At 40.1% G+C, this 72,089-nt stretch overlaps 2 long non-coding RNA genes across 2 annotated transcripts; both read right to left on the bottom strand.

Annotated features, from left to right (window-relative positions):
- Window positions 1-22,970: 22,970 nt before the first annotated feature.
- On the bottom strand, window positions 22,971-39,307 carry LOC116149332 (uncharacterized). Its single transcript, XR_004132910.2, has 3 exons — window positions 39,001-39,307; window positions 29,162-29,268; window positions 22,971-23,636 (listed from the first exon to the last, which is right to left on the bottom strand). It is a non-coding gene; the product is annotated as an uncharacterized LOC116149332 (long non-coding RNA).
- Window positions 39,308-64,856: 25,549 nt separating this feature from the next.
- Window positions 64,857-70,168, bottom strand: LOC135319589 (uncharacterized). Its single transcript, XR_010378383.1, has 3 exons — window positions 69,928-70,168; window positions 67,388-67,543; window positions 64,857-65,818 (listed from the first exon to the last, which is right to left on the bottom strand). It is a non-coding gene; the product is annotated as an uncharacterized LOC135319589 (long non-coding RNA).
- Window positions 70,169-72,089: the final 1,921 nt, after the last annotated feature.

The following is a 72,089-nucleotide window of genomic DNA, read 5'->3' as shown; positions in this document are numbered from 1 at the left end:
TTAATATGTTAAGTGAATACTCGTGTAATATTTCTCTAACCTGACCACTGTCTGTGCCATGCTGTCATATTTTTCTCATCCTTCACTGCGACCAGTGCACTATCTCCATCCCAGGTGGCTTTGAATCTACCAGCATTGCCACAGCACATCGGCTGACCCCAAAGAGCGGCCATCCCAATTTGCCACAGGTCAGTGGAGGTGCAGGAAGTAGACCGACTAAATGTTATAGAACTTAGTGTCTCTTCAGAAAACCTCCTTCGTGGCTTTGCAAATAGGCAAAAATGTCAAGTCAGCTCTACTCTGAAGCCATTTGGAGACATTTGCAACAATGAATGCATGATTAAGTTTATTGTTTAGTAAACAGTTTGCAGACATTAGCCAAGAAAGAGTTATGGCGGCAGTTTACAAATAATTGCAATTGAATTAGGCAGACTGCAGTGCAAAAGCAGTGCAAATAACTTGCCAATTCCATAAAATGTTTTGCAAACAGATTCCGGGAGAAAATAGAATGAGAAAAGCAGAAAATCCAGAAAGGGATGTTTTCTGAGTTTGCTCTGCAGATAGTGAAAGAGGATGCCCTCATACTTTATCACGACACTGAAGAGCTAGTGAAAGGTGTTTATTTCTGCTTTGCCTCAGAGACAGAACTTGGCACAGACTTCAGAGGAGGAGGAAGGGGGCATGACTCAGTGATTTGGCAGGGAACAAACTCAACCGAACAGAAGTGGCAGAATAATTTTAAAACACAGTATATGTGTTTGGACTGAAGGGGATCATGGTTGGGGAATCCTGGCTTGTGGAAAGACACCACTCATAATTCAGGGCAATTCATGTCCAAGAGAAATTTTTGCCCAGTGTCAAGCAGCCATTGTTTTTCTGGAATATGCTTCACCAAAGATACTTGTTTATTCAAATATGTATTATATAACATATATATTTATATTTTATTCAATATGTATTACATATTTTATTAAACATAAATATGTATTTAATTAAGTGATATATATAGCACCTGTACATATACAGTTACATCTATATAGTATATACAGTATGGTATATGCATATTTGATATATGCATATGCATATACATATTATATGAAATATGCATATAACAAATACATATTTAATATATAATAATAAATACAATATTTAATAATGTATCATGTCAATGTCAGGGCTTCCTCTCCTATACCAATGGGGGGAAAAACATTATATTTGTTAGCTATGTTATGTTTGCCTCCACCAAGCTTTTTTATTCATTTCTTACCACTGACTCTATGAATTAAAGATACAAATGCAACTATAAACACATTGGAATAAGCCTAGAAATCGCATGAATAAAAACCTATATCGTGCGTAAATTGTACAGTTACTCGCTGGAACTGCTTAGATAAGGATTCTTCAGCCACTTTGACTTTGCTTTTATGTTTAGAAAAAAAAGCACAGAGCATTCGTAAATAGTGTGAACATGATTTAGTGGGAGATTTTCTGGGTAAGAAGTACCCGGGGGCTCTCGTGGTTAAAGGTCAGCCTTTTGTTTCAAAATGCAAACTGGACATGTGGTTTTCCTCTTCTAACCACACCCTTTATCATATGCTATTGATTTAGTAACTATCCAACAAGATTTTCAGATTCATGCATTTTGGGGAAAAGAGAGGATCTAATATAAACTCTGGAGTTCGATCCCACATATGAAGGGAAGGGACAATCGATTCACATAGAGCCTCCTGTTCCTTCTGAAGGAACCAGGATCAGTCAATCAGTAAGAAGTATGGATTAAGAACTTGTATTTCCATCCCTTCGCCCACAACGTTTTGAAGTCTACAACAGATACATGATTTGTGGGTTTATCACAAGTGTGTTTTAAGCATACACAGCTGCACTGTAGCCAAGGCTGGGGTGAAGGGGTCGAGTATATCAAAATGGGGCCCTTCTCTGCACTGAAACTAGATGCAAAAGTCTACTCATCATTTCCAAAGACAAACTATGTTCACGCAGTGCCTGGCCTCATTTTGCACGTTTGGAAGTTTTACCGTCTACCAAAACAGTTTAGGGTGAGACAGATCATGCCCACAAATGGAACCTTGGAGCTGAAGCATTGACAGCATCTTAGTTGCAAAGCCATTCTGTATCTTAGAGGTCGGCATAATAGGAAGCTTCTGAGTTGGAAACTAAATAAAAGAGAACATTAGATGACAAGGGGTCCAGGCTCTGTCTTTCCCTTTGACTGTTGGCTCTTGTGTCCCTGAAAAGAGCCAGCATTTTCTCTTGGCAACACACGGAAGAGAAAGATGGTGAGTTTCAGCACTTGCTGATCGCATTCACAGGGAAGACTGACAAGAAGCAGACAATTATACCTGACATGAATATGGGCATGGAGGGGACTGTTGAAATGGAGACCCTTGCTAATGGAAGAAAGATGACCCCAACCTTTTGACAGATGTCAAGTCGATTGGAGTCCAGCAAAGTTATAACCATTTAATCTGCATCACCAGAGAAGACAAATTGTATGACTGATAACCTCTTTATTTTTTATTCTATAATTTTTTTACTCAACAGTGTAGAGATAGGGTTCTCAACTTGCTAATGTGGGCTAGTATTATGCATCCCAAGTTTCAATGGCACTGGGGCTTTTATTAGTTGTTGGCCTCTTCTCTGGGTCAAGGAAGAAAAGAAATAAATGAAAAAGAAGTGAATAAAGAAATGATATAAATCAATCCACAAATCACAACTCTTCAATGAGATTGTGACCTCCGTTACAGGAATGCAATTTCTGACTCTGTCTGAGAGGCATTAGTGACTTATTTAATGCATTATATGAAAGGAAAGTAAGCATGAAAAATGTACTTGAACTCCATTTGGTTCTAAAATATAACAGAGACAGAAAAGGGGTTTTTTTTGGTCTTATTTCAAAATAATCTTTCATGCTTTTGAGATAGGTGTGTGTGTACGTGTGAATATCAGAGTAAAAACTGTTTAAAAAGCTAGTTGCTGTCTTTCTCTAGTGTAGCAGGACAGATGAAGAGGCAAGGCAAGAAGAAGAGTTCAAGAGGCAAGGAACCCTTGAACCCTTTCACTTGTCTTTCACTCTTTTCTTTGCCTAGAGACGAAGGCTCCCCCAAAACTGCCCTCCACCCCCAATGTTTAGACGTGTTGAGTCTTACTCAAAGCCAATTAAAATTTGGTAAACCTTGGAACATTCCTCCAGTAGAAGAAACTCTCTGACATTAAAATGTGATGACCCACCCCCCAACCCCGCCGACCCCCCCAAAGCGAAATCACATAGGAAATCTCACTGAAGAAAACTAGTTTTCTCTTGAAATTTCAAAGGAATTGACAGTGGGGTTCAGAGAGCCACCTTCACTACAAAGTAAATGGTCATGGCCTGGGAAAGGGACAGAATTACTGGAAAGCACACAGTAGACCAGGTTATGGGGTCCTGTAGTCCACCATGACTTTGTGATAACCCGATTACTTGTGATATTCTTTAGATCAACACACATTTCTTGAGACCGTACGTTATGGCAGGCAGTGCTGGACCTACAAAGACAGGGGATTTGACCTCAAGTGACTAACAGTCAAATGGGACATTCACAGGCATTTTCTTTCAATGCAATGTAGCAGCACAAGGAGGTCAGTGAAGGAGAAGGGGGTTGGGTGCAGTGACTCCTGATAAAGTCTGAATGTTCTCCACTCAACAAAGATCTCTCTAGAAAGCCCAGCAGTAAGCCAGATAAAGGGACACTGTGGGCTTCCAGGCCACAGGAAGTAGTGTGTGGACCGTCCTGCAGGAGTGACCTGGTGCAGTGAGTGATGAGTACTCCTCAGGAAAGTGTACTGGCTCAGTCCAGGCCTTGAATAGCCTCAGACTTCACCTCTCAGTCATATTCTGATCCATCCCTCCAGCCAGAGCTCCAACACCACTGTGTCCAGGAGGTCTCCTGTAAGCACCCACCTGTGGAAAGCTTCCCCCTTCTCTGTGATCTTTCAAAGATCTCAGCTCCCACCTTTCCTCTGTCCCTTTGGTTTGTTTCAAAATTTCTTGAATTCTTTATTATTCTTTATTTATTCTCCTCCCTTTAATAATTTTATTTAACTTGTTTTGAGTGTTTTTGCTAATCCAGGATGTTCTAAGGCTTTCCGTGTATTTTCTCACTTAATCCTTCCAATAAACCCTAGAAATAAGTAATATCATCCACCTCACTTTGCAGATGTGGAAACTGAGGCACAGTTGGGATAAGAAAACTAGCCAAAGATACAACTAATGAGTTGAGTGTCCTTGTTTCTACCCCAGGCAGGCGGATCCTAGGACCATGACACTAAAGCTATTTATATGGGTCTTATCCCCTTGACTAGAGTTTAAACCTCGTGGGGTTAGAAACCATAACTTGTTATTTGCAGTTCACACAATGCCTACTATCTTGACGTTGTAGTTGGTGCTCATAGACTATTTATTGGGTAAGTGGGTGAATGAACACATGAATGAATGCATGAACTCTACTCACAAAGCTGGTGGGGAAAAAAGTGGCCTACAGAAGATTGAGCAAGAGAGTGAGTGACAAAAAGGATAAAATGGTATTTAAGGTTGATGGGAAAAGCAATAGAGTGCAGACTTTTCACTAGGCCTTAACAGTAGACCAAATACTGGCAGAAAGATGTAGACCAGCATAGATGCTATAGGAATGAAACATGAGGGCTGAATTTTTGAGTCATTTTAAAGGGAAAACTTGGTGACTATGTGGAAACATGTGGAAGGATATTACTGCAATAAAAAAACTAATTGTTTTAATGGAAAATAAACAGAATAAAATAAACAGTTTAAAAAAACATTAACAACATTGGTCATTGCATGAAAATCAATTTAAACATTAGACAGAAGGAGAAAAATGGTCATTTCAATTTCCCCTCAAAACTCCAGCCCCAAATATTACACTATATTAATATCCACTTTGAATTGCCAAATGGTTGGTCCATTTGATTGTGTGAAAATTGATCACTGATGCAAATAACTCAGTAAATAACTGAGTTGACTCGAGTTGAGTCCAATTCCCTCTTCATAGGCATCACTGTGTGCCAAACTTGGAGGATGCAAAAGTTGGGTACACCCAACTCTGATCTTCTGAACAATCAGATGTTCCAGTGAAACATCCTCCAGTTTGATGATTGACTGAGCTACAACTCTCTGACTCAACTCATTCATTCTGCACAGACAGAAAATGCTTATGCAACTTTTGATACGTTCCTTCTGCCTAGTTTCTTAAGAAACACCAACATTTTCACGGATTCATTAATGTTGCAAATGCCACCTATATTCTGTAAGTGGTGCCTTTGCCTCCGTAAAAAACACAAATTGATTGAAAAGTTGCACTGCAGGTGCCAATTAAGTAGAGCATTTGTTTCTCAGCATAGTAATTTCAAATGCAGCCCACTACAAATTCATATGTAATCATGTGAAATGATAAAACCAACACTTTGACAGAAGAGTGGGAGTTATTGCTTTATAACACATTTCCTCTGGAATTATTTCAAGAGGTAAGCATCCCCAGTTCCAACAAAAAGAAATGTACTCATGTTGATTAGTAAATCGAATATGTATGACTTCTCTTCTCTGTGCCAGGAGCTATGCTAAGGGATGACTTATATGTAATTTTTTTCCAGGAGTGCATCTGACCATACCCATGACCAACACACATATGTGTAGTGCTATCAGGAGAATTTATGAGGCAGTCACTATTGTTCGAGTCAATCAGCTCGACAAAGACTGTTGTCAGAGAAGTATTTATTCAGTAGATATTTGCCGTAGCTTCAGTTTGTTCTCCCACCTGTCTCCACCAACAGATTTTGTCTTCTAGAATTTCAGGAGACATCTCCAGAACTTAAATGACACTGTTTCCATAGTGGGGACAGATACAACCTGGGTTGTATTTTAGATGTCAAAGTATCCCCAAGTTTTATTAAATATCCATCATACCCTCAAAACAGCCCTTAGACATTAGTGGTCTAAATTAAATTTGGAACTTACACTCACTGGTTGTCCAGTGCCTGTGAACAGAAGACAAAGCCTATCGAAAGTTACTTGAATGTATTGTTTGATGATTCAGAGAATCAAAAAAGAATTGAGAAAAGCTGAAAATTACATATGTTCCTGGCTGATTCAGAATGCCCAGCTTTGGACCACAGTCTTTGGAGACATATGACCCAGTTGGTGTATAACAACTCTGGATTCCTGAGTCTTCCATGCAACATGAGATTTTGTCATGACAAAGATGCTGCTATGACAATGGGATAATGGACACAATGTGCTTTCTAAATTCTAAAGTGACATAATAATGTTATTAATATTATGCTATCTTAATAATATTCTAATATAAAGCGATAAATTGTAACCTTAAATTGCCAACATTCATAATCCACATCATTTATGCATGATAAGGACAATTATAGAAATCCTTATAGATGGGCCATATCCTGGGGCCTCCTATATTTAATATGGAATTATAGCTTTACTCTTAATATGCGAACATCTTGCTGATTCATTAATAGTAAACAATGACTGTGTGCTGAGGACAACCTGACAGGGTTTGGTTTTGCCTTCTTGTTCAAGGTCTGGGGTCGAGAGAATGGTTGATGAGGAAGGAACAGAGTAAAAGTTACTGACCCACCTACCAGTAAACCATGGCCTCTCCAGCTAGCACTGTGTTTTCTACCAAACATTTCTGTTTCTGAGGAACATTCCAGTTGCAGCAACTTCAAACAACTTCCCCAAAGTTAATCACCTGCGGTGCTTACCTGCAGGGTGGTAGATGCAGCTCCCAGGGCCCCTTAGGCTAGGCTGCCCCCAAATAGCCCAGAAGTGTCTGAAATTTTGATGCAGCAGACACTTCCCTGGGAAAGCAAAATTCACCCCGGAGCCCCCACATACAAATTATAGTCACCATTTAAACCATCATCACAGTATTTGAGGTTAGTAAAACATATTGCTTGAGCTATAAAACATTCTAAACTAGCATTCCAAATGTCTCGCCTCCAGCAAGCACTTAAATTAAAGTTTCAGACAGCTGGCACTGGAATCATAATAACAGTTTTACACAAAGGGATTGGCTAAACATGATTATTGTTTTGATAATTTATTATCAACAGGCATTATGGTACCCTGATCCCGACGCTTGGCTTCCTTTTTTCTCTGTTGTCAACAGGTGATGACAAGGTCTGGTTCAGGTTATAGAGAAGGACCATTCGATGCCCTGGTCCTAGGTAGATCACACACACGCATGCGCAAGTGCGTGCGTGCCCACTCACAGGAAGACACGCTGTATACTGTCATTAGTTTCCATGATCCGATCATTTTTACTGTCTTCTTCCTATGAACTGTTTTATTTGTCAAGGGGGAGAATCTAAGGGTCCTATTCTTAGCACCCTTATTACAAGAGAAAAAAGGAAAGAAAAACAGGTTGACCTCCTAAATACAACCTCTATTCCCTTAGAGTATCTATGGAATATCTAATTTCCCATGCCTCCCTTTGTGAAATAGATAAAAGCAGAGAATGCCACAGTCCTTCTTTTGTACTTTGAAGTACGTACACAACATTGGTAGCCTTGTGTCCATTTAGGTAGATGGGTGCTGGTCACCCAGGAGACAGACAGTGCTGACGACACCTATTTGCCCTTTAGCTGATTCTAAAACACAGTATTTTGCAGCCCTATTAACATATTTTCCAGTATCACAGATTCTCTGTTCATGCCAACTTGGACCACTTAGAACAATTTTATTGCCACCACAGGGAAACGTGTGATTGACATCGTCATTTTATTTTATTCAAACTGGGCCCATTCATAGATTCCCTAACAGAATTAGAAACATAATATTATATTTTTTTATCACTAAAGTTGAGCCCAACAAACTGTCCAGGCAAATTTGGCTCTCAGTCTTTGTGAACTGTTGGAAACAGCGTGGTAACCTGATTTACCATATTAATGAGAAAGTAGACACCACTTGTCTTTGGATGGTGAGATGGTTCTACAAGGCGACAGGGTTTTTTGGTTTGTGTCTCTCTGTGCACAAAACTCTTAAAAAAAAAAAATTAAGGAGAGTCAGAAACAGTCAGTAGGCTTGGATCAGTCAAGAGGGAATTAAAAGGACACTCTGGAGTAACTTTACATTTATATTTTCTGAACATGACTTTTCCATTGACTTTAATTAAGGTTTCATTAAACCCTGAGTTTGGAAAGCTTTTAATTGAGAGAGAATTTGCTTACTGGGCATTTTTTTTTCCAGGCTGCAAAGAGAATTGCTGTAATAAATGTCTCTTCCAACTTGCTAGTAAAATTCAACTTTGTTCCACCTTTGCAGAAACTGGTTATAGATCCATTCTTAAGCAGCGAGCCACACCGCAATCATGATTTTTATCTCATAATAAAATGGCACAAATTTGGCTCCAGTACACTTCATAAGTATATTGCCTGCCGACGAATTAATCCAATTAGCAAAGGTGAAGGTTTATAATTGGGGTTAACTAGAATTTAACTGGTCATTGCTAATCACACCCTCCCTCACCTCCGCTAGACCGTGGTCCCCAAAGTTATTCGCGTAGTCGCCCTTAGTTCCCTGATCAAACCAAAAGCCTGACTTCAAAAATCCCTTTGCAAGAAAATAGGATGGAGCCACCTCTCCAAAGCCATGACAACAATGGAACTTGGCTGGCATGGTATTTTCCTGCTGTTTGGGGGAGTGAATCTCTGCCCCACCCCCCTCCCCACTCCCCTACAACTGAGAGTATTTTTATGTAGTTCAAGTCCCTATTGGTCTGCAGTTTGCAGTGCGGTTTAAAAAGTAATACATCTTTTCTTAGATGTACCCCAGTTTCTGCTTTTTAATAGACATGATAATGAGCTTCTGGGTCTTCATTTCCCAGTGTGCAGAGAGCTCGAATAAATCTTCGATTGTTCACAACCCAGGAGAAGGTTCTGGAGCCCTGGGACCCATTGAGCGCTCTCTAAACAACTATTGTTTTAAGCGGTTTTTTTTTGTTTTTTTTTTTTTTTGATGTTGGACTTTGCTGGTGCCATTGAATTTTTTTTTTTTTCCTACTATATATTCAGTAGCCCCTGCTCATCATGAGCTGAGACAGAGAGAAATTCCTTTTGCAGAGAATCAGAATGAATGAAAGTTCCCAACTGTTTCGGAGGGACATCGTATGCAGGATGTAATATTGGCTGTAGAAAAGTTTCCTGGTAGGTAAAAGGAAAAAAAAGCTTCACTCTAGATTTTCACAAAAATACCTCTGCTTGGGCAGCCAAGTTTGTGTTTCCTAGATTTCAAAATTTTGGAAGAGGTTTTACGTTTGGGCAGACTGAAGTACGCCAGTGTGAAAATATGTTTGACCATATCGGGGGTGATATGTTATTTTTGAAAACTGATTTATTTACGTGTCGCATAATATAATTCCTTATTAAAATACTTTACCAAAAAAAAAAAAAAGGCTAATTCAAAGACTATCTAAAAACCTGAGAAATATACAATTATACATCTCTCTCAATTTTTTGTTTAAATGAAAACATCCTCTGGGCAAGTTCTGTTTTCAGTTTTATTGATAATTCCGAAAATTGAAATCATGATAACACAAAGACCTAGTGTTGCCAGGTTTTTAATAAATTTAATGGGAAAAATATACTTCCTCTCTCTCTCTCTCTTTCTTTCTTCCCTTGGGGGAGGGGAAACAACATCAGGTATATATTTTTACATGACCTCAGGTTACGCTTAAAGGAACTTATATTACATTGATTAGAATTTTTGTTTATTGTAGCCGAGGTGACTGATGATGCTTCTACTAATTCTAAAACAATCCAGTGGACATTATGCTACTAAATATATAATCCCATCTATTTCCCTGGCCGGCTCGATCTGGTGGGAGGTGGAGAAAATAGTTTAGTTAAAATTTTTTTTTTAATTTGTGTCCTTATAAAAAAGAAGAAAAAGATGGTGGCTCGAGCCCATCCCCAAAGCTTTAACCAATTGACGATGATTGAATACTTTTTCTTGTTACTGCTCACTGGGATTTTCTTATGAAATGCACATTTCATTTTTATCCGGGACCTGGGGATATGGGGCAACAGAAGAATATTACTTGAAATTCGGCACACCACAGTCTACAGAAAGCTGCACATCATGATTGCAGAAGAGTTATAATTTTAATTCTTTTTTCAACGACAAGATTAGTCCGAAGTTAAGTTATCATTATCTGTTAAAGCAAACAGCACCATGGCAGTTTTAGTAGGACAAGGTGGCTCATTCTAATTGGTAGGATCTGTAGATTCTTACGCTGAGTTTCAGATCTAAGCATCTCCAAATTAATAGGGTGATTGAAGAGAAGGGATATATTTGCAATCTGTTTGGGCTGAAATGGGTACCTAGTGCCACATATCCTCGTGCAGGAAGCCATCATTACAATTATTACTGCCTCCGTGATAGCCAGGTAGGAGCACCTGCCCTTTCTCCAGCTTCTCCAAGTAATCCCTAGCAATCAATTAATTCCTGAAAAACAGTGTGTGAGCTCTTACAATATCAAAGGAGAATGCGTTTGACATTGGTCAGCGGAAAAGCTGTGCTTGCAGAATCCCAAAGGTTTAAGAGCATGGATGCTTAGATGAAATGAAAAGGAAATCAGTTCTGTAGCATCCTGATACCCAGCAGAATCTGCTGCAACTCTGTTTCTTGGTACGAGTTTCAACCGTGATCATCTCTGTTTATAGACTCTCTGTCAACAGTGGGGTTTGATTATATGACTCATAAAAAGATTCTGGGCTTGTGATTTTGTTAGCAATGGTTTTCTGGTTTTGCATACAAAGGAAGAAAGAAAAAAAAATAGAGGAAGTTGTTTTTCCCCAGATGATATAATCCAGGTAGTGAAAAATACATAAATAAGCATCAAGAATACATATATTCAGGACTGGAAAAAATTACAAAAATTTGCAACCTGAGTAGAATCAAAAGGGCCAATTTATTCTGCTTAGTAGCTTAAATTTGCAAAACGTAACATATCTTCCTCCTGAAGGAAATTTGTAATGAAATAGATCAAACAACTTGGCCAATCGTTCAAAGTGGGAAACTGGAAATTTAGTTCACATTTCCCACAATAGCAACAGGGATTTTTCACACTCATTTTCTACTTCCAGACCAAAAATAAATAAATAAATTTAGAGAAAGCAAATTAATCAAACTAGAGCTCTCCCCAAGGAGGATCGGAACATGCCTATCTGTTCTTCTTTTTTATAATGCATCTCTAGGAAAGAGTCTAATGTTCGAATTAGTGGCCAACCTCTAAAACTTGAGAGAGTTCAAAGGAAAATAGAGATTTTCTTAAGTTTTTCTTAAAAATTTAGATCTGGCAACATGGGACCTTCATTTCCATCTATAAGCCAATGGCTCAGTTTCAGTGGCTGCCCAGTTAAACCACACATCCTCTCTCACCCCATTTTCCACAATCCCCACCTGGCCCACTCGGCTCGTGTAAGTGACCAGAGTGATCACCTTGACCTTCTGGTTGACAGACAATCTGTGGCTCCAAATAGGAACAGTCACACCCTCTGATTCCTCTCACCTCTCTGATCTTTGTCAGGAATTTTCTTTTTAGGGCATGTCAACCACTGTACCATCTTCCATCCCTGTTTGCTGATTTCTACCCTTATGGTTTTCCCAGATCATCCCCTACTCAGGAAAAACTCACCTTACTCCAACCCATGCTTTTCCTTTGCCTGAATCAAAAACTCCCTTCCATGTAGCACTTTAAATTATTCTCAGCTCTATCCTGCCCCAGATTTTATCTCACATCCCTTCCACACTTTGATACATGATCCAGTCAACAGAAGCCAGTGGTAGCAAATATTAAATGACTATCGACTGAAATAAACATATTTTCAATGACACAGTGCTCCCCATCAATTTCTTACAATGATATTGCAAGAACCATGCCACAGGCACTCAAAACTTCCCTTTGAGCTAGAATCTGGCCCCTGCCATCAGATATTTATAATAATTGGTTATGTTCCCCTTTAAGTGTTTCTACATTTCAGTCTTATTATTATACCCAGTCTAGCTAAATAAGACAGGACATTTCTGAGGTCAAGGATAAAAACCTTCCAATTCTTGGTGCCCTTTAAGAATAAGGGACACGATACTATAAGCCGAGTGCTAGGACCCATCTCTCTTGCCTCAGAATTCCCATCACTTGCAACGCACATCACATTTTATTTCACATTAAACAGTAATAGAGTATGTTCACCTCAGGGGCAGGGATTGAACCTTATTCAGCTGTGTATTCTCCTTAAGGATAATCACTTTTCTCTGTGTTTGAATTCATGAAAGGTACCCAGCCATCAAAGAATATTGACAAATTCACTGGACATGAAACTATAGCTTTCCAGCGCCTGAGATTAGCATTCCAGTCACCGGTAACTCATCCAAGACTCACACTCAGAGCTTGAAATTGTCTGCAGATCCCCCAGAACAAGGAATCACAGGACAGAAGAGCCCTTGGTGGCAGTGAGCAAGTGAGCAGGCAGCTGATTCACAGGACAATGTTCTTATTTCTTTCAAAATCTCACCCTCCATCGCCACATCCCTTTATTACGGGAACAATTAACTTGTAATGTGAAGGCGGATAAATGTAGACTCAGTGTTGACACCGTTAGTCCTTCCTTTGATTTAGGGCCTTACATTTTCTGGATCAAAAAGACACTCATCCGAAAGAGCTGGTTTTTTGAAGGCATTAGAATGGGGATCAGTCTTCCCTTTGTCTCTAGCCTAGAACAGTCCTGCAAGGAGAGGAGACACAAGATGGGTAAGTTTTGATTTATGAGTTGGGAATGAGAATAAAGTAGACAAGAGTTCTGGAATGGAGAATCTCGGTGGGATAACTGTGTTGGGGACCTTTATATTAGGGCCAGAAAGGTCTGGAGAGGTAATGCCTATTCTTGTAAAGGGCTGTCATGAGATCTTGAGAATGACCTCATGCATTTGCTCCCAGAAGTGGTGCCAGGGGCCCATCGATTCAAGGTGTGTTGGGGTATCTCAAACACTCCCCATGATATTTATTTTTTATTTTTTTTCCTAGAATAAAAGAAAAATAATTGCAAAAATCCTACATCATTTTTCCCCTAGTTTTACGTTTCCTGTATGACTTCTACATAAGAATGTACATTAAAAGAAACTCAAAGCTCAAATATGCAAAATTCTTAGGGGAATAGCAAATCAAATGAGTAAATTATTCCTCCAGGAGGGAAAGGAAAGACAGAGAGGAAGAACAATTGGGAGGGAGGAGGAAGGGAAGACAGAGGACCAAAAGTTGAAGGTACTGCTTTCAGCTTTCTGTTTCTAACTGTTACAACAAATTCCACCCATTCCAACACTTGCACTTTTCTCTCAAGCTCTCCTACTGTACCATTCTCTGTCTTGGTCTCTCTATACCCAATACACATACACCCCCCCCCCCACCAAATTTAGAATTTATTCTGTTCACTTCCAACAGCAGAAATGTGAAGCGGTAACAAGATGGCCAGAGCTTTACATCAGGCTACAAACTTTTGTATGAAAAAGCATTAGAAAAAAAAATTAGGTGGACTCAGCTGTTTTCTGGAAGATCCTGGTGTCTACATCTATGTCCTTAGGATCTGCCTTAGAGATTTTACATTTTGTATTTGGGAACAGGCTCCATTAGAAATTTTGAAGGAAGAGGAAAAAGGACAAGCTCAAAAAAAAAAAAAAATTGCCACTTACCATTTGGGGGACCTTGAACAAGTTTCTTAGACTTTTTTTTTCCCATTTATTGACAAAGAAAAATGGGACTGTCTGGCGGGATTATTGCAAAAGTTAATAAAATGTGAAATCACCAAACAGGGTGACAGACACATAGGGGAGACTCAGTAAAGAGCTGTTTCCTCCTGCTTCTCCAGCATTCCTCTACTTGGCTATAAATGTGTTCAGAGTCCCTTGCAGAAATGATAATAAAATTTAACCGAGTCAATATGAGTTTTTACTTTTGTTGCAATGGGCACATGAAAGACTTGTAAAAACAGAAGGTGGTAACGAGGCTGCATGGATTGACACTGCTACCTTCGTGAAGAGGACTTCTGGGCAACAGAAGGAGCAGGTTCCACGGTTGGTCAGCTGTGTCATTCAGAAGAGAAGGGGGAGAGGATGTCTCTAGAAATCTGTCTTGGGTACAGACTCTCTCTTCCTAGTGTCAATATTTCTTGGATTCTTCCACCTAGATTATTAAAAGATCATAGAAGAAATGAAAAACCAGAGAAGTATTCTTTTCCAAAGATATTTCAGTGTCCCTGTCAGTATTCACCTGGGATACCCCATGGATGCTGAGATGATCAGAGGACATGTGGTCTAGATTAATAGCCTAAATTAATTAATTAGCTTCCTTGTCTCATTGCCTTCACTTCTCTTCCTCTGCCTTCCCTTCCTCCTCCTCCCAATTGCTTTTCCTCTGTGTCTTTCCTTTCCCTTCTGGAGGAATAATTTACCCATCCTTGAAGATTTGTCATTCCCCTAAGAATCTTGCATCTATGAGCCGTGAGGTTCTGCTAATTTACATTCCTATTTTGAAGTCATATATGAAACATACAGCTAGAAAAAAAATTGATATGGGATTTTACAATTATGTTCCTCCTATTCTGGGGAAAAAAATGTAAAAAAAAAAAGTTATGGGGAGCATTTGAGATAACGAGAAACCCCAATGCACCCTGAATCAATTAGCCCTGGCACAATTTGGGGGAGTGATCACGTGAGGCCGGTCACGGAATTGACTGCTTCGAGTGGGAAAAGAGTCACCACACACTGAGAGAGGAGGCATAGTCAGGGGTCAACATTTATGATTTCTCCAGGATCTCCATGTTGAGCTTTCCCCCAAATCCATTCCTACCGCAGTAAGATAGAGACAAGAAGTAATTTACCAGCTGTACACATCAATTAATTACAGAGACTAAGGGTCCTCTTAAGTTCCAGAAAGGCATTAGCTCTGTTTATGTTTCAACTAAGCCTTCCTATATAAGTAAAGACCCCCTTGGCCAGGCGCTAAGTTTTAATCAGAAGCAACTACATCAATTATGCAGTTTCTAAATGGAGACTAAAAGAATGAGGATGGAGATTTAATAAATGGACATTGAAAAATACTGCTAGAAACCTTTCTTTCCTCCTGTTCCTCTGCTACGTTTCCATCAACTACTCATGTCGCCTTCTCCTTCTCCCGATGGGAAGGCTGCTGAGCAGAAGACAATCCCCATGAAAGCAGCTAATCATGGGGGTTTTGCAGTTAATCAGTATCTCGGTGGCTGACCATTGTTTACAGAGGGAAGGGGCCCCGAGATTCTTGATCTCAAATACTGGAGGGCTGCAAGTCAGGGCCTTCAGCTCTCCAGCCAGCCGCTGCAGCCTCGATTTAATTAACTGCCTATCCCTGCCCTGGTGTGACTTGCATGGCCGGGAAGGTGTTTCCCAAGGAAATCAGAATGGGGGGCAGAGAGGGAAAGAAGGGGAAAAAAAGGTGAGTTCAGGAGGGCAATGAGGCGGGGGTTAACAACGCTGCTTAAGATCAAGGGCTGGAGTGCTGAGATGCTGCCAGACTTGAAAACTTTAATTTACTGTCACTGTTAGCCCCCTTTGAGGTTTATGGTGGTATTTATACACACAGCATCAATCACATGAAACAAGGAGGGGATTTATAGTTTGTTTTAAAGACTGCAAATGCAATGTAATGCAAATAGCTTGCCTCATGGGCATTTACGTTTAATGGGAAAATTACAGATGCAAAAGATTGGTAGAACAAATTTTAAATTGACTTTATTACATCTAGTGCTTTTCAGAGAGTACTATTAAAAAAAAAAAAAGAAAGATATGGTAATGGAGTTCTACACTGTAGCCTGACAACTTAAATTCCACTTAACTGACTTTCTTTTTTTTTTCTTTTCTTTTTTTTTTTTTTTTTGTATCTTCCTGCTTGCATTATTCTTACAATAACTTTGGATAAAATTCCCCAGGACCATAAACTGATTAGAAATTTGATTTTTCTTTATTTCATATTGCTTTTTTTCCTAGGTCCCGCCAAATAACAGATCCAAATGATGTAGATTCATATTATATCACGGTGGCATATGCATTTATAGCCTATGTGGAAAACAAATGACTAGTTTGTATGTTAATATGTGACTGCCTTTAATCAAGGATTGAAAATTTTAGGATAGATCAATTCTCTTGTCCACATTTCCTTCAAACGTAGCTGTGTGTGCATGTGTGCTTTCGTGTCGCATGCACACGTCCCAGGGGATGGTTCTTTGACTTTGAACATTTTGGGTAAAGATCTTTCCCTGAGCTGTGAACACCAAAGGTTATCACATGATGGTCCTTGAGTTGTTTGCATGTGATGAACCGGTGGTCTCAGCTTGTCCTCTGGCCAGTGCCCCTTGCACAGAGCTGACATTTAAATTGGTACCACCCGATCAAAGGAAGACAAGGGTTAAATAGAAAGGAGCAGGAACTCTGCTCATACTATTGGCTGCAGAAGCTTCATCTTCACATGTGCAAAAGCATGGTCTTCTTACCAGTTAATGAAAAACATTTCCATGGGATAATCTGGCCAGCACTGCCTCTATACTATATTCTAAAAGGATTTTTGTTATGTTGATTTGTTCTTTAATTCCCTCCTTCTTTGATAAAGGACTTGGGGTAACTCACAGAGGTGCATATGATTGTAAATGCAAGAGTTTTCCAGTTATAGTCTATTTTTTAACTTCATAATTTTATCTCATAAACCCTTATTTTTTAAACATATTTTGCTCACATATAATCTAGTATTTGTATAAACCTCTTTCAGTAAAAATACTACTTCTAAGGCACGTACGACTTGTAGAATTTTTCAGTTTTTGTAACCATGTGACCATATTCTAAGGAACAACTAAATTAAGAAAGAAATACACCTTTTTGAGAAATTCATAGTTTCTTGAGAGTCAAAAGTAAGTTCCTGGAATGCTGTGTTCACACTTGACCTCCAAATCCTTCTGCAGTAAGACTAATATGTTAAGGCTGGGTTTTATGGTGCATAAGAGAAAAGTTCCAAATAACAGTAGAAGAGTAGGACATCGATCTCTCCCATTTTAGACAAATCAAGGCAGAGGTGGTGGCCCTCTTCCACAAGGTTCAGAGGAGCTCACACCCTTCCTACCCCTTGGCTGTTTCATAGGTGACTTCCCTTCTAAAAGTCACTTCCTGTCCAAGATGGTGGCTCCATTTTCATCCACGATGCATTGATTTTAACCGGAGGGTGGAGACAGGGGCCAGGCAGGGCGCAGTGCCCCTCATACCCTGCTTTAAAGACCCGTCTCAGGAGTTGCATACACTTCTGCTTTCACCTCATTGGCCAGAAGTTTGTCACATGGCCACACAGCTTAATGGAAGGCTAAAAATGTACTCTTAATTTTTTCCTGACAGCTGTAGGTTCAGTTAAAATGTAAGAATTCTGTGCTAATGTAAAAAGAGGAGGATGAATATCAAAGGGAAAACAAACAGTATACACAGAGCATAACAGCAGTCTGTACTAGAATTGCCAAGATCATTTTCATCCCTATTTTGACTGATACCAAGCCTGACACTCAGCAGAGCTGGGTGATAATCTGTGTCTACTAGTAAGATGACCAGAAGAGACAAGTTAGCTATGTGAGGGTCTGATCACCAAGTCTGTGTAGACTTCCCTTCATTGACGAGACCAGTATTTCCGTTTTTAGCAGAAGTGATGTGATACAGTCTGATTTTGTGAAAAATTGACAGGTACAGCCATGATTTCAGGATTTACATCATTAAATATTTGATTTATATCTGAGTGCAGTTGCTCAAAGTTGCTTCAAAGCAAAATGACGTGCATGTATTTTTCCTAGTTTCGGAAACAATTGAGGTGGAGGAGGCATCTTTGGCCTGATAATATCAACATCAAAATTGACTAGCTTCCCATTCCAGTCTTCTACTGCTTTATGCAGAGTCAACTGGTATTCTTGAAGACACAAACATTTGCGAGACTTTGGGCTTAATATACTTGTTTCATTTAATCCCTGGGGTAGGAGGGTGGGTAGGTAGTGGGAGGAAGGTATGAGTCTCCCCGTCTCAATTCACAGATGAGATGCTGACATTTTCACAGAGTAGTTAACAATATGCTAGTTACCATCAGGACCACCATCACCGGATTGGAAGACCAGGCAGACTGACAGCAAACAGGGGAATATCTCAAAATATGCATTTGAACAGGAATCAAAGAAAAAAAGCCAGAAACTTATATTAACAGCAGTAACATAACCACCTTCAGATGATTAAGCAGCCTTTAAAATGCAAAGACCAGTGACCAATTAAGGCTGGAACTTTTGATCTGTGAATTTGCTAGTAGCCTTGAATTATTAAATTAAAAGCTAAGAGACACAAATAACTTCATTAAGTTGATCTCTCAATAGACAGCAATAGATCTATTAAAGACAAATTATGAGAGAGTAAAAAGCCTTCCCCCAAAAGGGCTTCCTGTTTTTCTTTTATTTTCCTTTGTAAAGTAAAAAAGAGCTTTTTTTTTTTTCAAAAAAGAGTGTACAGTTTAGACTGTACAATGTTGCAGTCTTTCCTCTTCCAATTTATTTTATCTACGAGAGGTGTAGCATTTTATCCAGATGGGACCGGCATAAAATCTTCTACAGTTCAGGGAATGGGGGTAGAGGGGTGAAGGAAATATACAAAATTTGTAAGATACACAAATATCTTACAGCTTTGTAATGTTTACAGAAGCCTGTGACCATATGAACACGTTGTTCGCGCCTCTCCCGGGTTTTGGAAGGTGCCATGCTGGTGAGGGCCCTGGATCTTCCATAGGATGGTGAATGTGCCTTCCGTCTCAGATTAGGAGGCCATGCTCACTAGAACGTCACTCCAGCATCAGCACCCTGTTTTCCAGTGAAAACAAATGGTCCACCAGGGTCAAGTCCCATTTTTTCATGTTCTACCATTTAGGGAGATACTTCTGAGTGTTACAAGTTTTCAAGAGAAACGAGAACAAAGTAGCCTGGATGGAAGCTCAAGTTTGAATTTACCTCAAGTGAGGAGATGGAAGAAAATTTCACTCTGCTATTCTAAGTACGTCTAGGGCATTCTAGATTTTTCAATAAGCATGTCTTATTGTTCTGGTTTAAAATAGTTATAGCGGAAGTCTTCATCCTAAGGAAAAATGACTAAGATACATTTTTTAATTGATGTATAGTTGACTTACAATGTTAGTTTCAGGTGTACAACAAAGTGATTCATTTATACACACACACACACACATATATATATATATTCCTTTTCATATTATTTTTTCATTATAGGCCATTACAAGGTATTGAATATAGCTCCCTGTGCTGTACAGTAGGTCCTTGTTGTTTATCTATTTTATATATAGTAATGTGTGTATATGTTAATCCCAAACTCCTAATTTAATCCCTCCTCCCCTTTCCCTTTTGGTAACCATAGTTTGTTTTCTATGTCTATGAGTCTATTTCCAGTTTGTAAATAAATATCCATTTGTATCCATTTTTTTAGATTCCACCTATAAATGATATCGTGTATTTGTCTTCCTCTCTCTGACTTACTTTACATAATATGATCATCTCTAGGTCCATCCATGTTGCTGCAAATGGCATAATGATGCATTTTTTTAGACTAAATATCTACGCAGTTGCCCTCCCTTTCCCCAGGTAATTAGCTCTGAAAGTAGTTTGGCTTCCAAAGCAGGAACTCTCAAAATGTCAGCAGGGGAGAGGGTGGAGCATTGTGTAATTGCTACCTTCCCTCTACTTTAACCTCTCTGCCAACTGTCAGAATCACCTAGGCCTTTGGGAAAATGTCTTCAGAAAAGCCAGGTGCCAGCTCTCCAATGCCAGCACGATTTCGTAGGGAGACGTCCTAAAAGTAAAAGTAATGCCCTAGAGAATTATAAGCACCACCTGGGAAGCTGTTAGGGATGGTTTCTGAGGCCCACCCCTATACCCACTGAACCAGAAACTCTAGGAGTGATGTCCAGTCATCTGCGCGGGGCTGACACACTTCACGTTTGAGAACTATGTCCTGAGAGAAAATCTCCTTGGCTGAAAGCTGGCATTTTACACGTCTAGTTCATCCTTATTACTCAACAATGGCTCTAATTCATGGACTGTGCTCTGTGATTAATTCCTCCATCAGGTGTTACAAGGGCAGTCTTTTCGTCCTGAAACCTCTATGTAACATAAGGGAGAACTACAGGTTTATGAAAGACAGGTCTGTGGGTATTTATTTATGTTTCCTTTGCTTTTTTTATTTTTCATTTTTAAGCACAAAAAGGGAAATGAAATTAACTCCCACATGCCAAAACTCATTACCAAAGAAGGCTGGGAAGGAGATTCTGGAAGTAAGTTAACTGATAACAGAAAGTAGGCTTATGACCATGGTACCCAGATGTTGGGGTTTCAGGAGAAGCAACATTTAAAAAAAATATATTTTATCTTCCTTCTTTTCCTTTCTTTTCTTTTTCTTTTTTTTTTTTTTTTTTGCTTCCAAATAAGGACATTCCACTTTTTAAAGTCTTTCTAATAGTATCACCATTTTTTTCCCTAAAATATTTTAGTACCAAAAAGCAAGGTATATATTTCCAGTAATATTGAATAGTCCTTCCCAAGGAAACACTGTTGGCAAGTTTACGTGAACCTTTGACCACAGATTATAAAACTTTACTGAGACAGTGTAGGTTCTTTGCTTGAAAAGAGGCCTTTGACAATTAAAAAGAATATGTCTCAAGACTTTCACAAATACCTATGTTTGCTAACTAACATGCCTTGTTTGTTCGAGTACCTGGCTCTCCACTGAAACCCAAGTCCATCCAAGGCCATTCATTCCACAAATATTTGAGTCCCCACTTGTGAGTCAGACGATGTTCTCCATGTGGAAATGCTGCCGTGGTCCCAGCTGCCAGGGCAGCCCAGCCCTCAGAGCACTTCTGCTCCAGGGGAAGAGATGGACAATTAAGCCAACACACGTGCACTTTCAGGTGGTGGCACCTGCAGGAGGAAGAATCCAGCAGGGATGGAGAGAGGGCGTCACGAGCTGAATTGCGTCCTCCCCAGAATTCATACGTTGAAATCCTAACTCCTGCCCACTGGTAGGTAGCTCAGAGCATGCCTGTATTTGAAAAGAGGGTCTTTAAAGAGGTAACTAGGTTAAAACAAGTTTATTAGAGTGGGCCCTAATCCAGGCTGACTTGTGTCCTTATGGAAGTGGAGACCAGAACACAGACACACAGAGAGAAGACCTGTGAAAACCCAAGGAGAAGACAGCTGTCTACAAGCCAAGGAGAGAGCCTTCAGAAGAAACCAGTCTCACAGACTGCTTGATCTTGGATTTCCAGCTTCTAGAACTACGAGAACAGAAATATCCACTGTTTAAGTCACCCAGTCTGAGTTTTATGTTATCGGTGCCTTAGCAGACTAATACAAAGAGTCTCAAGGATGGTTTAAGAGATGGTCTCTTGCAGGGGCGTTTGTGCACTTGACATTCAGTGCAGGAGCAAAGCATGCATACATTTGGTGTTGCGCCCTGCAGACCAAAGGACCAGCTCAAGCTTCTTTCATACAGAGCCTTAAACCACAGACTGGCAACCTTTTCAGCTATTCCTACAATGTCTTTATCCCTTGATGGCCGTTTTTCACAAAGAAGCCAAGTTGAGAGTTGGGTGTTAGCTCATCAACTAGACAACTCAACCAAAGACATGACTGTTCCCATAGATTTTCATAGTGAAACTTGTGCCCCAGTAAAAATTCTAATGTCTGCAAGCCATCCTCCTTCTGATATGCTCAGAAATTATTGTAGTCTTAAAAGCTCCATCCAACTACATCAGTATCCACTTTTATAGCTGAATGGGTCCATTTTGGGTACTCTATTTTATGTGGTTGCAGAATGCTATTATTTATTTAAATGTTGCACAGAAAAGCTATAGTCATTGCCAGTTATAAAGTAACTATTATTTCTAGTCCCATCTAGACTTGGTTTGATTAAAAATGCTGGTGTCTCACTGTTAGGCTGGTCCTTTGATGCCAGGTTATTCTGGTTTCTATTTCAGGTTTTTAATTTATATTAATAACCACACCCTTTAGTGGTCAGACTGCTGTTATGTGTGTTCCTGGCCGTTTGGCATCAGAAGTTGTCAGTCTGCATTGCAGTGCTATTTTGAAACTCATTCAAAGAGGCATTATTCTGCCCTTCTTCCCCACAGGCTGAAGCCCCGCTCTCATCTGGGAACTGCCCAGCGAGAGCTGCAGGCCAAATCTGGCTTGAATTTATCCAAAAAGTGGCCTTAGTGTTCACATTTCAACACTGAATGGGCTATTGAATTCCATCCACTACCACCCCCAACCAACCTCTTGCCTGCTTGGAGGTTGACTGTCTCCCACAAACAAATTTGTAGTTTTTATTATTATTATTAACATGTTGAAATTGATAAGGTGTTTCTCTTATGCATTTAGTGAGACAGCATTAAGGGCTAACCACGAAAGAAGCCATTTGTGGTAGCATTTTGGGGTGGCCAGTCTATTTTTGAGACATAAATATGGTCCAGTTTATTCATCCATCAGTTGACCCAATTTTGAGTCCAGGATGAGGTAAACCAAGATGCTTTTGACATTGCTCAAGTGTATCAAGACCTGTTTCTTCTGCAAAGTTTCCTTGGGACACATCGACCCTCATGGACTTGTCCCTTTCAATATGGCCATCAAAATTATAGTTGTGATTAAGTATTTAGTATTTCATACTCTCTGATTTCTTCTTAGGTACGCATTCTGCCTTCTCGAGTTGGCGGAGAGATGTTTGAGGTCAGGGAAACAGGGGATAAGCCCCTTCTGAACCATCCTGGCTTCAACTGAAATAAATGCACAGCCTGAAAAATTGAAAGTTTTGTTTTATTTGGTGGACATTTCTGAGGACTCGAACCCCTTCGAACCCAAGATGACAGCCTCTCAGATCGCTCAGGGACTGCTCCGAAGAGCAGCTAGGATACACTGGAGTTTTACAACAAAAGACCAGGTAGTTGGAACATTTAAAAGATTACTTGTTAACTAAAGAAAACCAGGCATCTCAAGTTAAAGAATTTAGCGCTTTTTTTATATATGGGAGGAAGCAAACATTTGGGCTCATTGAATTCATTCCTTTGACAAGCCCCTAGCTCTCTGGGGTCAGTAACCTGTCCTTTCTTATTCTGAGTCCCCTCAGAGTGCACCATGGTGAGTGGCTGCAGAGGCCGGGCTGCAGGCTTGTCTTCACTGTGGGGTGGGGGCAGCCAATGATGACTTGATGGCTTCAGCATTCCTTGTTTACTGACATGGTTTGCAGTATTTTTCATTCACACTGGCCTCTAGGAGTTTGCTGCTAAGCAGTAAGGAAGCAACTAGAGATTGTTGGCTGGAAAATGAATGAATCATTTCCTTTGCTGAGAGCTTTTGCAAACATTCGTCACTGTTGGTTTTTCGCCTTGATTTCAGGTTCCACTTGCGTTACGTCCCATGGAGCTTGGTGTATGCGCTTTATTTTTTTAATAGCATATAAAAACCTTGAGGAAAGATTGTAAAACAAGCATTTAGAGCAATACTCTATTCTCCCAGCAACTTTAGGAAATGAGATGGTATTCTTGCCCCCATGAAGACAAGCATATGCTCACTTTTGAATTCCTAAGGCTGACCATAGTGCCTGGAAGATAGAGGATGCTTAAAAAAAATTATTGAATAAATTCATGTGTAAATGATTTTTAGAAGATTTTAAATAGCAATGAGTATTGTTATTTTTTTATCCCTGCAGAATAACACCACATACTTCTTCCTGGAATGAATCCCCCATTTCTTCATACGTAAAGCAATGTATTTTGTTGCAATGCTAAAAGGTTGACTCTTTCAAAAGGTATACTGGGAAAGAGGCAGAAAACAAGAGAATAGACTAACCTGATATACATGAGAAAAAAATCAAGAATTTTTAGGATTGGATGCCTCATGGGGAGGGCCAAGGTGTGAAGGAGCCCGCAGGGGAAGAAAAATTCAAGCAACAAAGTTGCAGAGAGAGAGCCTGTGGGGAGCGTGGGCTGGGGCCGGGGCAGAGCAGTGTGGGAGAGGAGCCTTTAAGGACAAATACATCTAATATTTTAAGTTGTTTTCTCTGTGATATGGTGAAGTTATTTTTCACACCACCCTGGTCACTCCAAACTCTCAATAAACTCTGTGCATTCCTAAAAGCCTACTGTTAATGCTGCTTGTGAGAAAAGCGAGGAAACGAGACAGAGGTCCAAGGTGTGCAGAAATGAGGCAATGGCCACTGTGGCTGAGATCTGCTGTTGTGTAGACATAGAAAGTAGGATCAAAAGAACCTAATCTCCTGGGAATTCACAGAAATTTCAAAAGGACCTATTTATGCAAATAATATGCATAATTTTAGGAAAGGGTGTTCAAGTCAGTTTTGCTAAACCTTCAAACCAGAGAGTCACATTAGTTGATAATCAGGCTGCAAATGAATTAATGTTTATTTTATACTGATAATTTATTGCCTAAGAAATGAATATATTTAAAGTATAATTTTTCTAGTTACAACAATCAAGTTCAAGGTAAAAATGTTCTAAAACTTATATTAGCAAAAAGAAGAAATATGAAAAATACTCATAATCCCTTGCCTTAAATACAACTACCACTTGTAGTTTGTTAGTTTTTTTGTTTTTTTTTTTTTACCCCCTGGTCTTTTTGCCCAGCTCCTTAAATTGTAGCTGCCCTGCGTGACTTAAATACACTGAGAATGAGGGTTGCAATTCCCAACCTCATCTTCAAGAAGCCTTGGACATGTCCACTTTTTCTCTTAAAACTTTTCTGTGCCAATTAACCAAGCTTGTTCCCATATAGAGGAGATGCTAGTTTCCTATAAAAACCCATCCTAGACCAGACTGTAGTTTGTCAACACATACATGTGAGAGAGCTTGGCCAAAATCAGCAGGCTGCCTCCCCAGACTATAACCCCAGTCTTATCCAGAAGAACCACCTAGCTGACTTTCAGACTCATGAGAAATACTCAGTGCTTATTGTTTCAAGCCAATGTGTTTTGGAGGAATTTTGTTACATAGCAATAGCTAACTGCTACACCTTATTTTATAGAGAAAATTAACTTCATTAAAAATTAAATTACTTCCTCATGTAGCATGTCATATAAAAACAGAATCAAAACTTTAATCTATGTTTTCTACATCCCAGCATGAGTGATTTCTGTTCTAATACAATTCTTTCTACAATAGTTTTCATCCATTCCTGTTTTTTTTTTTTTAACTTAAGATACTGTATCTAATTTAAATTTCTCTTTATACTTATTCTTGTAGCTTCAATATAGGATATATTTTTTTCCTATGTATTAAATGTATAAACTGCTTCTTTCTCAAATGTTTATGGGTTTTTTGCTTTGTTTTGTTTTGTTTTTTTTGGTAAGCTCAGGTATTTTATTAGATGCTATATGTTCTCTGAATGGTTCTGTTAACTTGAACTCAAAATTAATAAAATAACATTTACTATCTGCTTCTACTTATACACACACCCAGCATGGCTCCTTGACTTCTGCCCCAACCCGTGACCAAAGTCTTGAAGCCATCTCTAACTTATCCATCTCTGTCATAAGCCATCTGTTAACACAGCATGGATTTCTCCTTCCAGGTATCTCATGTGGTCTTTTTTTTTCCACTCAAGTCCATGACCACACCGCTAACACAAGTTGTTTCTACCTGTATATTGATGCTTTCACATTTCACCCCATCATCTTTCTAGTGGGAGAAAGAGGAAAGCTCTCATTTCCAGATTCCTTTTCAGTTCTAGATGTGGACTAGTTCTGTCACTCGGATGCTCTTATGCAGGATTTGGAAGGCAGTAAGGGAAGAGATGACCTTTGTCAGACCCCTGACTTCTTTTTAGCTGCAAATTAGACTGTGGGAACTAGGTTCTAGTCTCCATTCTCCACAAGTTCCTAAGTGTTGAGGGCCAGCTGCAGCTGTGGACTCAGAAATATTTGCTTTGCTGTCAGCTCCCTTCTTTAGTGTTCTGGAAGCTTCCCTAGGTGGCCAGCCGAAGTCCCACCCCTTCAATGCTTCCAGTGATTTTGGAAACACCTAATTTCTCATATTAAATCCCCTTTTCTTTCAAATGTGTAGAGTCATTACTAAGAATTTTTTTTTAAATATAATGAAAAAAAAAACATTCTAGAATACAGGACTTTGTCCCCCAAAATGAAGAATAATGTTTTTATTCAAATGTCATTCCATCATTTATAGTTGTACTTCTCTGAATATAACTATACCAGAGCCAATTAATTATTGGTGGAAAATGAAAACCCTCACCCCTAAAGCATCATCATCTTTAGAAGGGGCCTAGATTCGTGCATTTCAACCAGCACCTCAGGGAAACCTATTCTCCCTGAACCATGACAATCGTTGATTTAAAGTAACTCTGCAAGTGTTAGACTTCAAAGAAAATCTCAACAAATAGAAACTGTGTGTGTTCCATTTATTAACCCACACAATTAAACTAGATATTAATAACAAAGTATTACATCATAAGAAGCATATCATTGAGAAATTTATGTATCCTCCCCTCCAAATTATTTCAAAGAGGAAAGGAAAATGAAATTACAAGCTTTTTAAACAATAATATACATTGGATGACTATGTACCATCGGACAACGAACATAGCCAAAGATGTATTCAGAAGGAAATTTGCAGGTGCAAACACTTATGTTATTAAATGGGAAAAAATGAAGTCAAAGAAAGAAGTTAGAAAGAGAGCAACAAAATGGGAACCAAAGCAAGTGGAAGAAAAGGAAGAATAAAACTAAGGCAGTATTAATAAATTAGAGAAAGAAATGAAGTGAAACTGAAATATTAGTACAAGAATTGATATTTGAGGGAAAATATACTAAAAACTGTCAAATCTATTCACGAATAAAAGAAAATAAATACAACAAAATAAATACAAAAGTTTTTTAATGAAAAAACAAAATAATATAGAAAACTTTCTGATACTTGAAACTATAAAAAGATTAGAAACTTTTCTGAGGGTGTATAAATCATCAAAATAAATTCTAAAAAGGTTTGTATACGTGTGCATGCAAACAGACAAAAGATAAAGGGAAAATGACAACAGTTCAGTGATTAACCTCTAAGTAAGATGCCTACATGATTGTATAGATGTATTTCTTTCTCATTTTTCCCATAGTATATAAGCTATTTTAGGGCATGTAAAAACATGGAAGACTTCTCAATTTGTTTTTAAAGGCAATACATCCCTGACACCTAAAAACTAACAAAGATGACAACAAAAGGACAATTCTAGATGCATCTCAACAATTAATATTATTAAAAAGATTATTGTATAAAATCCCATTAAATCAAGTACATTTCCCAGGAGAAGAAAAAATAATCAGGAATGATTTAGTCTATTTAGGCTTAACATAAAACAATATACTGATATCCATAACACCAATAGATCAAGGAAGAAAAAGTACATGATTATTGCAATAGATTTTGAGAAGTCACTTGGAAAATTCAACACCATTTTAATGCAAGTTATTTTTATTGTGTTTGGAAGCTTCTTTCCATGTTCAGTTTTCTATGTGAAATGATAGCAAAACTCACGTTTATTTATACAACAGTTGAGGTGTGCTTTTTAAGTTCAAGTAAGAGATTAAAATATCCCCATGTCACTGCTACTAATTGAAATCATTTAAAAAGTTTTCACCAATATCACATTCTTTTTAAAAGGTGGCAAAAAAATTTTTTTAAAGATAACGTGAACTACCAAGAACCTTCAAAAACTCAAATCAAATGTTCTTATACCTAATAAGAGATTTTCATCAACGAAACAAATATGGAGGACATATTAATATTTATAAATATTCCATTTTCCTCTACTTCTGAGTGCCTGGCTTCCTAACTCCCTTAAGGGTAGTCATGGCCATGTGACAAGCTGCTGGCCAATAAAATGTGAGCAGAAGTGACCCATGTATGTTTTAGGCTAAAGCGTTTATTTGCCTATGCTCAGTTCTCCAACTGGCCTTTCCCTGGCTAAGGCAATTGCAATTGTGAAAGCATTTTTGGATATAAAGGTGCCCCAAGGGCAAATCCAATCTGGTCACTGAGTCAACACACGAAAGGTAACTTTCCTGGAGAATTGCCCAGACCTGCAGAGAGCTCTGCATGATGACGAAATAGATGTTTATTGTGTTGAATTAAGATTTGAGGGTGGTTACTGAAAGATAACCTGTCCCAGGTAATGCAATAAATATTAAAAAATGAACAACTATCTTACATAATAGTTTGACAATACAGAGGAAATACAGTTAAACAATACAGTGGGAAAATCTGTCACATCAAAGTGAATGTTAAAATAAATATTTAAGCATGAACAAAAATATTCATGATTCTTTTAAAGAAACATAAAACTTTACTTAAAATATGAGTTTAATAAATGGAAAGTCATACCATATGACAGGAAGGGAAAACAATTTTATAAACCTGTCTACCTTCTCTCAAGTTCACTGGTAAATTTAACAAGTTAAATTAAAATTTCAAAGCAACTATTTTTTTCCTAAACTTAACAAAATCATTATAGAATATATCTGAGAGAATAAACAGTTGAAAATAACTGAGAAATTTTTAAAAGTAATGATCAAGATTTGTGCTATTAAATACTTGGAGAAAATATTTGCTGGGCTTATGTATAATAAAGAACATGTAACCAAAATTTGTATTAGGAAAAAACCTCTCACGACTTAATAATGAAAAGGCAACCCAATTTAAAAATGCACAATGATTTGAACAAAGACATCACAAAAGCACATGGATAATAAACACATCAAAAGATGCTCAACAGCAGTTGCCATTTGGTAAGTGCAAAATAAAACCACAGTGAGATATCACTACTCACACCCTAGGATGGTTAAAACTTTAAGAGACTGAAAACAGCAAGTGTTTGCAAGGGTGTGGAACAGTCAGAACCAGTGCACAAAATGGTAAAAGCACTTTGGAAAAGAGATGACAGTTTCTTGTAAAGTTACACGTATACTTACCATATGACTCTGCAATTTCATTCCTAGACATTTTTCCAAGAGAAATGGCAACATATGGCACACAAAGATTTGTACAGGAATGTTCATGGTGACTCCAGTCATGACAACTAAAAATAACAAAGATCCATCAACATGTGAATACCCAGATAAACAGACTCTGCTATAACCATACTGCTCAGCAATGAGAGAATAGACTATTGACCAATGTAACAGCATTATGCTGAGTCAAAGACAACAGACACAAAAGAACACATACGGTATAATACCACTTATGGAAACTTCTGGAAAGTACATGAGGGAAATTTAGGGTGAGTGATTGAAATGTTATGTATCTTGATCATTTACATTGATAGCAATGCATTAAATAAGACACTTAAATAAGTGCATTTTTACATATAAATTACACTTATGTAATTTTTTTAAAATGACAGTCTACCGAGATGATCCCAGCTTTCTCGACCCTAACGCTCTATGGTATGTGGTCAATAATTTATGAAAAACTAAGTTTTATAATGTTACCTGCCCCAACTCACAGACATAGATAACAAACTTATGGTTATTGGGGGCCGGGGGGGAGGGGGTGGAAAGGGATAAATTGGGAGCTCAGGATTTGTAGATACGAACTACTACATATAAAAGAGATATACAGCAAGGTCCTACTGTAGAGCACAGGGAACTGTATTCAATACCTTGTAATAGCTTATAGTGAAAAAGAATCTGAAAAGGAATATATATATGTATATGTATAACTGAATCACTATGCTGTGCACCAGAAATCAACACATTGTATATCAACTATTCTTCAATAAAAAGCCCTCCTGCAAAATGCTATCTGTCCCAGAAGGGTTCCCTCTAATGCCTCCGATTTTAGAAGGAACAAAGTCTTGAATCCAACGAACACACCGCCAGCGGTGGAACACTGAGACAAGGAGAGCAGAAACGCTACCATCCCATCACACAGGGAAGCGCTCACTCTACCATTCCGGGGAGAGAACAGCTCCTCTTCTTCAGTTGACTCTGTGATTCCTAATTAGACAGAAGGCCCTACTGCTGAATTAAAGGGGCAGCAAACCATTCCCGCGTTGCAGTGTTAGCAGAGAAGCACCTGCTTTCTGTGTCCAACTTAGCTGTCTTCAGACTTAACTTGATTCTTAAAAACGTCTAACTGAAATGGAATGTATATGACAGAGAAAGAGCAATCAGAGTCAGACACCAAGAGAGAGAAAGGAGAAAGGAGGAGAGGGAGGGCAGGAGGGAAGATGGGGAGATGGAAGGAAGGAAGGAGGAAAGGAAGGAGGGAAGGAAGGAAGGAAGGAGGAAGGTAGGTACGTAGGTAGAGAGGGAGGGAGGAAGGAAGAGGGAAAAAAAAAGAAGGACAGACAGGATGGACTAGAGCATCATTTAATAAGTCGGAAAAATAAAAGAAGGCAGATGAAACAGGACAGCCTTTGTCTAAAGCAACTCTGTTTGACGAGCTTAAGGCTACTCTTTGCTGTCACTGTTCATCTGGGAACTTTTTTGATGATGTCATTCAGAAACCAGGGAGGAAAACCAATTCGTCTTTGGAGAGGCAAAGTTGTCAGCTGTTTTCTTTAAAGTCTAGTATTTAAAAAGACAGCATTAGAGTCCAGAAAGTCCAGAAACTGAATCCAGATTATTTTGAAGTTTTCTTAACCCTTTCCCACCGGCATTTTTTTATAACTTCACAAAATTTTCTAGGGCACCACTTATAGGAAGATCTCTTTTAATCAAAATTTAAATAATCTACACATCATTCATTAGCAACAGGCAAGGCCAGTGGTACCTACAAGTCACGCTAGGTCTCTTTACTTGTTCTTTCTGCAGACTGGAGACCAATGGGAGCTCTTCTTCCAGACTTGGGAAATTTTCTACTAACACCACTAGAAAGTCCAAAGAGGCCATAAGGAACAAGTTAAAGGGAGGGGAGAATCGTGGCGAATGCTTTTGATAGACAGGTCAGAATTAAGTTTCTTATAATAGCTAAGTACCACTTCTGACAGCCATGCTAGATTCCTGCGTCCATCACACCTCGGCTCAGGCTGAGCCAACAGCACCATAAAGGAAACCCGTGGCTGTGTCTTGAGGCAATTAGATCAAACACATGGGAGAGGTGAGGGGCTCTGGCTGGGTCTGCAATTGAAACATAGGCAGTAAAGTCCTGGAAATGAAGGTTTCTCGGCTATCAAACCAATGATTGCCACATGCCAAAACATAAACCAGATTGCATCATGAGCAGGTTTTTCATAATTTCCTCAAATTAGGTTTTTATTAATGCCTGTCAACAGCAAATGATAGGCATGTGTTGCATTAGCAGCGGCCATCGGCCATGCCAGCCCTGACATCACAGCTCATCTAAGCCTTACAGTAGCAAGCCAAGGACCTGTTAGGCTCTCTGTGGATAAAACCTCAAAGAGATTGTCAAAAAGAAAAAGTAGTTGAGTTAACATTTCATCATGAATGGTGCATAATTGTTGTTGAATGTGGTTTTAAATAAATTAAATGGATTTTCATCCCCAAATGAAGGTTCTCACTTTTCTCCATTGTTTGCAGACAACTTGATTTAGTGCAGGGCTTCTGGCATCTTTCTGGGCTATTTCAAGGGTTCTGGTCTATTTAAGTTCTATGCTCCTTTAGCTTCTCACACATAATCATGAAAGACTAGTTGCCTCCAAAGGGGATTCTGGTGATGTGGCTGATTTCAGAGAGGCAATCGCACGGTGGGCTTCCAGACAGAAGAGCTAGAATGCTACCATTTTTAAATAAGGTATTCGTCTGACAATGAATCAGCCAAGTTGATGATTTCAGCTGTCATGGAAAACACAGTGAAATAGAGACAAAGATACTATTTTACCAAAACCAGAAATGCTTTTTTATTAATACCATACATCTAAAGCCCACAGTTAGCATCATTTTCATTAGAGAAAATAGTTACATGCAAAGGATTCGACTCAGTAAAACCTCGACATCTGTGGGGACATGAGTGCTATGAGGTGGCCAAACCTCCAGGAGAAGGAATCCTGCCCACAGGAGTGAGATCAGAAGACCAGATAATGAACGAAGGATTTACCTGGACTTCAGAGTAAAGAAGGTGGATTTAATGCAAGGTACCCAAAGGTAAATCCCTAAACATTCCCTATCGTGGCATGGTGGTAACAGAATTTTTAGCTGATTATTTGAAAGAAGGATGTCTTATCTTGGATTGTTATAATAAAATGTGTTGGATCAAGTAGCTTAAACAACAGACATTTATTTTCATAGTTCTAGAAGCTATGAAGTCCAAGATCAAGGTATCAATCCATTTAGTTCCTGGTGAGAAGTCTCCTCCTGGCTGGCAAGTTGGCTGCCTTCTTGTTGTGTCCTCACATGGCAGGGAGAGGAAACGCTGGTGTCTCTTCCTTTTCTTATAAGGGCACTAACCCTTTCATGGGGCTCCACCCTCATGACTTCATCATAACCTAATTAGTTCCTGCTTCCTCATATCATCACATTGGCGATTAGAGCACCAACATATGAGGGACACATATGTTTTGAGGGACACAAAACACTCAGCCCATACAAGTGACTTAAATGGAAGACAAGATGGAAACAGGAAAAGGCAGCTGGGAAGTAAGTGTAATAATACAGAGTAGCACTGAAAAAAGCATGGATTAGAGTTGTGGTGTAGAATTGGGGTGGGTGGAAGATAAACCTATATGACATTTCAAAAGAATTATGGAATGTAGTGATTATCAACAAGAAATTACGGATCAACATGGGTTACAAATGACTGAAACAAACCTGTGCACTGAGGTAATCATGCAGTTTTCTTGCTGGTTTTATTTTGCTTTTTGTAGCAATGGGAAAGGCAGATAGGTTTGCCTAGTTGAAGATACACCAGTGGGAGAGTCCACTCTTGGTGGAAGATTTTTAGCCAAGAACATAGGTGAGAGGATGAAGTGTGTGACACACACATTAGGATGCATGCTGACTCAGGAATCCCTTCTACTCCAAGGAAGGTCTCCTCCACCACCAATATGTTTGTGATTTAAGTGATATCATTCCATTGGCCACAGTTGATTGAATCATCATCTCAGGGTTCAGATTTAAGATCCAACAATTCAAGTTAATCTCTCTGAGTGCCTTGAACTGAAGATGGGCAATCACAAAAGTTAAAAGACACAAAAACAGAGAAAGCTTGTCACCAGAAAAAAAAAAAATAGGGTACAAGACATAAAAATGGAATACAGTCATATCTAGGTATCCACGGGGAACTGGTTCGAGGACCCCCAAGGATACCAAAATCCATGGATGCTGAAGTCCTTTATATAAAATGGCATAGTAGAGTCAGTCCTAGGTATCAGAGGTATTTCAATCCAAGTTTGGTTGAACCTGTGGATGTAGAACCCGGGGATACTGAGGACCAACTGTAGATCCTCAGATGGTCCTCAGGGGTGAGCAATTACGTGTGCCAGTGAGAGAGAACACTGAGAAAGAGGCCACCTTGGGTCCCGTCCTCTTTCCTAGCCTTGGGTGCATCCCTTTTCCCAAGATCTACCATCCCTCTCCATCCTTTTCCCCTTTCTCTTCCTTTTTCCTTTCTGCTGAGATAGCTTCAGTCCAATCCTATTTAAGACAAGAAGAGACACTTGACTGAGACAAAGTGGTAGATAAGGAGGTGAACATACGAGACTGGATAAACATTTGAGGATAGCAAAGACTGGAGAAAATGAGATAAGCCAAGAAGCAAGAGATCCAGCAAAAGTTGTGTTTTTGGAAAGTGGCCATTATAGTAAAGAGGTGAGGGCAGATTCCAAAGGGAAAATTTTATAACGATAGTAAACTTGAGCGTTATCAAATATTTCTTTTTTCCTTTTGGTGCTGATAGAACACTTGGATAGAACTTGAAGGATGGATTTATTCCCCAAGTAGTGCAGAATTCCAAATGTTGATGTAAATCCTCCTTCTCTATCAGAACGAAATTCTCAAAAGGCTTTGTTGGCTTAGCAGCCAGATTCCATCTCTTTCTCATCCAATGTCTTTCTGTCCCGTTATTGTTCAGGGAATAATTTCTGGTGGGTCTTTACATCCTTCAGTTCCCTATCATCTTCCACATTGTGGTCATGGCCACAACTTTATGAGCAACTCTTCAGGTAGATAAAGGTAGTCACTGGAAATCAATCAGTCAGACTCTTCAAAACGTTTGGCAGGAAAGTATGAAATGATTGACTAAAAAAGTGATTTATTCACTCTCATCCCTGTTTTTCATTAATACAGAAAATCATGAATTGACTGTAACAAGCATGACAACACCATTTAAAATATACAGAAAACTACATTGGCATGCATTAAGAAGTAACTACAATTCAATGGCAAATTTAATTTTTCCACACTGAATAAAGTTGGCATATTTTCAACTGCCTGCTATTCATGTAAGCACATTCTTACCTCACTGGAAAGCAGGAATTAAAAAAAAAGCAAAACTCCCTGAAGGCAAGATTGGACCCTCTTAATAGATCCGGTGTATCGATCATTTGAGTGATACTGACAGCTAAATTGAAAAGGAAATATTTACATTCCTCACCTTCACCAAACTATCACCACTCTGTATCATCCCACAAAGTTTCCAATATTTTAAATTGCTAACATTTCCAAAAGGCAGCTGTCTCTAAGGTAGATTGCAAGCCCTGTAAACAAAAGTAATCAAGTATCAACCAAATTAATTCCTTCCTATTTTTAAAAGCTTTTGCAGGGAACCCTGCAAATTTCACAATGCTAAGTAAGTATGTATAATGATGGTTAGCTTTGTTCGCATGCCCACAACGCTTTTAATTGATGAAAGTAATCCAATTTGCTAACAAGTAAGTAAACTTGGGAAGAAGGAAGGAGAGAGGGGTACTAAGTTTTTAAGTGCCTGGAAGAAAACAGTTTCTTGTTAAATAGAGTTTCTTTTTAAATGAACAAAGCACATAAGGCATTTGGATGGAATAACAAGTTAGAATTGAAATACAGGTAATTTAGAATGTTTGGGGGTTTGGGGGAATAAGTGAGTTTACAGAATGCAGGACTCCTTTTCCCTATACATTAGAAAGTAAAAAGTTGAAGAGTCTTTGAGTGCTGAAATAATCACCTTAGCTTTGTGTGGTGGTAGGAAAGTAAGTTTCCAGGAATCCTCAAAACTTTCGAAATTCCTTTGTGGGTTTTTTGTTTGTTTGTTTGTTTTTTGTTTGTTTGTTCGTTTTTTTCCAAAGGAAAGTTCAAGAGTGAGATCATGATCTCAGCTTCATCACTCTTCTATGGCAGGTCATCTCAGGCTCCAGGCCAGGACAGGAGTGGCCATGAGAAGTTGAATTAAATAACCAAAATGGTGGATTTTTGATCTGTTGTGAAGTATACTCTAGGTAACAAGTAATAGTAAAGAAGCCAAGATTTTGAATGAACTTTCTCTTTCTCTCTCACAGGCACACATTCACAAAAATAGAAGCAAATTTCTTCCTATAGCACCATCATTCTGTCCACTTTTCATAGGGACATGTTTCCTTGTACGGGAGGTTGGGGGAGGGGGTTATATGCATAGCACCAGAGCCAACTGCCAGAAACTACCTTTCTTAAGAACCCCCTGGAGAACATAATTCACCTGCATGCTACTACCAAAAAGAAGTTTCATCAGAGAGAATTCAACCCCCAAATTTTCCTCTGGGGAACCCTGTACTGTAACTTGACTCCACTGAGCCCCATGCAGAGCCCAGAATATCTTTGGATGGAGTGCAGCTGGGGCCTAGGACAACAGTCACAGTGATCTACAAAAAAATTCATTTATTAAGTGAATTTTAAATACAAGGCCTTTGGTCTGGAATAATATATGGGAGTTTCTTGACAAAAGACAGTATATGGATGAACATCTCATCACAACAACGAGCCTTGGAGCAAGTTAAATTTTAAAAGTCCAGCTCTCCCTTCTGTCTGGCTCCAAGCCAGAAATGGTGCCTTCTTTACTTCCAAAGCTCATTTCCACCTTGAAAGGGGGTGACATTGCCCTAATTGTTGACAGGAAATTGAGGCTGAGATAAATTAATGAAACTAAAGTCACTCAGACAGCAAAGAGCCAAACTGGGATTGGGGCCCCATGTATGAGAAAAGCTGATGGGTATTTCCACTGCTTCATGCCACTTTCCAAACAAAGACCTCGGGTGCATCCATCTCAGACAATCACAGAATTTTAGAGGTGATGGAGATTGTAGGGATTATCCCATCACCCTCTTTGATGAGTCAAATTCCTCTCAAACTCTTATGTCCTGAACATAATTCTCTCCCACAAATCTGGTCTTTTCCCAGTGTTCCTGGTCTACGAATGCCATCACCATCCACTAGGTCATTCCATCCAGAAACCAAGGGTCCATTCTTGAGGACATGTTCTCCTTCCATTTTAAATCTAACTCATCACCAAGTGCTGTCAATCGTGTCTCTGAAATATCTCTTCATTCTGTCCACCCAGAGCAGGCAACCATCATCTCTTGACTGGTCTACTGCAATAGCTTGGCCTGGTTCCTCTCTTGGTCTTCTGCTCCAAGTTCTCCACCAACCTTTTTCCATCTCAGATCTGACCATGCCGCATCCTCGCACCATATACCTCACTTCTGTGACCTTATCTCACTTGCTCCCTTGATCCTTGGCTGTCCATCTTCCAATCCCATGCCCTTGCCTTGCTTCCTCCCTTGCACATTCTGTTTGCTCTACATTAATTCGTCATATCTCAGCTCAAGACGTCTTTCCTCCCTGAATGGGTCAAATCCCTTCTACTCGCTCAGACTGCTGTCTATTTCTGGCTATTGCAATTTTACTGCATCAGTGTCACTTGACTGATGCCCCTCTCCCCCAGTTGACTCAAAGCCCTGTGAAGGACACGTGCCACTTCTCTTTGCTCACTTTTGCATCCTCAGAAGCTACCAGAGTTCATGCCATATGGCAGGCGATCAATAAATATTAATTGAATAAATCCTCCCTCTCCATTTTATAGATCATAAAATTGGGTCCCTTTGAGGGTGAGTAAATCTCTCAAGGCACACAGCTGGTGAGTGGCAGAACTGGAACTTAAACCCACACGTCCTCCCTCAAGGTTCAGCGTACCTTCCCCTTTGCGCCCCATCCCTTCCCGCCAAAACACACCCTTCTGCTCACCCTTACTCCTCTTCCTGTGCCTTATCCCCCACTGACACATGCCCACACTGGCTATATTTAGAAGGTACAGTGTGGCCAGTTCTTCACAGAGCAAAGATGGCAAAGATTGAAAGACTTGGTCCTCAACGTCACAAGCACAATAAACAGTTCTAGTTTCAAAAATGAATCCTCAGTAACTCCCCAGATCCAGACCTTTCTTCATCTTGGCAGGAGGAGGATTTTACCAACCTGTCACTACCCAATCAATTATTGACTTCAGCAGGGAGGGAGATGATAAGTGTGTCCTTCTAGCACACAATGGAAAGTGAAATTAATCTAATTAGTCTGAAGGAGCACTTCAATGCCGCAGTGATAGGCACTAGATGCTGAGATGAAAGAAGGAAACACAGATGAAAATTGATGGTTATTTTCAGTCTAGTGTTAGGTTGGAGGTAATTTTCTGAGATTTGTTTTATCATTAAAATTCCATGCGCTAATGAGACCCGACTGTTTAACTCCTTAAATACTTCCAGACACACATAAACACATGCACGCACACATGCACACTCGCACACATACACAACTTCGTAACAGGTAAATAAAAGGTCACAAAGGTTGCAAACAAATCAGTTTGAGCTCCTGTATTTCTTCTTCAGTTCTGGTGACTCTGCAAGGTGGCTTTTGTTCGGTGTAAAAGATGTCACCAGAATGACCAAGATCTATTTGGGTGACTTGTGGTGAACAGTGGCTTGTGATGCATCCTTGCAGTTACACAAAAACTATTTCTATCAAAAGGCTAACTCTTCAATGAATTATCCAACACTCCAACACCTAGATCTGCCTTATGGCTCTCCCCCTCCATGTATTGAAAATACCATAAGCAGTTGGCCTCTGTTTCTAATTAATATGTCACTTTCAAAAATTTCAGAAGGAACGAGGGAGGGATCAGTTAGGAGTCTGGGATTAACAGACACACACTACTATATATAAAATGGATGAACAACAAAGACCTACTATATAGCTCGGGGAACTATATTCAATATCTTGTAATAACCTATAATGGAAAAGAATCTGAAAAGGAATATATATGTATTTATATTTACATATGTATAACTGGATCATTTTGCTGAAACTAACACAACATTGTAAATCAACTATGCTTCAATAAAAACATTAAAAATAAATAAAAAATATTTCAGAAGGAAGCTGCCGGAACATTATTAAGAACTAGTGCCCGGATTTCGAACATCTGAAGTGAAACTCAAGCCTGTTTAATAATAGTTTGTATAATAAAATATTCATCTCATCATATATTTCCCACCATAGAGGATGGATCCTAATGTCATTTCAATATTTTGCCGACTAAAATAAAATTTTAATTAAGGCTAAAGCTCTATTGCCTAAGGAAAGCTAAACTGTTTAAAATTATTAACTGCTTGAATACTTGTTGCTATACTACAAGCCGCCATAAAAGAAAAGAAATTAAGTACTCGAGGGATTAACGCAATTTTGAAAGCTGCACTCCCCCCGCCCCCGCCCCCAGCCCTCCCCCTTTTAGATACGCCCAACTGAGCCCTGACTATGCTGCTCCGCTCAGCCAGACTCCAGCTCTGTGGCTCTTTTAATAACCTGGCTTTTCAAGGCCCTGCTCCTGAGAGCCTTTTCATTCCTGCCGCACTACCTACCAGCAAATTTCCTGCAGTTGTTCAACAGTCCAATGCCTCCCTTTCTTCGCTGCTGAAGCATTTCATTGCAGTTTCATCGACGGGGTGGTGTTCTGTTACAGCGGAATCAATAGCTCAGCGCTTCCCCGCGCACCGATTAGCTTGTCACTCAGGGCCTGGGGGAGGTAGTGTAAATCCCAGAGTACCAGGGGCCGGGGGTTTGCACACGGAGGAATGCCAGCAGCCCCCGTGGTTGGCTACCACCTGTTGCTCCCCCACATGTGCGAAGTGAATTAACTTTTTTTGCTGCAGCACGCCTGAAAGGTCAACTGTAATGGAAGCCTGAAGCTTTTGGAATATTTTAACTCACGACGGAAAAAAAAAAAAAAAAAAAAAAACACCCAGCTCTTCTTGATTTGTTCCTGGTTCTGGGACCAAAAGGGAATTGATTCTTTGAGACGCTAAGTTGGACAAACAGGTTGGCGATGGGGGGTGGGGAGCAGTCAGGAAGGTCACATAGGGAGGGAGGCGGGTTTCTTATTTTATTTTTCAAAGTAAATGGCCTGCCTGCTTCTTGATTACACATTAATGGAAAACAGTTTCCACCGTTAATGCGAGCGTGCAGGGGGTTTCCGTGCAGGGTGTGTGTGCGCGCGCGCGCGCGAGGGTGGGGGTTTCTTGCTCAAACTCTTAATAAACCTCTTTGATAACTGAGGAGTCACACGCTCCTCCAAAAGTTGGACACACTGGTTAGTGAAAGGTATTTAGAGAGAAATACAAAACAACGATGCTTAATCGTTTGGGCCACACACCGAAGGAGCTAAGAGGGGATTGGGTAATTATTGCCTATATACGACATGATCATAAAGGGATGTTCCATACATATATATATGTTTGTGTGTTTTTAAGAAAGCCTCAGATTCCACCGTAGAAAGCTGCAAAATCAACCACTTCAGGTGTCAATGATGCCTTCCAGTCAACCTCAGGAAATCTTTTTACGGTTATTTATTATCCAAATCCACATCACCCCAGACCACAAAAGGAAATTCTGTGCTTACTATATAAAGGCACCAGGTCTGAGAAAGGTTTGCTTTCAGCACTTGGAGTTTTCTCTCAAAACCTCCATAAACTCACCACAAACCACAATGTAAACCAGCACACTTCAGATATGACTTGTTAACCTAATTCCCCCAAATTAATTCACCCATTTTAAAAGGGATTTCGGACTAATGATGCAAACAAAAGCTCCAAAGCCATGAGAACACCCATCTGAATGCAAAGGTTGGCAAGGAAAATATATCAACCTTTTGGAAAACACACACACACACACATAAGGCAAACACTGAATCCTACGGTGCCAGATGTAACTTTTTTTTTTTAAAGTTTAATTTAATTTGATTGGAGAAAGAAATATGTCCGTTTCAGAATAGAGAATGTATGTAACACCCCAACTCCATTTCCCTGAAGGGAAGAAAGGGTGTGTGTTCTATTTTAAATTGCTGGAATGCTTGTCTTACTGCTATTCTAATTGTACACTTGTTTAATTCTTACTGACTTTTTAAAATGTGAGTGTTTCGTGTTGATCCCACCTCCCTTGTCATTATGTTTCATGACATGGGCATTTCCTGACAACCAACAGCACACCCACCCCTAGCTGACAGTGTGGGGTATACGGAAACAGATACAACCCAAGAAAGAGCCAGTGCCTGGTCTCTGGACTCCAACCTTCTAAAGTCAGCAACATGCCAAGTCATGTATAGTTTGGGAACAGAAACTCATTCCCAGTGGGTAATGAGCACAGCCACTCTACTAGGCATAACTTTGTGTTGCACCTTTCAAAAGTATGTTACCCTCTTTCTCTTCTCCAAACAATACTTTCTAACTTTGCACACATTTTCAGAAAAAGTTTTCAAACCCAGCTTCAGAGTTGGACAAATTCACAAGTACTGGGGAACTGGACGTTGTTTATCCCTCAAGGGTTCCACTGTTATTAATAGCTGTTTTTCTCCTCAAATCCCACAGCTACCTTTAGGCAATGAATTCAGGAGCTGTTACTCATAACAGCTTAAAATTTATGCAATTAAAAAAAAATTAGAAATTCACAAAGAAGAGTGATTCATTTTTTCCATTGATTCCTTCCCTGAGAATTTTCGCTAACAGCTCCCAGATCCACCCGCATCATGCTCTGGTTCCAAAGTGGGTGAGTTGTATGCCTTAGGAAGACAGATACCAGCATAGACTTGAGCGCTGAAAGCCATGTTAAACCCGGAACAATATTTGAAATTTCTTTATCAACATTCTGTTTAAGTTTCTGTTTTCCAGTGTGAGTATCTAGCTATGTAAATTGCAGCCTGCTTAGTTCTTTAGAGTCACCACCCTTCTGTGTGAGTATAAATTTGTTTTATTTCACAAGTACGTGTGAATAGCTGTTCTTGACATCTCACAGGGGCTTGTAGTGAATGCTTCCAGAGGAAGAATCCTCTGAAGTCGTAGCATAAATGGTTATACTTCACTGCAACGTTTCAAGCAATGTTTTAACTACTCCCTGCTGCCTCATGCTTGTTTATCATGCACCTTAGCCAAAGGTTGCTCCAGTCACTGCCTGCGCTCGAGGTGGCCTTCCTGCAGCAGCCCACACCCCAGAATATGCTCGTCTGCGGACAGACAAACGTCTCTTGTGAACGTCCCAAGTGGGACATCAAATAAACTCACAACGAGCCCTGAAAGAGAAGTTCTAATGATGTTGCTCGTGACTAAACTTCTGACGTTGCTTGAAAAGGCGAGAAAAGGATACACCACACGATTGTGTGTGTGTGGGGGGGTGGTTCCTCCCAAATCCTGACAAATGTGGTTAAATTGTCTCTTTTCCTTAGCTCAAAAAATATTACATTTGAAAGGTATGATTATTCTCCATCTTTTGCAGTATTTTAACTTTTCCTGAGTTTGGGGATCATCTCAATTGTTTCTCTGAACTTGGGATCAATAGCCGTTTTTAAGTAGGAGTAGTTACCAGTAGATGCATCTGGAACACACATACACTCACCAATATTTACTCGTTCCCATGACTATATCATTGCATCAGAAATTCAAGAAATGAGGTGATTCGACGTAACCATCCCTTCTGCGTGGGATTAAAATCTCATCCAGCTTTTTAACGACCGCAGGAAACCTGACACAACAGGGACATCCAGAGCGCCAGTGCAAGCAATTCAAGTAATCCTGTAACAGACAAGTGTCTGTGACACAGTGTCTATTACAGTACATTTTTATTTTACTCTATTCTAGTCTCAAAAGGGGTTAATATGAACTGTAGCTACAATACACCTAGATAACGTAACACTTAGAGTCAACAGGCAAAAAGAACAAGTGAAGAAGTCGAGAGGGACATTAGTGCGTCTGGGCACCAAGTGGAAGTACAAGCCCATGTGACTGCAAAGTTGTCCCAATTGCCACCCACAAAGGTCTGATGGTGACATCATCTCTCCGTCAAACGGGGATAAAGAAACAATTATTTGAGGAGTTGTAGCAGATACCACCTCAGACTCAGAAAAAAAGTGGACAGAACATGTCTTTCCTCTATAGAAATTGTTATGTAAAAACACACTAATTAGACCTGGTTAAATATAGATTAAATTTATCTAATTATCTGAATGACTTTAAGCTGAATTTATTTTTAATTGCACGTTAGAATTGGCTTGACATTAAGCATTTCAAATGTGAATTTTTCACCTTTCTTTTTATTATGTGCAACATTCTTCTTTTCATTAATAAGTTATCAGGATATTGCTTTATTTGATTTTTGGTTTTTCAGGAACCAGTTATAAATGAACATGAAGTCATAGTTCTACAAGTTCTATTCAGTCAGGTAGACGCTCTTAATTCTGGGAGAATCTTTCCCAAGTCCCTCCAACAGACAACACATCCCAACTTCTTACCTCCACGTGTAAAACAGAACTTGCCTCTCGTTTTATTATTTTGCTTAGTCATCTGGTAGAAAGAAGGCGGAGCAAAAGTGACTGAAAAAGAGGATGGAAAGGATGAAGAGAGGCAAGAAGTTTGTCGAGAGAGTAGAGGACAGTCTATTGACCGTAGTCATTGGTCCTAGCACCTTCAGAATTTCTGTTCAAATATCAAACTTTCCAGGTAGCACCTAAAGAGACTTGCTCTAATATCAGGAGTGACAAGAAAGGAGCAAAGAAATTGGGGTCAGGTGGACCTGGTATTGAATTCTATCCTTGCTACTTACGAACCTTGGGTCAGTTACTTAACCTCTCTGAACCTCTGTTTAGCCTCGACTGGAAAAAACAGATACTAGTATCAATTTTCAAGGGTGCTATTAGAATTAGGAATAACATACCTAAGCACCTAGTAGTAAGTGGCCCAGCACAGGTTAGGTGCTTGGTAAAAAGTAGGTGATGTTATTGAATTTCCTGCTCAGAAAAAAAATAAATATTAGATCCCCAGAAATGAACTGGAGTATAACAAATTATAAGTTAATCTGCTAACTCACATGCTTTTTAGTAATTGTCTATTGAGTCCTGATGCCTTTAAAGATGATCCTAAGTGCACAAGGCACCCAGGTAGGATCACCAGGTTGTCAGTCTGAGGAAACCAGCATGCAGAGAGAGGTGTGATGTTTTTAAAGTACTTCTTACTGAGCCTGTAAACACTAGGCTTACTCATTTATATACATCACCCTCTTTAACACAGCACAGCTATGAGGTAAGGACTATGGACACACCCACGCTGAAGTCCAGAAAACCCAGACATAGGACCCCAAGGTCCCACAGGTGGTACATGGAGTTGATGGAATTCTAACTCCCAGCTGGACTTGGGAGCACATACCGTTAACTTTTATGCCAGGATGAATGTCAGGAGCAGAGCAGTAGATCCAGCGTGTGATGCAGGAAGAAGAACTTGACGGGGTTGGACAGAGGGAAGAACAAATGAGTTAACAGGTTGCAGTACCATCGCTCTAAAAACCGGACGTGAGCATTCTGGCTTCCTTAGTCCTCGTCTCTCCTTCCCTTTCTTTCTCACAACAATTTCCTACAACTGATTATGAGAAACCATGTGCTTTATGTCTCCACCTGGCAAGGGGATGTGGGATAAGTCCTTCCTTCATCCTAAGGAGTAGAGGCTATCTCGGGAGCTAAAACTAATGTTGAAAGCTGGGCTTTCCTGCCCCGGTCTGTGTGTGGAGCAGGAAACAAGCGCTCAACATGTTGGTAAGAAGCCTTAAACCCAGATTATGACACCTCTCTCTCCAGAGTGCTCTTTTTGGGTTGGGGTGAAAGGTCATCCTCTCAGACTCACTAGTTGCACTCAACCAATTACAAGACCTCAGTGCTTCTACAAAAGAGATCTTTAAAATGCCATCAAAGGATTTTTTTTTTTTTTTTGCAACTGATTGACAAAAAGCACAATTTAAGCAAATGGGAGCATCGTTCAAGTCTGTTTGGTGGAAGAGGTAGCATATTCTAAGGTCTACTATAATGATTAACAGCAAAAAATATACATTTAAAAATTGTAAATACAGTGTGCATTATCTGCCCTCTTTTAATAGACTATATAATATCTTCCTTGATTTCATCAAGATCCAAATAGAAAAAGAGGTAAACTTTGTACTATTCAAATGCTGGGACTCAAGACACCTGAGTAGGTATACACCAAGCCCATCACATCAGCAGAAAAGCTCTGGATGGCCTTAGACTTTCAATTCCACATCTTCATTTTCTCTGTTTAACTTGGGGAATTAAAATTGTTTAAATGAAAAGAAGATTAAATTTTTTTTTTCTTTTCTCTGGGCATCATTCAACCAAGGACGGTGACTAGCTAGGATTTTCCCAGTTTTTGAAGGGAAAACTTCAAATGTGAATCTCCAGCCTAAGAAGGTGTTGAGTCAGTGTGTTTAAGTGTCAAAGATTTCCGAGTCTGTTGCAGGTCTAAAATGCCCTTCTTGGGCCTTAATATAATCAGAGGAAATTTAGGTCAACATTTGTGTCACGGTGAATAAGTTTATCTATATCTAATTCTTGGTTTCCTTGAGTTTCTTGAGGGCGTTGCATGTGGTTTTGACAGATATCTGCTTGCTTTTTTTTTTTTTTTAGCACAGAAAAATGCATCTTATTGAGAGGGAAACCATTTTGATGAAAAGAATTTCAAAATCAGAAATAAATGGTTCTTTTTAGGGTATACATTCACTATACCATCTTTGTTATCTCATCATACAAAAAATCAATCACACTCTTCAAAAACATGTTGCAGCAAATTTTAAGAAATTCTGGCTCATAATGAAACAATGCATGACTGTTCTCCAGACTGAGGTCTGGAGTTAGCAAGTTCACACTACTATGCTGTAAAGTTGGGACCTGAAAAATCATTTATTTGGTTTACAAATATTGACCGAGAACCTAACTTTGAGGTCTCGGTGACCTCATGGCAAAGCAGAGCAATGAGGAATGAGCCTACAAGAAACCTTGGAGTAAAATCATAGTGTACAGAGTACAGAGGATTCCAACAGAGCATGACCAATAAAAGAAGAGGAAAAAAATAAAGGGATTTCAGTTTGTTACATATTTTTAAATTAAGCATCCAAAAAAGGTCAGATTATATATCTATAAGTTAAAAAAAATAACACTTTAATGAGAAGTTTCCATGGTAGCAACCATGCATCTAATGTCATCCCAAATCCAGAAAGGCCATCAGTGGAGTTGGTGCAGGTCCAGCAATGTTCTCATGCTTCCTTGTAAGCTCAGCTCTTGAAATAAGTGCAATAAAGTATCACTTCAGGCAATAGAGATGTGGTATGTCTATTACTCCCTTTTTGACTGAGATGTAATTGACATATAATATATTAGTTTCAGGTGTACAGCATAATGGTTCAATATTTGTATATACTGTGAAACAATCACATTGACATCCATCACCACACATAGTCGCAAATATTTTTTTCTTGTGATGAAAACTTAAGATCTACTTTCTTAGCAACTTTAAAAAATACAATACAGTCTTATTAACTATGCTGTATATTATATCTCTAGGACTTATTATTTATTTTTTAATAAGGACCCATGTTGATTTATTGCAAAGAAACAGCAAAAGAGCGAAGTCCTGGTTCTGATCATTGAATGTCTGCTCTGAAAATATCTGGTTTACTCCAGTCCTCAGCTAATTCTTCAGGAAAACAGGCATTGTAAGTGGAAGCATACCAGAGTCCCACTGATGTCCATAAAGTGTGAGCAGATCTCTCACAAACCACGTGAGAATATAACCATAAAATAACAGTGCTTATTCATCCAACGAGTGTTTGTTGAGTGAATCCCCAGCTTGTGTGAGGTCCAGTTCTCAGCCCTGGACAGACAGCAAGAAATAAAACAGACATAAATCTTACCCTCTTGGAGTTTAGATTCTGATAGAGACAGACAGACAGGATCAATTAAGCACATAATTATTTGTTATGTTAGGCCATAGTATGAAATGGTGAGTAGGAGAGAGTTAAATCAGGGACTCATTGGGGGCCACTGATATTTTACCAAGAATGAAAATGGAAGGTTTTTCAAAAAAGTTAACTCTCGGGCAAAGACCTGAGTGAAATATGGAGCCAGGCCATGGGAACATCCAGGGAAGAACATTTTGGATAAAGGGAATGCACAACAGGGAAAGAATTCCCACCCATCCACCCACTCATCCAGGCAGGAGTGTGCAAATCTTGTATGAGTAATAGAAAGGTAGTATGAATGAAGCAGAGGAAGCAAGGCAGGAGGGCCAGGAACAGGAGGTGTCAGTGAGGCAGGAAGATGAAATGAAACTGAATCAGAGATAAACAGGAAACAGATTATGAAGCTGTTGACAAGATCTGCTTTGTAAAGATTTGCTGTTCTAATGAGATGAGCAGCCAAGGGAGGGTATTTAGAAGAGAAACAGGATTCCAGAGCAAATCTTAGGAGAGGATTTCAGGAGACCAAGCATGAGATGGTCATGGTGATGGTGATGTTACTGTATCCAAACTCATTATGCTTACCACATGACAAGCCAATAAATCAGGAGATGAGGTGCTGGGGCAAGGAATGACGATTTTATTCAAAAAGCCAGCAGAACTGAGAAGATGGGGGACTAAAGTCCTAGAGAACCATCTTCCCCAAGTCAGAATTCAGTTTCCTTTTATACTAAGAAGGGGAGGGGCTGTGGTTGGTTGTTGCAAACTTCTTGGTGCAGGAATCCTTTGTTCTTGCAGCTGTCCACGTGGGTCAGGACATGGTGTCCCTGTAAACCTCCAACAAGACAAACGTTATTCTTTGTTCTGCAACATTTTATCTCAATATATATGGAAATGTATTACACCCTTAAAGGTGAGAGCCTTGAGCATGGCTATCCTGTATACTTCAGGCATTAGGCAACATTCTTTCACAAAAGGTGCAGAATCAGCAGGATTAAGCCCAGGAAACAGCATAGGGTTAGAGCTAAAAGAACAGATCCAATATGGAGTCAGATTCGTTCTTCCCTATCACAGTGACTTGGTCCAAAATTATAAGAAAACACTTCCAAAAAGCCTGGAAGTTTCCTCCTTCTCTATGAAATAGCTTTTAAAAGAACAGAAAGAGTTGCATAGGGCGAATCAGAAACTGTGGTAGGTATTTTGGAATTTAGTGCCATCTATACAAAATCCCAGCCAAATGGGTTTCCCACTGCCCACCCCAGTTAAATGACCCTACACGGGACTGGGAAAGTGGGCAAACAACTTGGTCCCAAATTCTTTGTGTAGGAAGATTAATATTACATGAGTCACTGAATCTTCACTTCTCAAATTTGCCGCAAATGAAAGAACTTCCTCTGCCCCCTCAAAACATCTGGATGCTGCCTGGTGGGCCTCAAGTCCAAGTGGAAACATCTGGGGATCAGCCAAGAGGTAGAACTGGGTGGCATCTAACTGTAATTTTGTGAAGTTGCTTGAGTAAAAGCATTAAAAAAAAAAAAGTTGAGCCCCGTATTATATAAATCTACATAAGTATATTTAGCTCTGTTTATTTTTTTCTGACTCCTTTGTCCGTGAACTCTGCCCGCATCATGGGAACGAGACACAGCCTGATGATAAAGAAATGAAGAAATATGTGTGACCAAGTAGGGCTTTCCCAGTCGATGAGACTATTAACTACTGAACATGTAGCCTTTTTGTTCTCTCCCCCTTGAGTAGTTACGTCCCCCTCTGCAACTCTGGAAATGTGGAATTCATGGGTAATTTTGGCCCTGGCCAATCTGAACTCCCACTCTGCATGCTTCTGGTATGACTAGCTTTCACTCAGGAGGTTCGGGAGAAAAATAGAAGCAGTGTGTATGAGAGGGAGAAATTGTGCGCATTCGTCATTTTATTCAGTGCGTATTACGTTGTCATCGCTGTCAAACATAATGAAAGTGTGGCTAAAACACTTAACCACGTATTGATCCTCTCCCTCATCTCCTGTAGAGAACTTAGAGTAACAGAACCCCCTCCTCACCCCCCCAGCCCTGCTTCAAGCTTTCATGCCAACGGGCGTGAACTTCCTGTAACTGTTTATTTTGGAAACAGTCGAGGAAGCATCTGACCTCAAACTTTCCCATTGTTCAGCTATTGCCATATAATCCCCTGTGCGAACCGAAATATCTTATAGCAAACGTTAAGTTGAACTTGGGTGGCTTGGGAGAGGCTGGTTTGTGATTAATGGGATTATTATTGTTAACATATGGCTTTGGATAATAAGTGTGTTTTCTTTTTTTCTTATTTCTTTTTCAAACCATATACTTTCAGCCTTATTACTAGGAATTCAAATGAGGACCACCATCTATTGAATGCTCACTCCATTACAAAGAACTACACTGAGGGTTTTATGTATATGTTGGCTTAAATTCTTGTCACTCCTACAAAGTATATGGTATTATTTGTATTTTACAGATAGGGAAGTTGAGGCACAGATGAGAAAGAAAGAGAGGTGACGTGACTTAGTCAGAGAGCAACAGACAGGGCAGGGGGTGTGACTCTACAGTGGACTGATTCTGAAGCCCACACATTCAGCCATTTTGCTACATCGCAAGTTTCACAGTGAGAACTGGGAAGACATCTTCCTGTTGAATAAATGTGCATGCTAGACAGCAAAGTTGGGGAATCTGCACATGACCCCCAAACCCAGTGTAGAAACCAGGATTCAAATTCCCAGGCTCCCTTGAGTCTCCCGAGAAGCCACCTTCATGAGTCACCCCTGGTTGAGAATTTGATTCAGGCTCCTGGTGGAGCTTCCAATGTTCTTGGAATGGGTGGCATTATCAGCCTCTGGCTTTGGGCTGCAAAGTTGTGTTCCCAGTGCAAGCTTGGCCTCCATCCATGTAGGCAGCAGCAGTGGCTGCAGAAAAGGTCTTTAAGTCTTCTGCTCAGGAAGGACCCAGTCCATCTGTCTTCTCACGCTGCCATTTTGTGGCCTGATGTGGGATATATGTCTAGAAACTTAGCCTCAGATCTGGTTCTCCAGTCCCCCTCAGTGATTCTGTGAGCCACTCATTTCCTTCATTAAATCCATTTTCTACTTCAACTAACTACAGTGGATTCTGCTGTTTGCAACTTATAACCCTGATCAACACAGACAGAGGAAAGACAAATAGAGGGACTCCGCATACTTCCCCTGCATTTGCAGCTGTTTCTCTGGTGAGCTGTCGTTTTATGTTATCACCCCCACCACCATCACCACCCCCACACCCATAGGAACTGTCTGACTCCCCACTGAAGGGACAGAGGCTATTCTGTGAGATTATATCTAACATCTTCCAGCATGGCACAGGGTCAGAGGGCAGAAGCTCAGAGCTGTGAAGAGCTTCTCTATTTGGGCAAAAATGGAAAGAAAACCTCAACTTTCCCAATGGAAGCCCCATTCACGTTGAATACAGATTGGTTCTATTATCGGTAGGTTTGAAAACATGCTTCTTTAAAATAACGCCCAAATCCCTGGGAGTGAAAAATGGCAAAGTTATACACAATGGTTTTTCCACTTCTCTAGAGTTGTGTTTATTTCTCTCTGCTGATTCCATACTTCCAGATAAATTCAGGCTCCATTTCATTTCATTCAAGCAAAATCCGTTCAACACTGTCCTTAGTTAAATAGAAAAGCTTTCCACTCAAATGTGACTTTTGTCCAAGAGCAGGGGGTGAGAGCCAGAAGAGAGGAGGTGAAGTGCATGGTGACCTTGACCAATCTCTAGCAGAAAGCAGAGAGAATCCACCACAGCAGATGCAAGGCGGTACAGGCAGGTAACATGGGGTATCACACTTAATAGGAACATCTAGAAGACTGTGGTCCAGGCAGATAAGTGGGGAATGAGGAAGGGTTTGAGTGCAGTACAGGTAAGCAGGTAGTAGGGGGCAATCCAGGAGCTCTAACAACAAATTTTGGGTCCTTTTTCTCCCAAACTGAAAGAAGTTATATTGAACACTGTCAAATATAACTTCAAGGGAGCAATGCAAATTCATTCAGGCACGAAGCAACAGAAAGTTAGATGCCTTGGAAATCTATAACGTCTTTTTTTGGCCCTGAGAGTACCACTTAACAGCTTATGACTCCAGAGTTAATAAATGCTTGTGAAAGTTTTGTTACGCAGATTAATAACATCCTTATTCCTGGGTAGGTTGGTTATTTCTAATTGTTGCTATTATAATTGCTGCTCTGCCTATCTTGTGTTCTTGAAAAATACAAATGAGACTGGGTACTTCACAAACTAGAACATCTAAGTCCCTTTCGGATGATTCCAAATCACAGCGGGTATTTTGAGCTCTAACATCCCCACTGTATATCTTTTTTTTTTTTTTTCTTGTTAATACCCAAAAGGCAGAAATCCAACCCCAAAGACGACAACATATGATATGATGGAAGTCTCAGGGTGAAATACAGAAGATAATTCAGCCTAATTTTCCTTGTTTGATAAAAAGGTATATATGTTTTTTTTATAATTTTATATAATTTTTATAGACGTTAACAAGCGTAGCAACAAAATTTGCAAACACTTCTGTAACTGAGTCCAAACTCATTCTGCTCACCATGCCACAGACCAGTAAATCGGGGGACATGGTATTGAGGCAAGGAATAACAACTTTATTCGGAAAGGCAGCAGACTGAGAAGACAGCAGACTAGTGTCCCGGAGAACCATCTTCCCCATGTCAGAATTCAGGCTCTTTTTATACTAAAAAGGACCAGGGGGATGCTTGGTTCTTGCAAACTTCTTGGTGTAGGAATTCTTTGTTCTTGGAATCCTTTGTTCTTGCAGCTGTCCATGTGGGTCAGATCATGGTGTCTCTGTAAACCGCCAACAAAACAAACGTTATTTTCTACTCTGCAGCTTGTTATCTCTATATGAGTGGGAAAATGTTCATATCCTCTCAGAACCTTGCGAATGGGCTATTCTGTATATTTCCGGCTCTAGGCAATATTTTTTTAACAAAAGGTGAAGGTTCAGAACCAGCAAGACTGGGCCCAGGAAACAGAGCACAGGGTTCGAGCCAAAGCAACAGATCTAATATGAAGTCAGATTTGTTCTTTTCTATTACACTTCCACTTTCCTTTCTTATTCTAGACCCTCCAAGTTCACTTATGTTATGTATGTTCATATTTCTGATGAAACAGCAAAAATGAAATTTTTTTGATCCAATAATTCCACTTGAAGGAATCCATCTGAAGGGAGGAAAATCACAAAGGCAGCCAAAATATATATGCAAGGCTATTTATAATAGCAACAATTAGAAATAACCAAGCTACCCAGGAATAAGGATGTTATTAATCTGTATTAGGTAAAACTATAATAAATACTTACAATGACTATTACATAATCCTCAAAAATAACACATTTCAAGACTATTTGACAGTAGAAAAATGTTATGGAGTGGAAAAGTAACACTGAAAAAACTGCATGACAACGATCCTAATCATGTGTGTTTTATTTTTCTCAACAAAATTCATGTATGTTAGCTAAAAAGACTGGAAGAAATAATGCCAAAATATTTACTGCAATGGGCTTTTCAATGAGTTTCTGTTTTCTTCTTCATAGTTTTCCTAATTTCCTTTATTATTATATAATATTGTTTTTGTATAATCAGAAAAAAATCAGTAGATATGATATGTAATCCCTGAAACAAAACCAGACAATGACTGGGCAACACCTCTTCATTCCTCAACCTGGTTTGAGGTTCAGAGAAGTGGCTGGATCTTCTCACCCGAAGTATATTTACTGGGGTGGTGAGAGGGTGTTACTTGGAGCCGTGGGACAAAGTGGAGGATAGTTGTCACAGCGGCGAATATTCTAAGAAAAAAAAAATCTTTTATTGAGAAGTGATTTGCTTCATGTTCTGCGAGCAGCTTCCAGCAGGTAACAGAAATCTATTTTCCCTAAGGAAGTGCTACTTCAGGACTAGCTAGACATCCCCTCTTGTATTCCTGACAGCCCCGTTCTCAGCCATTATTTCCTCCTGCAATTTCTGCTCTAATCTCTTCACAAAACCCCCTTGTTCCGTAAAGGTGTTCATTTCTCTCTGAGTCTATCTCATTTGCTGTGTGTTTACTATGACAGTTTCTGTGCCTTCTATATCCAATCGGAAGTCTGGGAATCTGGTCTTAAGGTGGAAAAGAGTGTTTGAAATGTTTCCTGTCCTAGGATATCTTACACCTCTAAGGACTCTCTGGATTGTGATTCAATGAGTTTATTTAATATGATGAAGATAAAGTTGATGATGGTTCTGACTATGATGATGGAGAAGTGTCCAGTTTCAGTACCTGTGAAATGAGGACATGTCCATTTCACAGGGTTTGGGGGAAGAAGGTAATTAGATGATTGAATATAAAGCCCGTAACAATGTCTGGCAATGAATAATTTGTAATAGTTTATGTCCCATTAGGGTAGCTAGTTCCTAGAAAATGGACTGAAAGGAATAAAGTAACATATAGCGGTGCCAGTACAATGCCCGTGGACTTATGGATGGGCAGTACCACCGGGCAGTCTCCAGCCAGACTGCTTGGGTTTGAATTCCCTCCTTGTGAAACATCGATGGAGTGACTTCATTTCTCCATACCTCATTTTCTCTGCATGTGAAGGGGGATTGATAACAATCCCTGTTTCATAAGGTTGTTGAGAATTATGCCAAGTGGTTTAGAGGATGCCAGGCAAACAGTGGTCCCTGTGTGAGCTATGGTAAATATCTTTTTATTCTGCCTTGTTTCACAGTAACACAAAGAAATTGCCTAGAATGCAGCACTGCCTGCTCTGAGAAGTTCCTGGGATGCCCAGAGTTACCGGCCCTCTGCGGCATGCTTCCTTCACCCACGGCAGTTCTTTACACATACATTTCCCTCGGTCCTTAACTCATCAAGATCCTGGCTGTGCCTTATTCATTTTTGTGTCCCCAAAACCAAGCACCCTGTAATGTCTACACTGAATATTTAATACCATTAAAAACAGGCTACAACACTTAACCGAGTATGGACAATGGATTTTGTTAATGTTAAGTTGTTTTATTAACACCGGCTCCAACACACACACACAGTGTACCCTTTAGGGAGATGTTGGAAGAAAGGCCACATTTTGCCTCATGCATTGAAAGGTATTAATAAATCTGAATTCAGATTCAATTTTAAGAAAATTTATATAAAATTGTTAAGACTTTAAGTAATTAAAATTCCATCACCTACTAATTACAGAGACATGCCTATTATTCCAATTTGAGCTACTAAGGAAACCTTAAGCAGATGCTATTTGACCAGTTATTTCTACGCTGCTAAGAATATAAACAAATAGCCAATGCTTATAGCTCATCAGTACATCCTGGTAGATGGAACAGGACGCCCAGGAACACCGCAATGACGACATGGGACTTCCAGGCTTGGAGCCTTGGATTCTGGATCACGGGACCCTGAGGAAGTCATAGTACCTCTCCAGGTCTGATTTCCTTCTTTGCAACGCGATAGGGCAGACAAACCCCGTCCAGAATGCAAGCTAAGGGGAAACAGCCAAGACTGAATAATTCTGCCGAATTCAGAAGGCGGCAAGTAGCAAGGAGGAGGTGAGGAGATGCCTTTAATTACATGAGTAACTAAAGTTTATTTTGTTTGAAATTTCTAGACGGAGTTTCTAGATGTTCCCAAAACAGCGCTGTCTGTCTCAATTTCCCTTAAACAACTCCAAGCCATCCTTAAACCATTTGCGGAATGGCCGTTCCCAGGCAAAATCGTTTCAAGCCCGTTCAGCTCCGCACCACAGATCTGCCTCCTCATATCAAAGGGGGCTTCCTGCTGAGTTTGTTTACACCATTAAATTTCCTCAAATGTAAAGCCGGGAGAATTTTTCCAGGTGTTCAAATTCCTAGAGGGTGGGGAGAGCGCCGAGCCCTATATTAGATCAATACCACGCTAGAGTGAGACACAAAGAACCTTTTTCACGGTGTTGCCCCCTCTGGAGATCCCTATTTTGGAAGCAGCCTCGGCAGGGTCCCGCAAGGCCGTCTGTCACTCTCCTGTGACACCGACTGCCCGATCGACCAGGGCGGTCCCCTGAGCTGTCGTGCGGGCGGCAGCCGCGCGGTTCCGAGGCCCGGCCTGGATCCGACCGGCGCCGCGTGCAACGTGGCGGGATGGGGCGCACCTGCAGGGCGCACCTAGTACCCGCGTGGGATCTGGCCTCCCACGGCCGGGTCGGAGCGCGAGGGGATCCCTCCGCTCCCTCCAGAAACCCAGTTTCAATGAGGAGGGATGGAGATTCCCAGCGAGAGCTCCGGGTTGAAACCAGAGCGAGAGGCTGGGCTTCTCCTCGGAACCAGGTGAAAAGAGCTGGCAAGGTCACCCATTCAGTCACCAGGTGGTGCATTTAATTTAAAAGGAGTGTTAACCTTGTTTATACAAAATCACACCAATATGCAGAGAAGCAGTAAATCCATTGTCGTTAAACAGCGGGGAGCCGCTGGCGCTGGCAGCCTGCCCGCCGGCGACGTGAACTCGGCTGGCACCGAGCAGGGACGCGCGGGCCCGGGGCCGGGGCTGCGATCCCGCCCGCCGCCTCGCAGGGGAAAGCCGGAGCTGTGCCCTTTCCGCCCTCCAGATGACTCTTTGCATTCTTGTCAAATATATTTAGAACAAGAGGTGTCCACTTAAAGAGAAACATTTGTTAATCACTTAAATGCCGGCGCTTGGCAGCCCTCCAGTTTCACCTTTATAAATATGTAGGCTCGGTTTCCAGCTAAGCAGGGAACTCCGGAGCGAGTTCTCTCTTCTCTCCGCGTCCCCTCCAATTGACCTCAGGTGAATGTCCCTAGCACCTTATTAATTTTCCGTCCCAGCGGGCTTTCCGGAGTCCATGCCAGCCGTCTATCTGCACGTTGACGGAGATAAATAAATGATGCACGGTGGAGAGAGAAAGAGAGGGGTGTTGCTTTAAGCAAGGGACAGATTAAAGTGAAATTCCTATTGACCGAGGCGCTGGTGTCGACATCCTCCTTGTTTACCAGCAGCTGTCCCCGTTAATGACACTGATAACTTGCGGTGGCTGCCCTGCGGGGGTGGGGGGAGCAGATAAAGGGGCCTCTGTTTAAATAGTCCAGTCCTCGACCCCGCTCCTTGTCACTTCCCTTCATTTAACAATCGGTGAAACGGTTCAGAAGAGGCAGACCCTGGGTGCAGAGGCTTTTTCGCTCTCCCATTTTTGGAGTTCACAACCTAAAACCCGCGGCTGTCCTGGCCAGCCCTCCGCGGGCTGATGAGGATTCCAGGAGTGGAGCCTGGGGAGGGGAGGGGAGGGGCGGGGAGGGAGGATGCAGCTGGCAGGCCAGAGGAGGTGAGCGCTAGGTGTCTTGCAGAACTCTTCCATTTGTTTGAAAAACACTTGCCACTCCCCTCCCCTTCCATCCCCCAGGTCGTAGTAACGACCAGGTTAGGGCCAGGTGGCAGAATTACTGTTCTTTAAGGGCCGATTTAGCATTAGGGGTTAACCATGTAAATTTTGCTTTTTAATATTTGGAACAATCTCCGCCCTAAGACTCTAACGTTGCTGGGGGCCTTGCCTGGCACCCAAGCTAACATTCTGATCTTACAGCTGAGAAAGCAGATGCCTAGGAGGTTGAGGGCTTTGCCTACAGTCACTTAGAAGTTTAATGGCAGGATGGGGGCTGGAATCCAGCTCCCAGTCCACCATTCTTTCCAGACAGACAGACAGAGCTATAAAACATACATATTTTATAATATTTCTACAGAATATATTTTTATAATGTAATATATACACACATCAGGACAGGAAGAGGAAATTGAAAGATCTATGCCTGTATCTTTATATAAATATGCATAGATTTTTCAATTTCCCCTTCCTATCCTGATGCCATGGGCAGGCAGCAGCTTTGTGGTGTGTTTCACCCTGAGAGAAAGCCACAGCCCTCACCTGGCTCAGGTCCCAGCCTGGAATATCCTTGGGCTTCCCTCAAGATCCACCCCTACTTGGCTTATTTAGTGAACACAATCCATTTAAAGATCAACAAACCTGGAATCTCATAATCTTTTTCATGCTCTAACCAGTCAAGCAAACAGACCTCCAATAAAGCCAAATGCAGAGAGCAGATTAAGCTCTGCTTTTAGAAAGTGAAGCTGGTGTGCAACAAATGGTCTTCCTTCCACACATTTCAGTTTCGGCACCTGGAGGATGTCCCATATCCCTCTCGAGAGATTTTGGGAGGGGAAAAAAATAAGTCCAAGGCAGGCAAAGTATTCTGAGATATTCAGAAGAAAGATTAATATTTTGATCTATGTGATTTCCTCAGAAAAGTTCTTTACGATATTTTTAAGGATCAGCCACTGGAATGTATTTTCCAGTGTCTACAATAATGTGTGGTCATCACATATCTCCAAGCTGTATTGACTCCCAGTTTTCTCTTTATAGCAAGGCATTACAAAATAGTTCTTTCTACAAAATTTAAGGTTAGCTTATAATCTCTTTATGGCATTTCCTTAACTATCAGTTAGGCCTCCCTAAAGGCATGTGTTAAAGTCCTAAAGGACCTTATCTGGGACAGGGTCTTTATTCCTAGAGGCATTCAAGTTAGGATGCCTTCACAGGATGGATCCTAATCCAATATGCTGCTGTCCTTATACAAAGCGGGGGATTTGGACACAGAGACCCACATAGAGGGAGGATGTGAGGAGACATGGGGAGAAGATGTATCTGCAGGGCCTGGAGGGGAGGCCTGGAACAGAACCACAACTGCAGACTCTTTGATTTGGGACTTTTCTGTCTCCAGAGCTGTGAGACAATCAATTCCTGTTTTTTGAGCCACCCAGTCTACGGTACTTTGTCACAGAGCCCTGGAAAACTCATATACCAACCGATTTTAACCATCTCAGTAACTCCAAATATCCCCTAGAATCAATACTTCAGAAATGTATGGTATGAACTCACCTACAAAACAGAAACAGACTTGCAGACTCAGTGAACAATTTTATGGTTACCAGGAAAAGGGGGTGGGAGGCGACAAATTTGGGACTATGAGATTTCCAAATGTTAGCTACTATATATAAAAATAGATTTTTTTTAAAAGTTTCTTTTGTGAATTACAGGGAACAATGTTCAATATCTTGTAATAACCTTTAATGGAAAAAATATGAAAATGAATATATGTATGTATATGCACGATGGAGACATTGTGCTGCACACTGGAGACTGACACTGTCACTGACTGTACTATAATTTTAAAACTGTATGAAATAAATTTAAATGGCTTGAAATTATTTTTAGACTGTTATATGCACTAGGAATACAAACAGAACTAATCTTTATTATACATCTACTACTTCTGGGTAGGATTTGGGGAATGTTTTATATTTTCGTTCATTTTACGTGTATTACCATGCTTTCAAAATAAAATTGTATCTGATTCAATAGAAGCACATTTTGTGCAATAAGAACATTTCCAGTAAACATGAGTAATTTAACTGAGTACCAATTAAGGGGATTGTACCTTGCTTAGTATATTTCATTGAATTACATATTGCAGAAGGTAGAATCTTCTCAACATCCTGAGCAGTGGTACTTGTTGAATTCTTCTCCATCATTTCACCCACTTTTTTGGTGTTTAACGTAATTGATTGTTGAAAGGGTTATAGTAGGTTTTGTCAAAGACCCAGTTGTGAACAGAGATTATAAGTAAGTACAGTCAAGAAGGTTTTTTTTGAAACATTTTTTATTGAGTTATAGTCACTTTACAATGTTGTGTCAAATTCCAGTGTAGAGCACAATTTTTCAGTTATACATGAACATACATATATTCATTGTCACATTTTTTTTTTGCTGTGAGCTGTCACAAGATCTTGTATATATTTCCCTGTGCTATACAGTATAATCTTGTTTATCTAGTCTACATATGTCTGTCAGTATCTACAAATTTTGAACTCCCAGTCTATCCCTTCCCACCCTCCTCCCCGTTGGCAACCACAAGTTTGTATTCTATGTCTATGAGTCTGTTTCTGTTTTGTATTTGTGTTCATTTTTTTTTTAGATTCCATATGAGTGATCTCATATGATATTTTTCTTTCTCTTTCTGGCTTACTTCACTTAGAATGACATTCTCCAGGAACATTCATGTTGAGGCAAATGGCATTATGTTGTCATTTTTATGGCTGAATAGTATTCCATTGTATAAATATACCACATCTTCTTTATCCAGTCATCTGTTGATGGACATTTAGGCTGTTTCCATGTCTTGGCTATTGTAAATAGTGCTGCTATGAACACTGGGGTGCAGGTGTCATTTTGAAGTAGGGTTCCTTCTGGATATATGCCCAGGAGTGGGATTCCTGGTCATATGGTAAGTCTATTCCTAGTCTTTTGAGGAATCTCCATACTGTTTTCCACAGTGGCTGCACCAAACTGCATTCCCACCAGCAGTGTAGGAGGGTTCCCTTTTCTCCACAGCCTCTCCAGCATTTGTCATTTGTGGACTTTTGAATGATGGCCATTCTGACTGGTGTGAGGTGATACCTCATTGTAGTTTTGATTTGCATTTCTCTGATAATTAGTGATATCGAGCATTTTTTTCATGTACCTATTGAAGGTTTATCAAGTAAGTGCTCTGTATAAAGTCCTAGAAGGAGGAGGGGGAAGTGCAGAGGCTACACTTCCTACCTGTGGGTAGCTAAGAGTCTCAATGATAACGTAGGCCATCAGCAAGTCAAGAAAGCAAACTAAAATAATACTTACAGACAATATTTTATCAGTCAAAAAGAAAACCATCTCAAGACAGGGGACCACAGATCCTGTCTGCCTTCAGTACTAGTCCCAGTTTGCACCTCCTGTCCAAGCTTAACTGTGAAGAGGGTTATCTCTCACCCCCAATATGTCCTGATTTGATTGGAAAAGTCTGCATTTACCCTAACTCCAGGTTTCTCAATCTAGGCACTGTTAACATTTTAAGCTGAATAATTCTTTGTGATGGAGGCTGTCCCGCACATCACAGGATGTGCGGCAAGCTTCGTGGCCTCTGCTCACTGGACACCATTTGCAGTGTCAATTTGACTACCAAGAATCCAAGAATGTCTCTGGACATTTGCTAGATGTCCCTGAGGGCAAAATAACCCCCATTTGAGAACCACTGTTTTAGCCCAAGGTGACACAAAGTTTAGGGGAGGTTAAGAGATGGTACAGGAGTGATGGTTAAACCAGGGAGAACCATCTTAAGAAGGTTAGATGTCAATATCTATAGATAAGGAACCCAAATTGGTTGAAGAAGGAGGCGGACCTTCCGCGGGTAAAAGGAGGACAATGGAAAAGAGCAAGGTGAAAGTCAAAAGTACAAGAGGAGGCAAAGATTGGGGCATAAGGTTTACCAACCTGTTCACCAAGCTACGGCTGTATCTACATACCCTTCAACAATGCTTAAAAAATAGTAAGTTGCTAAAAAATCTCTTCATCCACAGGGGTCCACAGTCCTTGATCTCGTGCACCAGAGTTAGGCTGGCTGTGTTGCTTTGTTTCTTTAAGATAAATTAAGAGGCAGAGGGTGATCGCTCCCCCTCCCCATCTTTTCCTGAAAGAAGAGCCATTGAAAGCTTGAACACAGTAATAGTAGTTACTGCTGCTTATTTGTGCCTTGTGTATCCCAGACCTTTTACAGGCGCTATCTGGTTTAATCCTCCCAAGACCTTGGCAAAGGCAGTATTCACTTCCCTGGGGCTCAGTTTCCGAAACTGCAGAGTGAAGGTGGGTGATGTCACACATGTATTAAGTGTCAGGGCCACAACCTGAAACCAGGTCCAGCTCCACCAAGCCCATGTGTGTGTACCTCGCCCCACAGCACGAGCCTGAGAGACAGCAAGCAGGGGAACTTCCGGATGAAAAGAACTCAGCCAGGTTAAGACTAGAAAAAAAAAAGAATGATCATTCTTCATACAGAGGTTCTAAAAAAATGAGGGAGGGTAGTAAGATCTACTCTTCTTTATTTTTTTTTATTCTTTTTTTCTTATCTTTTATTGACGTATAGTCAGTTTACAATGTGTCAATTTCTGTTTTTTTAATTTTAATTTTTTATTGAAGTATAGTTGATTTACAATATTAGTTCAGGTGTACAGCAAAGTGATTTAGCTACACATATACGTACATATATACATATATTTTTTTTTTTTGCAGATTCTTTTCCATTATAGCTCATTACAAGAAATTGAATGTAGTTCCCTGGGCTATGCAGTAGGTCCTTGTAATTTATCTGTTTTATATATAGTAATGTGCAACTGGTAATCCCAAATTCCTAATCTTCTTTACTTCAGATTAACCTTTAATGATTGTGAGTGTCCTTATTCATCAAAATGAAGTGACCATCGTCTGGTTCATTTCACTTAGTTGTCAGGCAATCATTTTCGATTAGGAGTTTCTAGACCGGTTGATGTTTAATAGAGGTACAGCAGTGTGATGATGAACACTGGTGGTGATGAAACCCCTCAGAAGGAAGACTTAAGCTTTTAATTTTTTGTTTAAGACTCTCCCAGATAAGGATATCCCACACATCCAGCCGCAGGCTCTCTTCCCAGACCGTTTCATTCTTAGCTCTTCACTTAGTAAGTTTCACTCACACATGTGGCTGGAAAGAAGTCATCTAGTTGGGGAAACACCAAGTCCTCGAAGCACCAGTCTTGCAAAAGGAACTTTCATGTAAACGCAGTCACATGTGATTTAGACTAAGAAGAATTATTAATACCCCGAGAGAGAGAGAAAGGGAAGATGTAGGCTGGACCAGAGAGTATGCTTTTACTTGTCCAGGTTGAAACTGTGTGGTATCTTAAAACTGCTATTTCATTGTATCCACCCCCCCCAAAGCCCAGAGATGGGAGATGCTTATAACCCCGATACGTAGGTGGATAAAGGGAAGATCAAGAGAAATTAAACAACTCGCCTGAGGCCACATGATCGGAAAGTGATGTGGCCACAATTCAAACCCAGGTCCACCTGATCTCAGAGGCTCTATTCTTTCCACTAACACAAGTAATTCAAGGAAAATGTAATGATTTAACTTAAGAATACAAGGCGATCATAGTTCCAGCCAACCCCAGAGAAGACGAGGGGAACCCTTGGTCAAAGGAGAGGCGAGGAGGCTTTGAGGTTCCCGGGATGCAGTTGCATCAGCACCCTGCAGTGCCCTGAAGGACACCCCCTGGAGAAGAGCAGTCACTGAGCATCATCTTCTTGTCTAAAACTTAATGACTCTCTGTTCTCAACCCTCGAATGTCAGCATCATGTTAGACTGTGGCTTTTGATGATCATTTCCAACATAAATGGTAGTGCAAAACATTCATGGCGAAGCAGACAAGTTCACTGGGATCTGATCACATGCTTTTTCTCTTGCTCGTGCTCCCATGTGTGCCATCAGCCAGGACCCTCAGACTGGGCACAGCCTGGTTCCTAGATGAATCATTTGTCCACGTGCACTGCAGCCCCGCAGAAGGACCCAGAGAGCAAGCTATGGAGGAGCGAAGAAGATGGAGGGTTTCACAGGCTGCCCTGTAGCCCCTCATTTCTCTGCTCATCCAGTGCCCTGGGAGAGGGTTTGCTGTAGAAAGGAAAGTCTGCTGGGTCTGATGCCACAGAAAACTCTGAGAGTGAGAGAGGATGGGGATCACACGAAGGGAGCTCAGAAACCTCCAAATGTACGTGGACATCTATGTATGGCTTCAACAGATACTTACACACTGTCACCTGAGTGACAGATGCCCTTCTAGGAAGGGAGCTACAGTTGTGAACAAATCAAAGTGCCCCCATGCAGCTTATCTTCTTGTAGGGCGAAGAGAAGACCAGGATCATATACAGGAGGTCAGAGGATGATATGGGTTGGGGAGGTGCAGTGTGCTATAGTGTCTTCACACAAGATCTTTCCAAGGAGGTGGCATGAGAGCAGAAAACCAAATAAATCCCAGGAATGAACCACAAGGATGTCTAGGGGAAAGAATGTTCCAAAAAGAGGAAACATTAATATAAATCCCCGGAAGGCAGCCAGTGTGGTGGAAGGAGAGAATGGACGGTGTAAGAGATAGATGAACTACTGGGAGATCTACCTTACTCATTTTTAGTGCTGTATAATATTCCTTGTCAGAATAAACCATATTGATTCATTCCTCTGTCGATACACATTCAGGTCATTTCCAGTTATTCACTATCATACACTGTGATGCACATGGAAAGGTTTTCTCTTCTGTATACATAAAGGAGTGAAATTGCTGATCACAATGATTGCATATTTCAGCTTTGTTACATATTGTCATATTATTCTTCACCTGGATGGTTCTATTTTACAGGTCCTACAACAGTATATGAAGACTCCCTTTTCTTTACATTTTCTCCAATATTTGGTGATACTGGATTCTTCTTTTTTAAATTTTTTGACACTCTGATGAGTTTGAAACAACCTGTCTTTGTCATTTTAATCTGCATTTCCCTGATTACCAAGCAAAGGGAAAGAGTGCATTTTTTCCCCAATGTTTCTTGTTGATTCAGATTTCTTCTCTCATGATTGACCTTTCATACCCTTTGTTCATTTTTCTCTGGACTATTTCTCTTTGATGAACTAGTAGAACTTTCTAATACATTCTTGATATGAATTATAAGTGTTAAAACATGTCATCTCAAAGTAGAGCATTTAAAAAATATTTGGGGGTATCTATAAACAAAGAGAAGAGTTTTTATAGAAGGGTTTTGGTTTAATTTAATCAGATTCATTAATCCTTTTAAGACTGGTACTTCCTGTGTTTAAGAAAATATTTCCTCTCATGATGTAATAAATACATTCTCTTCCATTTTTGTCTAAGAATTTTAAAGCTTTGCTTCATGATTTTAGTATCTGAAGGTTTTTGTATCTGTATATGTATAAGATATCTGTATCTATTTTCTTTTGGGTGGAAAGCCCATCCTTTGCCCACTATAAGACCACTGCTCTTCCACACTCCATGTCTGTATGGGTCTGTTTCTGGGGATTTTATCCTATTACCTGTTTATCACCAGAGCACTATTTTGAATGTGATAGCTTTAAAATAATTCCTTATCCAATGGATGTCTGCTGCTTCTTCATTCTTTGTCTTCAAAATCACCTGAGCTGTTTTGGGCCCTGATTCTTCAAGATGCATGAGGTAGCTCCATATGCGTTGACTAACTCTATAACACCAAAAAAACCCCAAAAACAAACAAACAAAAAAAAACAGAACAAAACAAAAAACCCCAAAAAACTCAAAAAACTGGTGAGGTTTTAATGACTATTTTAGCATCGTTTGGGGATAACTGATCTCTTTAGGAATTTTCCCATCTGTGAAATATATCCCCATTTATTTAAGTCTGTTTTGTGTTCTCTCAGTATTATAGTCTCCACACAGGTTGTTCATTTATTTTCTTAAATTTATTCTTTGACACCAGGTGGATATTGGGCATGGAGTCCTTTCAAGGATACATTTTCTGATTAATCCTTGCTGATAGTTAGGGGCACAATTAGCTACTTGTATTTAAATATTGACCTTCTATCATATTTCCAAAATTCTTCTACCTTTTCTATCCCCCCAAATTATACTGTCTATGATCATGACAATTTTTTCATCCCCAATAATTGGGATTCATATTTCCTTTTCTTGCTGTCTAGGCAAGTAGGGTGCTGCCAAGAATCTAGAGAGGGTAACAGGGGAATTTGTTGTCTTATTCCTCCCTTTGAAGGGAGTATTCCTGATCTCTTACATCAAATATGATTTTTGCTTTAAATGTTTGTAGATATCTTATCTAAGGAAGTTCCTTTTGTTTCCAAAATACTCAAGGAATTCTGATACACTAGTGGAAATTTCATTGCCATTTCTGGACTGGTATCTGGTACCTAATGAATGTGGTCCTTTCTCCACCAATAGAATGATAAGTAGCAACAGGGTAACTGTTTCCATGTTCATGTTGGTTATAGAGGGTATACTTGCAAGTCACTCCTCTGTGAGTCAATAGGTAGTATTTAGTGGTGGGAGAGCGTAGCGTTTCCTATAAAAATAGTCTCTTTGGGTTTAAAATAGTCTCTTTTGATCAGCATTACTACTGTTTCACTTTAGATCCCTAGAGGGATGGAACTCACTCTTTTGTCTCAAAAACTAATGTTGAGAGCTCAGAATGTAGAAAATTATATATCAGAAAAGTCTTCCAAAAAGTACAAAGCTAGTAGACTAGACTAAGTTCAGTTCTTGAAGCTCTCATTCTTAACAGCACTTCAGGAATAACTTAAGGTTTCAAATTATCTGTCAAAATGACATCCACATTTCTAGATTAATTTACTTTAAATGAGTACATTTTTCAATAACGTTCTTGATGGGTCTGCAAATACTTTCAAGGCTTTATTTTGTTTCCCATTTCACTACTAATCACATCCACTTCCTTAAGGATGAGAAATGATATATTTTTTGCTAAATATAACTGAAATTGAAAAATGCCATAATAATTGAAAACCTTTCAGAAATGCAATATAAACTATTTGAAGAGGGGGAGGGAGATGGATTGAATTATTTTATAGCAGGTATTTTTATACATTTTACATTGAATAATTATACACCGGGATAATCCACAGATTGAAGGAAGTAACTAATAATGTGTCTTCAAGGGTCTCAAGAATTAGAACCAGACACATGATAGCGTTTTCTCTCTCTTATCCCTGCCATTCATCCATCATACCTCTTATCTATGCTTCTCTCTCTGAGCCTTCCTCTATCAGTGAACACATATGCCCAATGCCCTGTAGAATGTTTGAGAGGTCCCTAAGACCACCTTCAGTTTCAATCATTTACTGGTAAAACTCATAATACTGAGAAGAGTCATTATACTCATAGCTCTGGTTTATCACAGTGAAAGGATACAGATTAAAATTAGCAAAAGCATGAAGTTTCCATGTGTCCTGTTCCAGTGGAATCATGTGGATAGCCCATATTACTCCCAGTGACCATGGATGGGAACATGCACAGAACACTTCCAGCCAGGAAGCTCACCTGAGCTGTGTTGTCCAGAGTTTTGATTAGGAATTGGTCATCTGTAGACAAGCTGATCACCCACATGAGTGATCTTAAGCTCAAGACTTTCTAGAACTTGAGCTGGTACCACTTGACCCAATGCCCTTCACCAAAAATTATACTGTTGGCATAGACTATCTGGCCTGGCTGAAGACCCCTAAGTAAACAAAGATGCTAATATCAGGCAGAACATTGCACGAGTTTAGAGATTACTTCCTTGGAGTCAAGGGCAAAGGACCAAACTCTTCTTTAACCAAGGTCAGTCCTTTACTGCTCATCCTGAGTCATGGAGTCAAGCTTTAACAACCTAGGAAGGAAGAATTGTATTCCCGTTAGTCACAGTGAAAACAAACAAAAACAAAAATGAAAAATATCAAAAAAACTTGGGGAAGAATTCTGGTAAGAATTGGGTCACTTGCCCACCTCTGTACCAACCACTACAGTTTGTGGAATGAGGAACAGGACCAGCCTGGTCTATGACATGTGTTCAGCTTTGAAGGCAGAGAGCTGGACAGGTTACCAGAAAAATTTCATGTTTGTCTGGGAAAATAACCACAACCGTTATTACAACAGCAAACTTAGACATTAAAAAGGAAAAAAAAAAGGGCAATCATGCATTATCTTGTTCTTCTTATTTTGAATTAAGTTCTGTTTGCTGAATCCAGGTATCTAAGGCTAGTAGATCTTCTCCTGTGTTAACTAGTTGTGTAACATCAGACACACCCAGTCAATTCCTTCATACTTATGTTATCAGTGGGAGAAAACAGAAGTCAAAACAGCCCAGTAAGATTTTGATTTTTAAAATTTTTGCCACTCTAAAACTCAGAGTGTCTTCAAAATTTTTGTTTTACATACTATAATTCCTATTTGAGGTATCATTACTTGTGGTGAGAACCAAAAATTCCAGTTTTATTATTATTACTCAAAAACACTATGAATTTTAAGGAAACAAGAAATGATTAGAAATTTGGATTTTAAAAATGTTATCACAAATATCCTTTCATAACAATCATTTAAATTGTTACACTCTGGTTGAATTCTGTAGTTATTAATGCTTTTATGGAGAATAAATCTTAATTTGGAGAAAGCTGGTTATTGGCAAGATATAGCAAACCGAAAAGAAATATGTCTTAAATGTTTTCTCTTAAGCCATTTCCAGTAAACAAAACAACCTCAGATATTCCTTGAAGTGATTACTCAATTAAACTCCAGAAATAGAGGTTCCTGAGATTTTTTTTTTTTTATTCTTGACTTGGAAAAAAAAGTCTAAGATTTAATAGGGTATCATAAGACATAGGTCGGTGACACCCGTGGCTATAGCTGAATTTATTATCAAGACACTAAATGCAAAGTAAATATTAGGGCATAAACAAAACTATCTCCCAGGGAAATGTATTTGGCATATTGCAAACAAAAAACAACAATAATTGTTTTAATAATAAATCATCTAGCCTCACACAATGCAATTATGACTTTTTTTTTTTTTTACAAATGTAAAAACTACCCTGTCAAAGAACAGCAGACACATGCCCCAGGGCCACAGGTAACAGTTGACAATGGAGAGATTTGAATTTGAGGCGAGTTCCAGAGTGTGTGTTTAATCAAGTAACTTGGGAAAGACAAGGTCAACTCATGAAATGATCATCAGTCCCAGGGTCCCCCTCAATCCTGGTTTTGTTCTGCTCACTCTCATGTCAATGCCTTCCGCAGTCAAACTGACTTCCCCTAGCATCACCTGTCTCCGTGATCACCTTGAAGTATGTGGAAGCTGGTGGTGTGGGGAAGGTGGAGAGATGGGAAGAAGGAAAATTATTGCAGCTGAAGTAAATAATAGAATCCCTTCCAACCATTCTTTAAGGCTCAGTTCAAATCTTACCTTCTCCCTAAGTCTTGGTTATCTCAAAGTACATGCTGTTGATCACACTGCCAAAGACCTGCCAGGTTCGGGTTGGCAGACAGCTGGGATCTCTCCATCCATGGCTCCCAAGAGTCATGAACGCGGACTCTCGTCTCCCCTCAGAATGGACAGACCCTGTCAGGACAGCAATACACCAGAAACAAACATTCTCTGTGGTCACTGTTTAATTTCAACCTTGTTAGTCGTAAAGACACTTCTGATAACATTTTTTAAACCATCTAGTTATTTGTGCATTTTCAAGAAGTTGTATGTTTATTTTTCTTAGCTGCTTAAGTTCGATTGTTGCTATTTATCTTTAAGTAAGACTAAATATTTTAGAATTTGGAATGACAAGCTGATATGGCCCAAATTCTTTTACTGCGCCAAATTCTAATTTTTTTTTTTTTGGTAAGGATAGTGTTTGCAAATTTATTTTGGAAAGGCCAGTTGCCTTGGAAAGTCATTCTCAAGCTAAGTGGATTTATAAGCCTATAGTATTTTTAGGCTCTCTAATCCTTTTTCCAATTCCCTAATGGTCATAACATATAAAAAAAAAATAAGCAGACCCAAGACATGCCAAAAATAAAAACTTGAGGTTTCAAGACTTTATAGATTGCCTCTCTTCTCAGTGTTTTGAAAAAAGTTTTAATTTGAGAAAGAAAAATAATTCTATCCCTAGTAATAAAATTTTGAGTTTGTGAAGGGACCTTTTTGTACAGTGCTCAAATAACTTTTCATTTAGTCTCACGATAAGTAAGTAGAATAAACAGGTGATGATAATGATATTAGAATGTTTCTCAAACACTCACTGTGCATCTGGACTTGACACGTATTATTGCATTGAATTCCCCACTGAAAGGCAATTTTAATCACCTAGTTATGCATAATGGAGTTGAGAGATGGAGGAAATAAATACAGAGAGATGGAGGAAATGGTTAAAGTTACACAGAAGTGATCAGGGTTTGAACCTGGGTTATATGAGAATTGTATAATCCCATCCAACTGTTCTTCAAGGCTCAACTTAGATCTTACCTTCTCCCCAAGTCTTTGGTTATCTCAAAGTATGTTTTGTTGACCACATTGCCAAAGACCTGCCAGATTCAGGTTGGCAGACAGCTGGGATCCCTCCATCCATGGCTGCTAAGTGTCTCGAATGCTAAGCCTCATCTGAGTCCAGACAGGACAGCCCCTGTGAGGACGGCCATACACCCAGCTCTAACCTTAAACACTGTGTGGTGATGACTATGCTGAGGGGGCTCATGGTCAGGGCAGCTGTGCAGAGTGCAAGCTGGAGCAGAGCCTCAGGCTCCCTCTCCACCTGACCTCACACCATCACAGGTCACCAGACCGCTGTTGCCCATCTGGTTCCTGTCCATTCAGGACAGGATTAGCAATGTATTGCTATTCATGTAAATATTGCTTCAAATACTAGATACACCTGTAACAGCAATACAACTCTCCTCGTTATTTCATTTTAGATGGTTAGAATTAGACCTTCTTTTTTGAGACATAAATTGAATATGAAACATTCAGTGTATCTTAAGGCCAAAACTGAGTCACTCATAACAAGGATTACACCATCCATTTGTATCCAATTGAACATTTTCTTCATTTGGTCTACAGAAAATCATAGAATTTAGAGTTTGGGAAAAAAAGGCTCTTAGATTCACTCTATTGATTCCGATAAAAATGATGCAACTGGTTAAGAATTTACTATTCCCTTCAGAAGATGTTTTCCCACTAGCTATAAATTGTTATTTTTACCATAATCTACATAACCAACGTTATTCTTAAAGTACACACAAACTTACCATCTGTGATCCAATTTTATCCATATACGTATCCATTCAACAGCTGTTTATTTCTACCCCAGATAAAAATGACACCATGCGTTAGTAATATGGTATACATGTCACAAAGGTTTCCAAGTGTGTGTATTTCTTTGACCTCTGGCATGAAACAGGCTCAGGTGAATCCTTTCCCTTAAGTGCAATCTTGTAAATGAGTGGGAGAATGAGACGCTTCATCTCTAAACACCACACAGTTTAGACGGGGAGACCCCAGCTGCTCCCGCAATGAGCTTGCTGAAATGATGGACGCCACCGGTAAATATCCAAATCTATTGTTTCCAAAACATCTTTGGAATGTAATGTGTTTTTAGTTTAATAACAATGAAGTAGATTCAATACCACGTTTGAAGAAATACTTGAGTAGCTATAACAGGTGTCATAGACCCACAACACAGCCCCACAACCTGATTCATTTGGCTTCGATGTAGTCATTTTAAAAGCTATTAAATCATTAAGCGTTCTTCCAGGCAGAAATGTGAGGTGCTAGATTAACGCTTCTCAAGCAGAAGATCTCATCTCTAGCCCTAGGCTCCCTCCTACACATCGCCGGGGTCTCCTTCAGGATTTCCAGGGCTCTTCTGTGGGTCTGCACGTATAGGATGGTCTTCACATCAGAAGCACTGGGAAGTCAGGGAGCTAGAAAAGGCCACAAGCTAGAGAGCTACCCACCTGTTCCGCCAGGGCTCAGGTCCAGGAGAGGAAAAACCACGGGTCCAGAAGGAGCCTTGGACTGCAGCCACTTCTGGATTTCACTTTGCAGCTGAGGAAATAAAGATGCTGGGAATAGATCCTTGGCTGTGGCTCCACCAGAGTCCAAACCTCTGGGTTTCTTGTCCAGTATCCTCATTTACAACAATGCCCCTAAATCAGGGTCCTCTTAGCTCTTAAGAATTCTCAAAGGTAGCAATGGAAGCCCTATGATTATTTCCTACAATGGAAAAGACCAAGAAATTCTACATTTATCTTCAATTAAGCCACACAGTGTACTTAATAAATGCAGTGGGGTATTTTTCAATTAATGATGTTCATGGGGAGTCAGAAGCAGATAATTAAAGGGGTCCTTGATTAAAAATAAAAGTCAGGAACACTTGCACAATGGCACACAGCGCGCTCTGAGGAGCTATGGGAGAACACGGGCTTGCAGGCACATGTTTTATGTGGTCACGTGGCTGGATGCACGTGGGTGTGTGCCAACTTCACGGCGTGTCAATAGCCATTCAACCTGCAGGTTGACGTGGCTGCAGCCGCTCCCCTCAGGAGAATGCATGCATTTGACAGAGGCCACCAGCTTGCAGATTTCCATAAATGACCTCAACAGAAATAAAAGGAAAGTTAGAGGGAGAAAATGGAGAGAGGAACAGAGAGAGAGAGGAAAAACAAACAAAAAAAAGGTCTCAGAATTATTCAGGCACCTACCTGATTCTCTTTAACTTTACGACGCCTGACCTAACCCGATAAGAATCCGAGGTTCAAGGGCAGAATAAGGAGATTCAGTATGGGGCTGGAGGAAATGGGTTCCCTATGTTGCACAAGGGGAAAAGAAAAAAACAAAAAAACGAAACCAGTTGTTCTTTTTCAGAAAGGATATATGCAAACAAGGAAGTCTCAGGCATCTCTGAGTCAGCCAGGTCTGTACATCAGTTTGCTGATGCCTGGGAGGGAGATGGCTTGGGGAATGGGGCACGTGGCCTGGATGTTTGCTGCTAGTTCTTTACCAACAGTATCAGCAAATGTGATCTCCTGAGATCGGCCTGTGCCCTAATTCAGAGACTGCTGCACGGAAGGGAACCCAGTGGCACTGTCTCTCCTGTGAGGCCCGCATTCGGTTGGCATGGCGCCCCCCGAGCAGATGGGCACGAAAACATCCTGCCAGGAAAACAGTGTGTGCATCATGTCGGCAGTTTAGGGGGTGGCTTACCATCCCAGAATTCCAGCTGAGAAGTCAGGATCATATAGTTCTATGCCCAGGGAAGAAAAAAGAAGGGGCTACTCCAACTCTTTGCATCATTTTTTTTTCTAGGAATTATTCATGAGTAGGAAAAAAAAAAAAACAGCTTTTGCAGGAAACTGAGATGAAAAAGAATTCATGCTTAAGACTTTAGTGTTAGAATTTAACTTTTCTCAGTGCCAAAGAAACCCCTTTTCAAATGAAACAGTAGTCAGAGCCTCAGAATACGGCAAAAACAGAGAGCCAGGGAAACTGATGGAGAGGGACGCGTCCTTAATCTCCTCCTTACAGCCTTCTGGGGCTCAGAAGAACACGTTTTTAAAGTTCTTAAAAGACAGTAATTCCTGTGAAACTGAAAATGTCCCCTTCAAAGATATTCCACTTATATTTTTCTCAAGCGTTTATATCTACTGTGAATAAAGCATACATAGTGAAGCTTGTGGATGTTACATCAATAATTAGCTCCAGATCAGGTGTTCCCATGATAGGGAAAAGTGGGAAGGGCCTTATGTGGTCCCCGTTTCTCTTGTGAGCAGGCCTAGCTTACTGTTCAGTTTTAGCATCATTGATCGCGCCCCTAATATTGCAGTCAATCCTAGGGATATGCAGGTGAAGCCCGGAAGAATGTTCTTCAGCTGAGTGTCACACTAGCTTCTGTGTCAACCCAGGACTTCATGGGACGAGGAAATGAAGAGCCACATGCCCAGTCATGCAAGCCTCCCCCCAGCTCTGGGCTGTCCTTACCAACACCGAGCTGACTCTAGACCTTATGTCCCAGAGGCTGCACACTGAGCCCCAAGGTGGCAACCAGCCCACCCATGTGCCTTGCTTGGCTCTCACAGTGTATAACAAATATGATGTGATATATAAAACGAAATGCACA

The sequence above is a fragment of the Camelus dromedarius genome, chromosome 29 (assembly GCF_036321535.1).
Source record: "Camelus dromedarius isolate mCamDro1 chromosome 29, mCamDro1.pat, whole genome shotgun sequence".
NCBI lineage: Eukaryota > Metazoa > Chordata > Mammalia > Artiodactyla > Camelidae > Camelus > Camelus dromedarius.
The sequence above is the reverse complement of the archived record's forward strand: the minus strand, read 5'-3'. Positions and strand labels throughout refer to the sequence as shown.